Here is a 72089-nt window from a genome sequence, read left to right as displayed (position 1 = left end):
GTGGCGCGAGAGGACAGTGGCGTAATTTTTCGACACCCTATTCGACAGTGTCAACGGCTCCCCTGGCGGTATCACAAAAGGGAAATTGATAAAATCAGTTAATAAAAACTCAGCACATCATCGTTTCTTGGTTAGAAGCAATAGACAACAAGTAGCAAATTGGCTGTAAGGCGAAGAATCCTCGATTGGTTCGAATACCGTCACTGGAAGGATGGGTTGTATGTTGTATTGTAACACTAGAAAATAACCGCCTGCTCTTGGATACCTTCATAAGCAGAATAATGAACCTGCCTTCAGTGGCGCACTGGAGTGCAGGCTCACGCTCAGCCTTCTATGACCCTCCAAGGGAGTCGGTTCAAGCATTAGAGAAGCTGAAGCAGCCAACAAAGGAGTGGTCATATTTATTGGTTTTTATCATTTTGCAGAAGCTGGCAAACCGAATCAAGACTTTGTATGAGAAGAGGTACGGTGGTAATCCGGAGGTGTTGCCCACCCTCTCACTGGAGCTGTTGGAGGAGCAACGGCAGGGTTGCTCCTCCAACAGCTCCAGTCAAGCAAGCAGCAAGTGGTCTCATGAGCAGCGGCGGGGCAGCCAAATGCGCAGTGTGGGTCAACGCCTACACGAGGACGAGCTGGGCCGTCTGGTCAAGCTTCTAATAGGAGGTCTGGCCCGCCAGCGAGGATCCTAGATCGAACCTGTGACCTACCTGGTGAATTCGTCCCCTGTTCTTTGACTTACTGGCGGCATCACAAAAGGGAAACTGAGAAAATCAGTTAATAAAAACTCAGCACATCATCGTTTCTGGTTGGAAGCAATAGAAAAATTAAATGAATTGCAATATGAAGGTAGCAAATTGGCTGTAAGGCAAAGAATCCTCGATTGGTTCGAGTATCGTCACTGGAAGGATGGGTTGTATTGTAACACTAACAAGTTTCAGTAGGTTATCGAAAATATTTTTTGACGAATATGGCGTGGAATATTATTACCCTCGAAATATTAACCAAGACCCACTGGAAAACTTTATTGGAAGGGTGAGGGCTCTCAATTTTATTACAGAAATGTAAAGCCTAAATTAGCAAATCATTTAAATCAATTTGCTGCGCCCTCATTCAAACTTTGCAAACTGTGATAACGGAGAGACAATATTAGACGCAAGTTTTCTCTTCGAGCTAGGTGATGAAAACAAAGAAAATAAAAAGTCCCAACATTAATTCTCTCCGAAATCAAATTATTCTCTCTAATCTCTCTTCGAAAATCAAATTATTTATTAAACATTTATGTATTATAATTGCTGATGATGTATCAATTCTAGTGACTTGTGACAATGATAGACAATACAATAGCAATATAAATCATACGATTATATTAGTAATAGAATGGCCAAAACCGATAAATAGAAGATTAAATCGGCCACCCAGTCATATTTTCTCTGGATTCCGAGAAATGTTGCGCTTTAAAGGAAAATTTCAGGGTTTTGCCCAACGAACCCATTTTGAAGTCAGGCCAACACCATATTTACCAAGTGTTCATTGTCCTCATGACCTATGGCGTTCTCCAGTAAGCCAGGAACTTATAAAAGAAGATCTTCATGAGTTTTTCAATGACACTTCAGAACCGGATGATCCGTTCTATAGATTAGCAGTACGTGATGCTCGTGAAGCCTTCCATTTAAAATCAAAGGTGAAGATGTTACATTTAAAGGAGGTGTTTGAACAAGATCTGGAGATCTGGACCCGCTCACCTGGTCTACCTTGGAAGGATCTCGGATACAAGACTAAAGATGATATCCGACGCGACCCCCACGCAATACGAAGCATCAGAAAGTACTGGCATCTAGTTAAACACGGCCAGCCTATCAGCCCTCCAGATAGCTGTGCATACGTGCGAGCACATGTACAGGGTATCTGGCTGGAAATTTATTTTTTTAAATTAAATTAAAAAAAAAAGTAAAAAACAGTGCCAAATGTCAGTTACGTCATTCGAACCACCGACTGTGCGGATTTGTTAGCCACAATGCCCCGATGGTCAGAAGTGCATCGTGCGTTCGTTATCGAGTCGTTCTTTAAAGGTGGCGATTCTTACGTTGTCGCTCGTCGACAGTTTTGTGCACACTTCAATATTCGACGAATGAGTGATGGACCAAGCATCAATTTAATTCGTTCTTGGGTTAAGAAGTTCCGTGCAACTGGTTCCGCTATGAACAGACCTCGCCCAGGGCATACCCGGACTTCAAGGACCCCCGCAAACATTGAACTCGTTGAAAGAAGTTTACGTGAAAATCCCCGACTTTCGATACGCAAAAGGGCAGCCTCATTAGGACTTGTTAGAGCAACTGTCCATGAAATTTTGAAAAAAGACTTAAAGTTTCATGCCTTTAATATTCAAATCGTCCAGGAATTGAAGGAAAATGACTTTGTGTTACGCAAACAGTTTAGCGAAATAATGTTGCAAAGATTTCGTACCGTAAATTCGATTTTTTGGAGTGACGAGGCTCATTTTCACTTAAACGGTCATGTTAATAAACAAAACTGTCGTTACTGGTCTCCAAGAACACACAATCCACGAATGAAACATCAAAAACCGCTGCATTGCCCCAGAGTAACTGTGTGGTGTGCTTTGTCAACGCATGGGATTATCGGACCATTTTTCTTTGAAAATGCCCGGGGACAAGCGACAAATGTCAATAGCGAAAATTATGCAAGAATGATTACGGATTACTTCTTACCGAATCTGCGAGCACATCCATCGTTCTCATCGCACACGTGGTTCCAACAGGATGGGGCAACCCCACATACGGCTAGAGCTTCAATGGATTTATTACGGCAAGCTTTCCCTGGAAAACTAATCAGTCGGTTTGGGGACATCCCATGGCCACCGCGGTCGCCTGATTTGACCCCGATGGATTTTTTCTTATGGGGCTATCTCAAAGAAAGAGTTTATAACAACAATCCGCGTACTGTTGAGGCCCTAAAAGAAAACATTGGTAATGAAATCCGCAACATTCGACCAAATTTGCTTCAGAGTGTGGCGAGAAACACGAGGCTTCGCTTCGATCAATGTCGACAACTCGATGGAAAACATTTGGATAACATTATTTTTAAAAAATAAAATCCGCATCATTCCTTAAACTGCGGATGTAATTAATAAATATATATACACAATAATACGATTTTTATTTAATATTGAAATTATAAATCTGCAGCCAGACACCCTGTAGTTGAACGACCCGAGATGAAAGTGCGAGCGGTATGGGGATATCCCGCTACGATAACTTTCGGCGAGGCAATGTTCGCCCTTCCGTTAATTCGAGCCTACCAGAAAGGTGGTCCCATAGCTTACGGCTATGAAACTGGGACTGGTGGATTTTCAAAATTGCGTCAGACCATGAATGGTAAATGGTATTGTGGATTAGATTTTAAAGAATATGATAAAACCGTACCTTCATGGCTTATTAAAGTTGCGTTCTTTATTCTTGCGGATAACATAGATTTCTCACACTATGAAGGTCATGGTGTTGCTGAGCCCGCATGCAATTGGTTGATGTATGAATACATCATGGATTATTTTATAAATACCACCATAAGATTGGCGAACGGAGAGAGATGGCAGAAATCCTCTGGAATTGCGAGTGGTAGCTATTTTACGCAGTTAATTGGATCTGTCTGTAACTACATATTGCTTAAATGGTTCTGTTATAAAGCCGGTGTACCCGTTCAGAATTGGTCTTCGGAGATGACTCGCTATTAGCTACTAGCGTTCCAGTCATTCTGGATGAGTTTGCGGATTTAGCAGAGAAGATAGGAATGAGGGTAAATGTTGAGAAAAGTGGAGTGTCAAGACATCTCGACAGGTTAAAGTTCTTAGGATTTGAAATCAATCATGGAATGCCATTGAAGCCTCGAAATGAATGGCTTGCATCCTTGTATTTCCCAGAAAACCCTGATACATGTTGGGACGATGTAGCCTCAAGAGCACTAGGCTTGTATTACGCTAATCAGGGAGTGGATGAGTACATATCAATTAATATGATTAAAAGATGCATTTAAACATATTTATAAAAATCAGTCTGGACCTGGATCTCTCTCTCTCTCTCTCTCTCTGTCAGTTGCTAAACTCTGGTTTAAATGGATGAATGCAGGGTGTAATTATCAATAATTATTATTATGATGATCAAAAATGTGTAAGCTATATTCATAAACAAAATATTTCAGAATCCTTGACTAAGGCCCGGGAAAAAGCAAAGCAAGTGGAAGTGGATTCAGAGGTAAATAGTGTTGAAAAGGTGAAAGATATTGATGATTCATTAGTAAATGTGACGTTGAAAGAATAAAAGAATATGTCAAACAACAAAAAGCCGGCAGCATTGTTATGGAACGTGAAGAGACACATGAAATCCTAGATCGTTTCCTTCCTTTCAAATTTTAGATTAATAGATACACGACGTTGATATTTTGACATTTCTGATGATGTCGGATACTTGAACAAAATAAAGTACCTATACCTATGACAACCGTGTCAATTTCTTCAAGAGACATTTCAAGAATTGAATTGAAAATATGCTTATCAAACCGTTTAATATCTCATTTAAGAACTAAACGTCATGAGCTACTGTGTACACAAAAAGACCACAGATGGTGCTGTTTGCGTTGTTAATGACGCATTTGAATATGGAATTATCAGTTACCGGATCAATGGTATCAAAATTTAATTGTTGAATATTGGAGATAAGCTTGAAAAGGTGTTTGACACTGGATTGCAAATTACCTGCCTACTTGAATAATAAACTATCTTTATCTTTATCAATGTGAAAACCAACGCAGTAGGTGAAGTAATACGTGATTTAAAAATCAACACGAAAAACACGCCTCTGCATAAAGAGTTAAAGGACGACGTAGAAAAGCTGAAAGCATCCCAGCAGCTACAATAATCAGGATTAAAATTGGAACAAACTACTAAAAGAAGATCTCAAATCTTGTTAGGCTTTCATTCGAATATCCAAGGAAACGAGGTACCTATTTTAATGTATTTATGAACAAAATATTGTAGATCAGCATAAAAATACTGAAGTTTCCCTTATAAACTCAATCAAACTAAGTCATAAATCTGGAAAAAAGACGGAGCCACACGTGTATTATATATGAGAATGCTCAGTCGAAGTAAGAGGATACTCATTTAGCAACAGCGCGTATTAATCAACTGGACTTCCAGCCCTGCACGAGATTACACTCTGTTGACAATATGTAACAAATGTAACTAGTATTGCGGATCATCGGGACACACTATCAAGGAATGCACAAAACGGTCTAAATCTCCGAAATTCGCGACGTGTCTCCGTTTCAATAAACCACCCGGCTACGAAACTGGAGTCGATCAGTGCCAAGCGAAAGAAGTTCTCAAATAAGTCATGTTTCTTAAAACGACACCCAACTCGTATCTTTAAGGAGTCCTCAAGCGACAAGCTTATCGCGAGCCTCAAGCTTTAATGAGCATAATGTGGGTAAATTCTTCGATAACCTACGGACACCATTAGTGATTCACTACAAGGGGAGGCGCTGTCAATTATACAGCACCTTCCGATGGACGGGCCGAACTATACGGTAGCGTTAAGCTACGCGCGTGTTCTGGAACACCATGTCCGTACTTGCAGCTACAGAGAGCCGCCATCAGTTGGTTTTTGGTCGGGCGTCAAAGCGGTGGCGCACGCCCGGGGACGCTGTATTTAGACGGCAAAATGGATAGACACGCGTGTTCATCGAGTTTCAGTAATAAAAATTAGACGTGCGCGCCGGTAGAAAAAAATCGGGCGGCGGCGCGCCACGAAAAAATCCACGGCGGCGGCGTAACGCCGGCGGCGTGGGATTTTCAACTTTTCAATATACGTATAATGAAAAACCAAGATTAACTCTAAATCAACAACGGAAAAAATCTCAAAAAAAACTGTGTTACATCGTTTTTTTGGTTTATTGTAGAAAAATCATGAAAAAAATCTAATTATAATGTTGAAAAAAACATATGTCAAGTATGTTGGACGTTGCTATGATCGGTGTAAATAAAAAGATACGCCGCGTAATGAAAAGACGTCCAGTATTTTGGACACGCCGAGTATAGAGTACCTACCTACTGTATGTGTATAAGGGTTTTTTAGTCCAGTTCATGTTTTTTAAATAAATATAGAATAATTGCATTTTTTAATTAGAAATACACTTACTGATAATGTTAACTTATGTAATGAATTTAAGTAAGTGAAACCTATTATTTTTATATTTTTGCAATAACTTTATCTCGTAGGTGGTAAAATTTTACCAGTCATTGACGTAATTTATTTCACATTAAATCTAACTTAGCGGGGTATCCTAGGAAGCAGTCACATCTGAGCAATGGTTTTTACAATAATGCATGCACTTTTATCTAAATTTTCGTAATAAATTTCTCAAATGAAATCGGGTCTGTCTCTTGATGAAAACAAATCCACACACACACACACACACACACATACACCACATCCACAGGAAAAAAAAAACATATTTTTTTTTTTTTATCTATTTGGTTCATTACGTTGTATTACCGCAAGTAATGACTTTTTAGAACGTTTTGAAACATCTAACATCCCTCTATTTAATTTATTTAGCACAAAAACTACCAAAAAATTTAATAATTTTACTCTTCGCATACTTGGCAACGTCCAACATATTGGACTTAGCAAAAGTGCCGTTTAATCGACAACGGGCAAAATAATGGACATTACACCTTTTACACTTGTTTTTACCCATAAACACAACACATTTTTATGTAAATCATATTGCCACGTAAAAAACAGACCAGTTAGTAACCTATTACACGTTTTAACGCTGCTTAATACTGTCATATAAAAAAAATGAAATAAGGGGAAAATGTCAGTCTGTCGGATGCTTCCTTGCAAGTTCTGCGTTCTGTAGGACTTTGACAAAAAGATTATGTTCACACTGGTTCCCAATATTATCTTACTTACTTAAAAATAACATATCATTCAAGTAGTAGTAGTCGTAGTTTCCTGGTAGTGTAAGTACGCTACCAGGGGAAAGTAACGGTATGCTTTAATATTTGGTGCAGAATTTTTTTCTTGGGATGTCCAGTATAGGTGACGTTATCGATTTAAGGGTTAAAATAAATCAAGCAATGAATTAAAAAAAACGGAACAGTCGGAACGCTAAAGCTAGGCACGTTGCACGTGCTTTATATCCATTGATTTTAAATTTGTACCCTCTTGCGGGTTATGTCTCGGCGCGAATTTTAGACTACCGGCGGCGGCGGCGGCGCGCTGTCTCCTTATGGCGGCGGCGCGCCGCGGCGGCGCGCACGTCTAATAAAAATATTGCAGCTTTATTTATACTTTTAAATGATTGCTGCTGTCCAATTTGTTGAGCTCTCATTCAAAATTTGCAAATTATGAAGCGGATAACGGAGAGACAATATTAGACGCAAGTTTACTCTTTGAAGTAGATGATGAAAACAAAGAAAATAAAATTCCCAACTTTAATTCTCTCCCATCCACTTCACAGGATCGTCCAAGCGGGTCTAAAATAGAAGAAATAAAAACAAAAAATGAAGTAATATTAGAAAAAATTAAAGTAGTGTTCCGCTTATACCGCAGGGTATCTGATGCAGAAAAATTACAAAAACAATTGACTGTCAGAGCTGCATACAAACGTATATAAGCAGCTCGAAAGAAGATGATAGAAGATATTACGACTATATTCAATACAGAGAATATAACAAACTAAAAAACAATAACCTTCAGTATCCAACAGAAACGTTTTTAAAATTATACGGAAAAGCAAGAACTATGATCCATAATTTCTTAAATATAAATTGTTTTAAACGAAATGTCGGTACTGACCTGCTTTGCAATTTAAGTCAATTGAGGATTTCTTGGCTGAGATGTGCAAAGCAGAAAAATAATATTTTTAAAAACAATCATAAGATTACATATAGGTACACAACTGGTGTAATATTATAAATAGAATTTTAAAGGGCGACATAGAAGAAAAATAAGCATCCAAAATGGAGGAACCGCAAAAATTCGCGTATAAAAAATATAAATCGCACAAACTTCGCCAAAGAACTTTAAACAAATAAATATATTACAAAAAAAACTTTGTGTTTTATTTTTAAATGTTCAGAATGGTGAATTTAGAAATCCCTACTACAGTTATCGATGAAAACGTCCCATCGCTATTTAATATCGATATCGATATCTAATGTCTACAACACAATTATGTCAAACTTGACAGCTTCTTCCACAGAGTATCAAGAGTATGTCACTAAAAGTATCACTACAGTGGCGCCACATCGGATCAAGTGAAAACAGGGCATAAGTGACTGTCGTATCTGTTACGAAGTAACTAGTTAATAATCTGTGGGCTCCCCTGGCGGCATCACAAAAGGGAAACTGAGAAAATGAGTTAATAAAAACTCAGCACATCATCGTTTCTGGTTAGAAGCAATAGAAAAATTAAATGAATTGCAATATGAAGATACAAGTAGCAAATTGGCTGTAAGGCAAAGAATCCTCGATTCGTTCGAGTATCGTCACTGGAAGGATGGGTTGTAACATTAGCAAGTTTCCGTAGGTTATCGAAGATATTGTTTGACGAATATGGCGTGGAATATTATTACCCTCGAAATATTAACCAAGACCCATTGGAAAACTTTTGGAAGGGCGAGGGCTCTTAATTACAGAAATGTAAAGCCTAATTGCAAATAGCTTCATTTCAACTAAGTTAATAATCTGTTGCCGCTGTTGCCAGGGCGCATGGGAAAAGTCGTCATTCAAAGTTTGAAATGTCAGTGTCAAATTTTAATCAGCATTTGACGGCGGGGCATTTAAATCTTACAAACTGAAATTATAAAATTGTAACGATAGCCAGTTCCTGTAACTTTTGTCGAAAGGTGCATGCTTATCGAGATTTTACTCAATTTCCGAATCAGTGATAGAGTTTCTGGAAACTAAAGCACCAGATTTAATAGAAAATCTGATCAAATATAAAGCGGACATTGCGTACTTAACAGATTTGTTCAAAAAATTCAATGACGTTAACTTGCAGTTACAAGGGGACAGCTTTAATTTAACAAAAACAAAGGGCGTAATTTCGGCTTTTCTTGGTAAATTGAAATTAATGATTCAAAATATTAGTCGGCGCGAATTCTCCTACTTTCCGCACTTCTCACAGATAGAATGTCTTACTGAGAACTGTCAAAGTAAATTAATAAAAACTCGTGAGTCGTTTCTGGTTAGAAACAATAGAAAAATTAAATGAATTGCAATATGAAGATACAAGTAGCAAATTGGCTGTAAGACAAAAATCCTCGATTGGTTCGAGTATCGTCACTGGAAGGATGGGTAGTAACACTAGCAAGTTTCAGTAGGTTATCGAAGATATTGTTTGACGAATACGGTGTGGAATATTATTACCCTCGAAATATTAAACAAGACCCATTGGAAAACTTTTTTGGAAGGGTGAGGGCTCTCAATTACAGAAATGTAAAGCCCGATTGCAAATAGCTTCGTTTATACATTTAAATCAATTTGCTGAGCCCTCATTCAAAATTTGCAAACTGTGAAGTGGATAACGGAGAGACAATAGCCATTTTGATCGATATACGATGAGTTTCTGCTGCCGCTGTGATAATTGCGATATTTTAATCTAATTTGTCTCGTTGAAGTGAAACCAACCACTAGAATATAATATTAAGTGTGCAGTGTGTGTATTTCGCATATAAAATGGATGGCAGAGAGGACCCAGAAGAGGACGATGCCAGTAGATGTTGCTGCATGGATTAGTTGTCGACAAGTTATCTAGATAATTTAAGCATTATAAATTTATTTATGGCTTGTTGACAGGTGGAGTGCCACCTGTCACCACCTTGGTCTTCTCTGTAGGTAATAACATGGTCGACGGTGATGAATATGTATCTGCCTGTCCAACAAAGTGGATAGATAAAGACAAAAACATGCAAGTGGCCAAAAAACAAGAAAATTGAACGCTACAACACAAAAGAAAATAGGCAGACAATACAAAAGATGGTCAGATGATTAAAAAAAAACTGCTGGTCCACTATGGACACGACTAGCCAGAGACAGAGTGGCATGGAAGGCAATGGAGGAGGCCTTTGTGTCAAAAGCACATGTCGAGCCGACGGTTGTTCCAAACACATAAATAAATAAATAAATATTGTATTAAGTAACGTGTTACATAGTAACATAACTACTAATTTAACAAATACTATAGGGCCCCTAAAAAGTGTTGACCAATGGAAACAAACTGCCAGATATGTTCAAACTGTTCAACGATGTTAATCTCCAAATACAATTATCATTTTAATTTAATGAAAACCAAAAACTGAAATTAATAATTAATATTAAAGTCAATTAAAATACAATATAATCCAACCCAGTCAGTCTTCATTTGGAACACCAGTGGACATAGTGGCGAAGAAGTAAGATGCCACGGGACAAATGGTGAAAGACTGGGTAGTGTTTAACCTACACAAAATTGAATATGAAAATTGAATGTACCATTACATAAAATGATAATAAGTACATATCGAATTTCTAATATCCAAGACTTATTTCACATAGATCAGACAATAGCACTTATTTTATATATATTTTCTATTATATCACAGAATTATCATGTAGTTTTTTAATATTTAACTGGTGCAAGAATTTAAACAAGATACATACAAAACACACCGACTATGACTTCCATAAAATGAGCTAATAAATTTGTGATGCTATTCGACCCCTTTGATGCTAAGCTACAACATACCAAAGATTACAATTTGTGATGCTATACAAACTGTACCATGCTAAGCCGGAACATACCAAAAAGACATACAAAACACCAACTGAAGCCATAGACTATTTGCAGATGGCTTCAGTAATTCTATAATAGATATTGCCCCATATATATAAATTACTGACAAGTGTGATATGGATTCAAAGAAACTGGCATTATTCTGCAGATATGAGCCGGACAAGAATGAAGTTAAAATTAGTAGGTACATCTGGAAGTATTTTCATTGGAGTGTGAAGAAGATTTAAAAAAAGAAAGAAAACTTATAACCTAAAACTACATCATAGCATTGTGACAGAAATTAACTGAAATGACTCAATACAAAAACCATTAGAAAGAAAGACTTTTTGAATCAAAAACTATACACCCAAATTATTATCTTTTAAGTTGGTACTTTGGTAGAAAGAGCTTGGATGAGAACAACCAGAAAAATATTGGAAAGACAAGTTGATTTAGTAGATGGGAACTAAACAATTAAATTAATTTAACTATAAAGACCACTTTCATTATTTATATTAACAATCTGTCACCTACATGCATAAAACAGATGAACAGCAGGGCATTATTTTGTATGAATTATTAAGTTAAATACAAAAAGCTAATTTAATGAAACTGTCCATTTCAACAAAACAAACAACAGAAAACGAAACAGAACCTATTTTAAAACCTGAGCAGCAATGAAAACGAGTCACAGGTAAAAACTACCGTTGATGCCATAACTTGTAGGATTAGACATCCTTAATCCGTACAAAATTCAGTATTATTTCCTGACTCGTCCTGAGATCCACTGCGTATATAACAAATGCTTAGCAAGAACATATTAACATAACGACGAGATCAAAACTATATAGTTTTATTTTACGACAAGACAAGACAAGAGATGAGAGCAAAGAGCAAAATGGAATAATGGAATTTGACAATTGATTGACATTGTAACGTGATTGATGTGTTGCCTGTCTAAATAATATTAATAATAGTGATGTTGGTTAGCGAGTATAATCTAAAAACCGATAAATTCCGAGTCGGGCTAACCTCAATTATACTACTCTTTGACCAATCTACAAGCAATAATAGACAGTCTTACCGGTCTGCAACGTTGATACCACCATTGATACGGTCCAAGGCCTTTTCAATCGATTAGAAGGTGTATCGCTATACGTCCGTTAATGAAGCAGATATTCTTATGAGAGAGTGAGAAAAAGATACACTGAACAGACTAAGGTCGCAGTGTGGTACGTCCGTCTGTTAGTATAAATACACTATCAGTGGACTATATATACATCATTTGGTAGTACATTAACCGACTCCGTTTTAACTAACCGGCAACACTATAGTTTGACAACTGGTTTGGCCAGGGATGCCAACTTAGTGGTTTTACCACTAAATCTAGGGGGAAATGAACCAGCTAGGGGTTTTTTTAGGGGCTAAATATTTTTAGTGGTTTTTTTAGGGATTTTTCTATACCATATTTGAGTAATATGGAAAAAGTTTTCACGATGTGAGAAGCTACATACCTACTATACTGTGAATGAAACGTTATCGATACCATAGGGCATAGTGTATACTGAGTGTATACCACTCTGTGTTGCTTGAACTCGCAAGTTCGACTGACACGGAAATACACGGCTGAACGTTCGGATTTACGCTACACAGTGATTTGTAACGTGGTTGTATGATCTTTCGTCGCTTTAAAGGCGGTTTAGACCATACTTTTGGTCTGGCCCCCTTGTCGGGTCGGGAGGTGTTAGGCCGGCCACATACATACGGAATTTTTACCCGGTTTCCTTACGAAATGACCTGTGTGAACGGGATGTGGGACGTCGCTATACACATTCGTAGAGCTGTCTCGTTTGCACATGTCATTTCATATGGAAGACGAATGGAAACTCCGTATGTATCATAATCATAATCATAATCTTTATTGTATAAGCATATGTATAAGCAATAATTAAAAGCAAGCAAGTACGGCGGAGCAGGGAGAGGCAGGGTACTTCTATACGTGCGGTAGTCTATTACGGCTATAAGTTTGATCTAGGTGTTGGGCTCCTCCAAAAGTGTCGTGTAATTCGTGTAATCTTGCGTGACATTTACTACAACAAATAAAATGTTATAGTAAATTGTTAACCAACGGATGAAAGCACTCATTTCTGCCGAGGTAGTTTGGCCGAGGCTGAAATGATGCCTTTCACCCGAGTTAAACACTCTACTTTTCATTTCGAATACAAGGAAAATAAAATGCATGTATTTTTTTAAAAACATGACTAGTATACATTTTTATAGTATTTTTTGAGGGTACTTTCAATAAATTATTTAGGCAAAAGTATCGTTATTTATGGAACGGGGAGTCAAATATCAGAATGGAAATTGTATAAGTAACAAATCCCAAATTTTATACCCAAATTTCAATTGCTTATCGTAAAAAAAATTAAAAAATTTTACTTGGATTGGAACCTAAAATGCTCTAGTGTAGAAACGTATCATTTTCTGCACACCTTTTAGAACAATAAGGCCCCATTCGCACGGCAACTTTTTCAACGCGCGTTAAAAAAGCGTTTGAATGACACAAATGGTTAACCATATATCTATTCACACGACAGCGGTGGCGCTTTTTATCAAGCGTTGTTGGATTTTCGACTTTAAGCCTTGGTCGTTAAATCGAATTTAGATTGCAGACAGATTCAAGCGCTTTTTTAACGCGCGTTGAAAAAGCTCCCGTCCGAATGGGAGCTATTGATCCTCTTTCAGAACATGAGAAGTGAAAAAACTATTTAACGTTCATATGTATGATCATAAAAATGTCGAACCGGTTGAAAATCATAATAATGTACAAAATTCTGGAAAATGTATAAATAAAGAATTAATTAAACGTATAATTTCTTTTATTTTTATTTAGTGGATTTTCCAAAATAATAGTACAGTTTTAGGGGTTTTTAAGTTGAGCTCTAGGGGTAAAAAAAAATTGGAGTTGGCAACCCTGGGTTTGGCTTGGTCAGTGTCACTTGTCAGACGAGAGATGATCTCTTCTTGCAAAGAAATTGAGCATCTTTTCCTTTCCTTGTTTTGGGAGTTTTGTCCGTGTTAAGTGTCCATTCATTTGATTTATTGTACATTTATGATTAGTGTTAATTTGCTACTCGTCGCTTAAATTTTTTCTTATTGTTGGGGTCCCGTTCGTTCTGCTATACTTGGTCTCCTGAAAAGTAAAAATGCTAACTGAAACCCGTGGCAAAATAATAATAGGGGGCCTGTGGTCACGGCCTCTCGGTCAAATTGGGGCCACTCTTGGGTCAGGGGGCCCTTAGCATGCTCTTTGTCTCACTATAGTTGCCAATGTTTGTCAGAATCGTTTAAGTTAGCATTCTATTCTATCCAGCTTTCGACTTCGTAGTGCTTCCAAATATCACGGACACATATCATGGCGCTGGAAAATATTATATAAAAAATATATAGATAGTCTATCTAGTATCTTGTATTTATCACAATAAATTTTGAAAAAAAAATGACAAATATTTACACAGACCATTATTGATAGGTGTGTGAGGTACATTAAAATTGTGCTCTACCTTTCAGTAGGTAAGGCCTTTTTTAGGGCTCTCTTGCCTAAATAAAACCTTTGATAAAATGCTAAGTCAGTTCTGCTCTGACAGCTCTTTGTTGCTTGCTCGCTAGCTTGATGCTTGATTGTTTCAGAATATTAGATTTAATAAAAATTCAATTACTTATTGAGGGGCTATCCAGGTTTGTGGATGCTGAATATGATCTCCAATGTAGTTACTGTTGTTATGAGTTTAATAATAATAAATATACAAAAAATTAATGTAGCCGAGTCCTTGCTGTGATGGCTGGTAACTAAGCTACATGATTACTTGGCTTGGCTGCCCCCCGCTGGGACCTCACCCCACAGTTGCCCTGCTTAAGTGGTATATGACCAACAACTAATGTGAAGACACCTTTGGAGCTCCTATCTGAGTCAGTTCTGCCTTGACAGCTTAGAAAAAGAGGATTGGTATTGGTTAATATTTAAAAAAATTACTTCATTAACTAGGAGTACCTCTGGAGCTCTTAGCCAAGCATGTAACATGGTTTCGACGTCTGCATTAGATCTCTCCACGGACCCTTGCCTGCCTGGATGCCTAGGCCAACCATTTACTATTTAAAGGATTGCCACAGGTTCATTAATTCCTGTATAACAAGTATATGTAGACAACCTACTTCCAAGAATATTTATAGCAGCTTCAGGGCTAATTCAGTAAAAAGCTAAATTTCGTCACAGGGTCTTGGTAATGCAAAATACGTTTAAAATTTCTAACGGGAGTTCATGCAAGTCTATATGGTTGTATGAGACATATTGTTCAATAATGTTTCTCTGCCAACATCACTATTTATCTCACTTTCTATGAGAGTCGTCAGTTCATCTGAAATATGATGCGGAAGTGTAGAAAGTAACACCACTATAGTCGCGTAAATAATGAATACTTTAATAGAAAACTGTTGGCCTTATTTACTAATTTAGATCCTTTGTCCGAGTTCATGTGGAAAATCGCAATGAATCATAATAGTATTAATTGTATGTTATTGTGTCGTCTCGAGTTACATTGGAATGCCGATTATTATTGAAGCGTGAAAGAGAATTATAATTTATATATTTGTCAGCTGATCAGCTGTGTGGCCTCACTACATATCAAATAAAGTGTGCCAATATTTCGTGTTGGAGGCCAAGACACACTTTGGGTCGCCAAATTTTCTGTCTTCACCGGGTACAAAAATTTAAATAATAATAATATTCTCTTAAAATTTAAAATTCTCATAAAAAAAATTCTGCGCAGCTGCTTTTTTTTGTGCGTAGACGAACAGTTCAGTACAACTACTGAGGTAGGTATGCAGGGTTGACACTGCTGACAGTCGACCGGGGGAAAATACATACCTAAGTCAGATCCCGTGTCAACGTGGTAGGGGAGATCCGCCATGAAACGGACATTTAACTTTCAAGTATTCTTACATACTGTAGTTAAAATAATAGGAGGTCTTTAACTGTCCTAAAGGAATTGGGGGTTAATATGGTATAAGTATTTATACACAATTAAAGAAAAAAATTAAATTTATTATAAAAAATACAGTGTTTTTTTGTCCGTTTCATAAAACAGATAGCATTGAATAGGACAGTGGGTGTTTTGAAACGGCCTAACTATGAGTGCCATACTTTGAGCCACATGAATACTCAATATGTCACAAATTATATGTTTTAACATAACAAGTTCCCAGTAAATAAGTCAAACACTTTAGTTCTTACAACATAAACCGAGATATAAAAATAAACAATTACAGAAAAAACAACATAAAATTATTAATCTCTCAACTTCTTTGTCTTAGCTTTAATTTGGCAACATTAACTCTCTCTCTCTCTGTGGTCGCTCCCTCATGACTGAGGATCGTGGTCATCGGTGGATGTGGCAACATTAACAGTAATATCAAAAGTTTTACACACAATAACACTTATTCAGTAAGTCTAATACTGTGATACTACTCTGAGATCAAAAAAGAATAATAAAAAACATAATTAGACTCAACTTCTTAGTCATGGTATCAAATAATTAATCTAGTATCAATAATATAGATTTTAAAATATAAATCACAAATTGTTAGTTTTCTTATTTTCTATAATTCTTATTCTTACCTACATTTTAAAATAATCAGTCTTCCGTTACATATTGGAATACCTATTAATTGCAATTTTGACAAAAATAATTATTTGTAAGGTGGGGTCTTGTAATTGCAACTAAAAATATTGAAGTCATAACTTCATCATCTGATAATTCTATATATATATAGGGAAATATGTTTTTCTGTAAAATTATGCATAAGTCAAATTTTATGTAGATTTTATTCTACTGTCATAACAAAGAAAAACTCTGAAGAATAAAGAGCTATTGCCAATAGTTCTGACAAAGGCAGCAATAGTTGCAATTACCCCTCCTGACCAGTAATTGCAACTAATCGTTTTATCTCCACATTTTTCTATGTGTATTGTCTATGTGTGTATTTTAAACACAAAGACTAAGAGAATCTTCATAGGATTGTGACACATATCTCCTTGTAACTACGACCAATTTCGCATAAACATACTTTTTTGCCGTGGGTCTGGTAATTGCAACTAATTTCTCAAAAATAGTGATGGGAACCTTACCGCAATTTTATCGACAGTCATGTAGTGTCTGCCATCGACACGCCAAGAAGACCATGGTAGCAGAAATAAAACTCAGGGATAAACTGTTATTTTTAAAATCATATATTTTTTATGCAATGTTTTTTAGTTGTTAAACAGACTAAAAAATAATAGCTATATTTTTATTAATCATCATAAAATAGTTTACTTATGCTTAATCAAACAGCCTTTTTACTTTTATCAGACTACTAAATAATTAGTAATGTTACGTAGTTACGTTTCCTAGCTTCAACTAATGACAAGAAATAAGTATTTTATGCATACTTAAACTATTTTATCTAGCTTTATCTTTATTAATCTAAATAAGTAACTTAATCAAACAGCCTTTTTTAACTTTTATCAAACTATTTACTAATTAGTAAGGTTGCAAAGTTACGTTTCCTAGCTTTAATTAATGCCAAGAAAAAAGTTTTTTATGCATACTTAAACTATTTTGTCTAGCTTATTTTTATTAATCATAATAATAAAATATTTTATGTTTATTTATACAGTCTTTTTTAGTTATATTTTGAAACTATTTACTAGTAACTAACAAGAAATAAGTCTTTTGGTATATACTTAAATTAAATAAAGTTTTTGTACTGAATACCATACTAATTAATATGAAAAATCGTAACGTAACGTAATTTATTACGTTTATAAGCTTCTATTAGTAACATGAAATTAGTTTTAACACTTAAATTAAATAACGTTTTTGTACTTAATACTATATGAATAATTGTTTACATTTCCCAAATGTCCATTCTCTCGGAAAGGGTAACTTGTTTACTTACATTCAAATATCTCTACCTTATAAGGAAATATCACAGTGTCTCTTTGTTCATTTAACACAGGTTTTGGTAAACGTGAGATCACATCTTTTTTTTCTATAATTGAAATATCATCTTCAACTAACCTAAATTCTCTGTTATTTTTATAAGATTTGAGTCCTTTTACTACAATTTTTTCTTGGTTGATTTGATCAATAAGGCAAACGTATTTGTAGGTTCTTTTGCCTTTGATCGACTGAAATGCAGCAAGAATAAAGTCTCCCTCGTTGAGATCGTTATTTACTTCGGAGGAATTCGGCATATCGTTCTGAAAAAAAAAAACTTGCTAACCGATCTTATATAAGTATGCATTTTTTGTATATATAACTTATATACTTACTTCCTTCCCTCTTAGTGATTCCACCATCCTGTTGTTAATAGATCTTTTCGTTACTCTTTCTTCTTTCATTTTAAGCATATCTTTTTCTTCTTTCGATGTAGATTGTAGCGGTTCTTGCAACTCTACTTCACAAGCGTCGTTCAAAGTAGATCGTTTTTTGGTAAAATTCACTTCTTTCTGAAAATTTAGTTTAATATTTAAACAACCCTATAAGTTATATAATGAATAAGTAATATAAAATAAATATATAAATTACATTTATATCATCACATATTTATAATAATATATATTTAACGTTATACAGTAAGTACTTATCCTATTTTATTGTGTATATAACTTAAATATACTTACTTCCTTCCCTCTTAATGATTCCACCATCCTATTGTTATTAGTTCTTTTGTTCACTCTTTCTTTTTTCATTTTACGTGTATCTTTCTCTTCTTCTTTCGATGTAGATTGTAGCGGTTCTTGCAACTCTACTTCACAAGCGTCGTTCAAAGTAGATCGTTTTTTGGTAAAATTCACTTCCTTCTGAAAATTTAGTTTAATATTTAAACAACCCTATAAGTTATATAATGAATAAGTAATATAAAATAAATATATAAATTACATTTATATCATCACATATTTATAATAATATATATTTAACGTTATACAGTAAGTACTTATCCTATTTTATTGTGTATATAACTTAAATATACTTACTTCCTTCCCTCTTAATGATTCCACCATCCTATTGTTATTAGTTCTTTTGTTCACTCTTTCTTTTTTCATTTTACGTGTATCTTTCTCTTCTTCTTTCGATGTAGATTGTAGCGGTTCTTGCAATTCTTCTTCACAAGCATCTTCCAAAGTAGATAGTTTTTTGGTAAAATTCACTTCCTTCTGAAAATTTTTAAACAACCATGTAAGTTGTATATCAAATAACTAAAATAAATTAAATACATAAATTACTTTTTTTACTACATATTTATAATTATTATATATTTAAGGTTATAAAGTACTTATCCTATTTTATTTTACTAACATTTATGAAATATGAAGAGAAGTAGGTAATTATTTTTTTTTACCTAAAATACGACTTACGTTTATATTGACATCCTTTTCTCCGGATATTTGTTTTCGTCTTTTATTTACTCTTTCGCTTTTTAGTTTAGGTTTCTTCTCTAAATTTTCGTTAGTAGTTGATAGTAATGGCTCTTGCAAATCTTCGTCAAAGCTCTCATCACACAACAATCTTTGAGCAAAGGCAGCTAAATCTTCATCATCAGAATCATCCATCGGTGTGTATGAACAATCGCTTTCACTGTCCGATTCCAAATTCTTTCTTTTTTTAGATTTGCTTTTTTTGTCAATCAACTTTTTCTGTTTCTTTTTCTCGTTTTTCTTTTTGTTGTTTACTCTTTTAAGTTTATTGAGTCTTTTAATTTCTTCCGCCTTTTCTTTTTCATCTTTCTTTTTTTTCATACGATCAATAGCTTCTTTGTAAGTTAATATCTCTGCTTCTTGACTAACGCGTTTTCTTGAAGTTTTAGGTATGTCACTACGTGAAATGGTCTCCAAAAGAAGTTCTTCAAATGAAACATGTTCATCTTTCTGTTTTTGATAGCTAGTTGAAGTGAGTTCGATATTGCTCAATATTTTGACGTTACCAGAGCCACTGTTGGTAATATTGGAATTGGTATTTTTAGAAAGTGAAATTAAAAACGTTTTAGGGTCTTTCACGCGTTTGGGTAGATCTATTTCTTTCTTCCCACGATTAAGGATCTCAAGCCACATGCTCGTGCACATACTCGTGAGTGTTGGAACTTCATTTCTGTCCTGACTTTTATCTTCCTGAGTGCCATTTTCTACCTTCCTTCCTTCTTCAGCATTATTATTGGCAACGCTATGAGACTGTTCATTTTGTTGGCGAATATGTTCTTCCCATTTTGACCATGAAAGCTTGTCAAACTTTTCTTTTGGAATTGTATCACGATTCAACGGATATATACCAGATTTTCTAAAGCCATTTTGAATGATAACTGGGTTCAAATCATTCCATATCTTAGTTATGATCCTGGCAAATTCTGGTTTTGGAAGCTTTGCACCCACATGGAGTCTTTGCCATTTTACCAATTCACTGTCCCAGTTGTCTTTCATAGGTTTCATTGTGCTGCAGTCTAATGGTTGCAGAATATGGGATGAGTGAGCCGGCAGTTTAAGAACTGTTATCTGGTTGGCCATTAGAAGTTCTATAACACTCAAGTCTACATGTGTTGAATGGCCATCAAATATTAATAAGACTGGCCTTTCCGGTCCAATTGCTGGTATGAAAACCTTTGCGATATAATTTTCGAATATTTTGGTTTCCATCCACCCCTTACGGCTTCCAACATACGCTGTATTAACATTTTCGTTTTCGAAAAAGCAATTCGACCCTAGTTGTTTCCCCTGAAATACTATCAAGGGAGGGATCTTTTTACCGAGCGCATTTGAAGCTAACAGTACAGTGGTGTTATTCCTTCCAGGGGACGCAGTTGTTCTAGTAGAAGGGTACCCCTTCAGGCCAACAACTTTAGTCTTGGTGGGGTCGTTGCAGAAGCTGGTCTCATCTAAGTTATATATATGTTGGGGTTTGTCTTCTAGTTCCAGTTCCTTCGTTATGCGCTCCAACAAATCAAAATAATTGTTAACAGTGAAAGGATTGCAGGCTTTTTTCCTGGCAACCTCTACGGACTGTGGTTTTTTGACACTTAATCTGTGTCGCCTTTTAAAACCCCGAAACCATTCTTTGCCAGGGTAATCATCTTTGAAACGAGTTATGAGTCCGTTCCTTTGTATATAAGCACATATTAATTGTTTAATCTCCTTTGATGTAAGCGGAAACTCACACTTTTCCATTTCGTGAATAAGAGCAGCCACTCTGCTTTCCCAAGCTGTAGATAATTCAGTAGGCCTGCCAGGCGTCGTTTTTTTGGCACCACGCGTTCCGTATACACGGTGAATTATAGTTGATCTTGGTATATTATATCTTTCTGAAGCTTGATAGCTGTTCATTTTTTTGTTTTGTACATTTTCGATTGCTTCCATTAAGTCATTAAGAGAATATTTTGCTTTTTTTTTACGTGTTGACATCTAAAAAAATATTTTTTATAATATATTAAAAACCAGTTGTATGAATCAAGTAAGTATAGTGCCTAGTTTCATCAAATTCCATTCGATCATTAAGCGGTAGAAACATAGAAAATAGCAAACAGGCGATACTTATTTATTTATTTAACCATTCGTTGTACACAATAAACTTATGAACAAAAACTACATGTAGAAAAACGACACAGCAGGCCCTGCTTATTTCTACAAAAAAACCTGTTACAGCAGAACTAAGTAAGTGAAAAGGCAATAAAAGATACGCGGATACAAATAAAAAGGCGGATAAATATGTATACATACCGGCACAATTAGCGGAATCTTTGTACCCCAAAATAATGTACACCCGGTCCGTCGTGGGTAAGAAGAACAAAATTTAACAATATTACCAATTTTGGATCTTTTTTTTGTGAAACTGTTCATATCAGCTAATTGCATATTTTTAAATTTCCATGCTTTTAATAAAAATAAGCAAAATCATACAACAAATTTAATATTAAACCATGGACATATTAATTTGGTACGTTGTATCTGATAACATTTTCATGAAAAATAAACGTAATTATCTTGTAACCACCCTTTTCTTAAGTTACGCTAAATGTGCCGGTGTGTTATGTTATTAGTGATTGTACCGATATATTCGTGTTCACTGCCACATCACTAGCTTTTTCAAATTTCATACAAAAATTGGCAGCTAATTGTAACTAACCTAAAAATTGCAAAATAGTTGCATTTACCAGACTTTGCATTTTTTGTCTGGTAAATGTAACTACAGAGAAAACTCGGAAAATATTCATCGTAGAATAAAACAAATACAAACAAAATGACTTACCGTGATTAGTTACAACTTTTCTTGTGAAAAAACTTGCGAGGAACCACTAAAAACTATTTTTTAGAATAAAAATGCGCACCGTGTCCATCCGACGCCAGCAGACTCAAAATGGCGGATGACAAAAAGCTTTATAACTCCCACAATTCTTGAGCTTGCAGCGCCATCTACATTTTTGAGGTAGAACTTTTAGTATTAAATTGAACGAGTCTGTCGTTTTACAATAAAGTAACCCTAGAGGGAGTTATTGAAGTTAGTTGCATTTACCGAATAGTTGCAATTACAAGACCCCACCTTACCCTTCAAGCCACATGTCTCGTGTGCCCATTTTTTTCAAATGGCACACACTAGCCAGTCAACACTGCTGCATAAATAAGATCCCTTACAAACAATGCAATAGTCATCCGTTTTATTATTATTATTTTTTTGAGTTTTTCGCTGCTTACGTTTGCCTTTAGCCTTGGATGTAGATGCCTTAGAGGAAGATGGTAGATTATATGTTGATCCATCAGAATCGTCTGATTCTCGGAGTGAAAAATCGGAATCTGACGACTCAGAAGATGACTGCACGAGTTTTTTAATGTTTTTCGAAGTTTTCAGTTTATTATTTTTTTTATTAATTTTCTTTTTAGCTAAATGTTTTTCCATTAGTGCATCCTTCTCAGGCGTGTCAGTTATAACGGTGCTCTTCATCTTCTTGGATCGGTTCTGAGTATTCTTTCTAGGCAACGCCTTTGGATATGGTCGGACACATTCAGGAGATAAAACCATGGTTGATGGATTCGATATTGAGCCTGTTGTTTGTGAAGGTGAGGTAGACAGGATATCAGCAGATGTTGGAGGAGCATCGACAGTTGATGGAATTTTAGCACCAAGCCCATGGGCGTCATCAGTTGTTACTTCAGCATCACGGAGCTCAGGCATAGGTCTATCAGTGACAAATGATGTCAAAAAATCATCCTCAGTTAATGTGTTTCTGTTAAATGGGTGTATCCCAGTTTTCTGAAACCCCGCAATAACATTTTCCATAGAAAATGCGGCGACATACGCGGTGTTGGCAAATTGAGCCACTTCGTATATAGATACCGTTTTTCCGGGTTGAGATATCATCCATGCATTCATGGCCTCCCTGTATCGGGCTTTGAAAGGACCATATACCGAAACATCCAGCGGCTGAAGGCGATGGCTACAGTGAGGTGGAAACGTCAAAATTGTTATGTGATTGTCTCTAGCCAACGTGACAAAGTCAATTGTTATGTGGCTAGAATGATTGTCACATAGTAATAAACAAGGGTTCTCCTCAGACGGCTTCACATACTTGATGAAGTGTATCATGCTCTTGTAGAAACTCTCTTCAGTTATCCAACCACTTGGATTGGCTAAACCTAATGCTCCTTTTGGACCACCTTGTAGCATGAATTCCTTGAAATGGACTCTAGGAAACACGAACACAGGAGGAACAGTGCCACCAGAAGCATTAATGAATCCAAGCATAGTGACTAACTGTCCTCTCTCTGCCGATGTCACCTGTCCAACTTGTTTACACCCTCTAGTTGCAATTACTTTTGGCGGGTTAGTCACTGTTGAACATCCAGTTTCGTCAAGGTTCCATATCATATGGGGTTCAATTTTCTTTTTTTTTTAATATGTTTGCTAGATTTTCGTAAAACTTACCAACATTTTCTTGGTTAAAAGATGTAGCCCTGGATAAAGACGTATTTTCTGGTTTGCGTACCGATAAGTATGGATTTCTTTTCATGAACCCTCGAAACCAATCCTTTGTAGCCTTTTGTCGCTCAATCCACTTTTCGGGTGCGACATGATTCGCAGCTGCAAATTGGTAAGCGAGCTCTTTAACCTGGGTTGTTGTGAGTCCGTAGCACATCTTCGACGATCTTTTTAAATAATCTGTAAGTTGGGCCTCTTGTTCTTGGCTAAAAATTCGTCTATTGCCAATATTGGGATCATGAGTATACGTACTTAAAGACTCTTTAGCTTTCTTAACGATATCTGCTAAATATGATTTTGATATTTTATATGCTGTCGCAACAGAACGAATAGACTGTCCTTTTTTTAACACCTCTTCCACCGCAGATTCTATTGCAGCTTTTTCTGGACGAATTCTTTTCTTTGGCGGCATCTATATGAAAAAAACCAAATAAAACAACTTTTGAGAAACTACAGCATACAGGAGTAATGAATCGGACAGGCATCGACGCATTGAATCGGACGTCCGTTTCAACGCGTCGTTACTTGTCCGATTCATTGCAAACATAACCTACAAGTATTATGCCCAAATCTATCTATGCTCAAAATTATAGTGATAGAAGCAGTGCGGATGATTAGGTTTATAGAACGGAATGGAAATGTAATAATATTGCCTGCTTAAAATAAAAAAACTCTCAGGTTAGCCGAGTTAGTTTTTAATGGTGCACACCAGAGTCTTCTTCCAGATTACAAACTATGATGAATAGTAAAGTAATTATGTATATGTTTTCAGACAAACAAATTAATATAGTTTTCAAACCTGTGTGACGTGATACATCTAGGTGTACTGTTTAAAATGCACCACTCTCCCCATCCCTCCACCTGACGAAATATGTCCCCGTTGGTGGTTTTTTGACATTCTCACGAAAACTATAATAGATATCAAAAAAGTGTCAAGGACAGAATTAATCCTCATTAAATTTAGAACAAAAAAAAGGTTCTATGTGTTTTTTTACAACTTGGACGGTATTCAAGCTATAAGTACCTACTTGTATAACCTTAAAATAACAAAATAACCATACTCGTATGATGAAGTGCAGAATATTTTCAAAACGGCTAGACCGATTTTAATGAGTTATACCTAAAAAATCACCGCAGTGAAGCCAGCTATCAAACAAAAAAAACTACATCAAAATCGGTTCATCCGTTTACGGCGTTACGAGGTCACAAACAGACAAATACCAAGAATATAAAGTAATATGGGGTATGGGGAGCAAATAAATAAAAATAACTGGAGACATTAACATCTCTTTGTCTCAGTTTCAATTTATCATCAGGTGGGTCGTAAAAAAAATAGTTTTGAAAATAATTTATGAATAAGTAAGTTTTGCATACTTAAATGAAGTAAACAGGAATAATATATCGTTATATGAACAAGTTTTATCATTGAAATGTATTGAATAAAACTCCGCAGAATCAATATAACTATTTTAATAAATTTATAAAGAGAAGAACCATAAATCCCTAATCTCTAATAGATTATTTCTCTTCCACGATGTCTTCACATTTATTAAAACAGCTTAGGCCTTTGCAAGTTTTACACATTGTAGTGCAGCGCAGGCCAATTTTTACACAGCTGCATCTTTTTCCGCAGCCGGGTCATACTCAAAACGGGTCCAAAATTTTAAGGAATAAAAAAGTTTGTTTTTACTGAATAATCAACTTTTATTTGTTTACTACCAATAGTAGCATCAATATGGATATAAAAAACTAGATCGTTTTTATATATTTAGGAAGAAATTTTAATTATTTAAAATAACACGACCACAGAAGTGTTCGTTATTCCACAGGACGAAGGAAGAGTTCGTTATTCTTGGTATCGTTCCCTATCTTTTCTGCGCCTTTCTTCGATTTCTTCTGCGTTTAATTTTGAACGAGCTCTGCGCATGCTCATTTTTTTTTGTTCCCGTCTTCTCTTTTTTCTCTCTTCTTCACTCAACTTTTCTCTCAATCTTCTCGGCATTTTGGCTAAAACAAATTAATTTTCATGCCAATTTGCCCAACACATCATGCATAAGTATCATGTCTCTAATATCTCTAGAAAGTGCGTTTGGTAAGTGTTGGGTTGTAATGCATTTATACGGTTAAGTGCAGAAATAAAACAATAACAGAATTTTAAAGTCATATCAAATGTGCAGTTAAAATTAAAAGTAGCTATAACATGTTTAAAGTTAAGACTCGCAGTTAGTATTGCTGCTTAATAAGTAATAAACAAGGGTTAATTTTAGTTTTTACCTACAGGGCCCAGTTTTATAAAGTTACAAGTTACAAGTGTACAGGCGTTTACTGGCAACACTTGCTCCGTTTTTTACAATTTGCGTTTTATAAAAGTACTGTGTTACAATTTTACAGGTTACAGGTACAAGTGCCTGTAGCTCAACCATAGACGAAAATATGGGAGTTTAATAGTTTTCAACTCATAATCGAACAAGCGTTTTATAAAAATATTGTAAATTACAAGTGTAGATTGGTACACTTGTAACAAAAACTGACATACATCTTGAGTCCTGTAATTCTTAATTTTTAATTAAAATTATTCTTTTTCTGAGCGATTTTAAACTTTACTCTTTATTGTTAGGCACCAACGCGAACGATTTTGCCAGGGCATGCATACTTTTCCATGCACTGACCTTATCAGTTTTTGTTAATGTATCTGAAGCATATAGTAAATAGGAAATAAAGTGACAATATGTTTGATATTGATTTTATTGATGATATCGTTTATTTTATCTACTAGGAAACGGAAAGGGATTGGTGCCGATATTTGTCGTTGATTTATTAGCATTCGTCTCTTTATTTAAGTATAGTGCATTCACAATTCACATTATGGTAAAGTGTACTATTCATAATTTTCGATACACAGCGTACTTATCTTTGAGCCGCTACCGAAACGATACATTTTATAATGTAATGTGAAACAGTATTTATTTACTTATTAGGTAAATATTTCATGAAGTGTCTAACTTAATCTGAATCTGAAAACGGCCCGAAAAGTATATCCTTGGCATCGAACACCGCTCTCAACCACTCGATTTTTCCTTCATTTCTGGGCATTTTTCCAATAATTAATATTTTACAACAAACAATAACACAGCATTTAGTAGAGCGTGAGTAGAGCACAGAGTATCTATGACAGACGTTTTTTTTAAATAGTGATGTCCTTCACACCTGTAGATTTCACATGTAATCGAGATTGACCGTGGTTCTTTACAACTGTAATTATCTATGTGTATTTATAAAACACCTGTAGCCGTTCACAGTGCATTACAGGTGCCTGTAGCCTGTACTCTTGTAACCTGTAACTTGTAACTTTATAAAACTGGGCCCAGGAAGTGATAGCTTTTGTTGTTTTTAAGCAAAGCAACACATAATTTTGCCAGTAAATAATGAACAATAACTTTAACAAACAGCATTGCTTGCTCCCAGCATTAAAAATATATTTTCTGTGGACACTGGTCACTCAAGTGGACACATTCCATTGATTCCACAGGAAAGACGTATATGTCCACAGAAGTGATTATTTTAGCAAACCACAGAAAAGACGTCCACAGAATGGAAATTTTATGCAATAAGTGAATGACATAGCGTTTGACTTTTAGGTTAGAAATCAGATCTTACGTTTTTGCAAAATAGCCGTTCCTAGGAACATCTGTGGCACGTTTATTTATTTATGGAATGTGTACTTACCTGATGCACACAGTAAACAGGAAAGTCGCACTGATCTATGACAAATTTATTTAAAATTCAATAAAAAGGTTCCGAGAACTTCTTTCGCACAGATTCAAGGCGCATTCAAGATGGCGACTGGACGCTTTGCGGTGTTGCCAGTTAAAAATTCCGTCAGTCATGGTACTTTTTAGCAACTTCAAATCTTGTTTGCGTTTTTAACGGCCACAGGAAAGTTGTTTAAGCATATAACCCCATATTTATACTCTCATCCAAAAAAAAGTATAGCAAATTTTTTTAAGCATTATGCATATAAAATAGTTCTTGATAATCTTTGCTACGATTACATTACAAGAAGATGCCGATAAGATCCTGTAGGTCTTTTCTTTTGTTGAATAGCTGGATAGCTTTTAGCTTGCCTTTTCCAAAAAATGATTACGTAGTATCACAACCAGACATAGCGTGAAGGAAGAGAATAGATTCTTTACATCGTTGAATCAATCCTGTTGTGGAGTGTAGACTGTAGCTTTGAAGTGATGAGCTGTACGCTGTACCTCCAATTTACCGGCATATGTGTTGTGTGAAATAAAAACATTAATATTTGTGTGAAATGAAATATATCTGATTTTATTTACTGGAGAGTGTGATCAGGCAAGTGAGCGAGTTAAGCTCTCTGAAGTCTCTGATATCTCTGAATAAGCTCGTGTGCTTCTTTCATGCCTCCCGAAGGGAGGCATGAGATGCCTTTCCATCCCTTTTGGGGATTTTTGGCGGTCTCTAATCGCCACCCGTAACTACGGGTGGGTCTATTTTGTGCCCTTTTTCTAAGGGCGGGGGCTTCGTGGCCGTAACTAGCCATTTGGCCTGTCATGGCTTTTTTTCTTTTTTTTCATTTTTTCTGTCTGTCTGTGGCTACTTGGACTGCGGGATCCTTAGCCACTGTCTGGCGTGTCTGCTTCTCTCGCCAGTGCTCTAGGGAGCTGGCGTGATCGGCGGCGGTTATCCGGCGGGCGTGTGTGCAGCGGCGCGATGCCCTGTAGGTGTTGGTGTCTGGAGTGGTCGGCGCGCTCGAACATTCTCGACGATAGGTGGCTCACGAAGGCGTCCAGGCTCTGCCATTTCAGGCCTCGCTGAATATCTACGTTTCGCACGTAGCGGGGGGCATTGACTATGGTGCGCAGCGCCGCATTCTCCTGCGCACGCAGTCTTTTCTTGTGTGTTTCAGCCACCAGGGCGTACCATGCGGGAGCTGCGTACGTCAGGCGGGACCGTATATAGGTCTTGTATACCCCCAGCTTCGTGCGACGGGGGAGGCTGCTGCAGAGCACTGGACGGAGCTGGACTCGAGCGCATTTCACGCGCCGGATCACGTCGTCCACGTGGGGCTTCATGGTTAGCCGCCGGTCGAGTGTTACGCCCAGGTACTTGACCTGCGGTAACCATTCGATTTTTTCGCCGTGCAGGCGAAGCGGCGGTGGCAGCTGTTTGGTGTGGCTGGAGATCAGCGCCTGCGTTTTGCCAACGTTCACTGACAACCTCCACCTGGAGAGCCAGTCGGGGAGTGCGTCAAGGGACCTCTGGAGTTTCTTGGCAGCGTGCTTGAGATTGATGGACGCGGCGAAGAGTGCCGCGTCGTCCGCATAGAGGCCCAGCTTGACGTCTCCAACGACCGGGAGGTCGTCAGTGTAGAGGGCGTAACAGGCCGGCGAGAGGACGCTGCCCTGGGGGACGCCCGCGTGGATCGGGTGTTCTTCCGAGACGGAGTTCTCTACTGCTACTCTGAAGCGGCGGTCAGTCAAGAAGGAGGCCACCACCTTGACTATCCGCCTGGGTGCTTCGGTCTTCGACAGTTTGTAGATGAGTCCCTCGTGCCACACTCTGTCGAAGGCCTTCTCCATGTCGAGGCAGACGGTTGCTGTGTACTCCTTCCTGTTCATGGCCGCCGTCATGAAGTGAAGTACTCTTGTGAGCTGCAGGGTCGTTGAGTGGCCATCTCGAAAGCCGAACTGCTCTGGCCTTGGCTCGATGAAGGGCTGGAGCTTGCCCAGCAGGAGCCGCTCGAACACCTTGGAGAGGGTGCTGAGCAGGGTTATTGGTCGGTAGCTCTCCGGTCTTCCTCTGTCCTTTCCGGGTTTCGGCAGCATTATCACCCGACCAAGTTTCCACGGGGTCGGGTAGTGCCCCGAGCGCATGATCCCATTGAACAGGCGCGTCACCGCCACGACGGAACGCAGTGGCAGGTGACTTAGTGCCGCGTTCGGGATCTGGTCGGGGCCCGGGGCTTTCTTGTGTTTGCAGCGACGGAGAGTTCGCTGCACTTGGCCGGGCGTGAAGAAGACCGGGTCGTCTTCTTGTCCCAGTGGCTGCTCGTAGAACCTCTCCAAGTGTTCAGAGACTTCTCGGTGGTGTGCGTGGTCCTGGACTGGGTTGGGCTGGAACTGTCTGCTCAGACACTCGGCGAAGATCTCCGCCCTGTCCTCCGCCTTGTATCTGGGCAGTCCGTTGGCGTCCTTGAGTGGGCGAATCGAGTCTCGCGTCGTGCCGAGTTGACGGCATAGACGGTGGATGGAGGGAACATCACCGTCTATGGACGCGATGTGACTCTCCCAACTCATGGCTGCGTGGTTGCTGAGCTCCTTTTGCACCTTCTTCACGAGCGCGTTGAGCTCCGCTCGAAGGGTAGGGCATCTTGTTGTTTGCCATCTTCTCCTCAGGACGTGCTTGCGCTTAATGAGTTCCAGGATCCTTTGTGGCAGGAGAGGGCGTCTCCCGTCACTCCGGATGGTGTGCGCTGCTGTGTTCAGCGCGTCCTGGATGTCGGAGGTGATGGCGGCGGCTGCACTCTCCACTTCCTCTGCTGAAGAGACCGCCAGGGTCTGGGGTTTCCCCTCCATGGCTTCGACGTAAGTCTCCCAGCAGATACGGCGTCTGGGTCTGGTTGTGATGGCTCTCACGGGTAGGTCGTCTAAGGTCAGGAGTACTGGGCGGTGATCCGATGGTAAGTCGGGTAGGGTCTCCTGGCCGATGGCTGCGTTGATGTTTTTATGTACCGCGAAGTCGATCGTGTCTGGCCCGTGCACGACGTCGTAGTGCGTCGGCTCTTCGGGTCCGGACACCCCGAAGTCGTGGTCCACGGCGGCTTGATATATCACGCGGCCCGCTGCGCTCTGCCTCGACGCGTGCCACGCTTGGTGCTTCGCGTTCCAGTCCCCGGCCATGATGATCGGCAAGGGGGGACTGAGAAGCTTCAGCAGGTCTCTCTGCAGTGTGCCGGGTGCTCCTCCCGGCCTGTAGATTGCGTAGAGCCGGAGGTCGTGGCCCGAGACTCTGATGTCGACTCCCAGGGCATAGAGGGAGTCGAGGGGCTGGTATTCCACCGGCTGGTGGACGATGGACCTCCGGACTAGGACTGCGAGGCCCCGGTAAGCTGAGCCATCCTGCCGAAGCTCCTCCTTCCTGTATATGACGTAGCCGGGGATCTTCAGTGCGGTTTCGGCGCGCAGGAACGTTTCGGACACCAGCATCACGTCCACGTTCTGCACTGCGACGAAGTTGCGCAGGAGTCCAATCTTCGACCGTAGCCCCTGCGCGTTCCAGTATACAACACGCAGACTATTGAATTTTAGTCCGCGTGTTGAGGGCAGCTGTGAGCGCCTGGGCCACTGTCGCGAGCTGCGCCACGAGGGCGGCGAGGTCGTGAGTGGCGGTGGGCGTGATGTCGGTGTCTGGTGCTGGATCTCTTTGCGGTGGTGGGGCAGTGGAGGTGGAGGATTGGGCTGGCACTGCTGGCGTGGGGGCAGCCTTCTTCTTCTTCTTTTTTGGCTTCTTCTTCTGGGGTCCGGGCTCCTTCGCCTGCTGCGGTCTGTTTATCCCCCTTTGGGTGGGGGGATTCGCCGACGCCATCAGTGTAGCTGGCGCCGACTCTTCCACCGTGGGCTTGGGGACCGTAGCGTTGGTTGTGGGGCCCGGGCGTGCCGGAGCCGAGAGGGCAGATCTCCCGGCCTTCCACAGGCGGTAGGCTGTTTTGTAGGAGGGGCAGTTCCTGTGATTGCCTGGATGGGGCCCCCTGCAGTTTTTGCAGGTGGCCTGCTGGTCGCGGGGTCTCGTACACTGGCTGGCCCAGTGCGGTTCAGCGCAGCGAACGCAGGCAAGCTCCCGATGACAGCCGTGTGAAGAGTGGCCGAAGCCCTGGCAACGGTGGCATTGCGGGGGCCCCTTCTTCCCTCGCCACGCCTCCACTCTTATTTTCTTCATGTGGAGAAGCTCCGACACCCCATAGATGCCCGCGTGGTCCCGAGCAGGCCCCGCGAGCTGCACGAAGTATATGCAGCCCGGGCGACCCGCTCTCGCGTTGATTTGCTTCGCATATTCTACGGGGTGTCCTTGCTTCTCCAGGGCGTTCATTAGATCCAGAATTGGAGTCTTCTCGGGGAGGCCCCTGACGGCCACTTTCATCCGCTTCTCGTCATCCAGCCCGTAAATGTTGAAAAGTGGCTTGATGACGTCTGTGGCCTCCCCTTTTTTCTTGGCTTCTTCAATGGCTGCTGCTGCCGTGTCCTCCAGCTTGGTCAGGTGACGTATCACGAGGCGGTATTCCTCCTCGGTACGGGGCTCGAAGAGCACGCCCTCTCCCTTCGGCGTGGTGAAAGGCGACTCTCCGAGCTCCTCGGCGATATCCTCCAAAACCTTCGGCCAATTTGGTAGAATGTCTGCGACGATGGCGGGGTATTTGGGTTTTTTATTTTTTTTTTCTACCCTCGTCATCGTCGCTGCAAGGCTGCGTACTACTATCGCTCTTTTTAGTAGTGTTGTTATTATTTTTTTGGTTGCTGTTTTTTTTGATAGTTTCATTTTTTTTTGCAGCCTTGCTGCCGTTGGTTTTGGAGCTCGCTGTTGCTGCGCCCGAGGGGAGGGCGGTGGCGGTTGCGTAGCTGGTACCGGGGGCCGCGGGTCGTTGCGCGGGGGCTCGGGGGGCTGCTGTTGAGGGTCCCGGTGTGGGGGCCATGAAGGGGGCTGAGTCGCTGGTGGCTGGGGCCTCGGTTGGGGGTCGCTCAGGTTGCGGTGGGGCTTCGGGTCTGGGCCGAAGTCTCGGGTCCGTGGGCGGCGAGATATTATGGCAGATCCTCTTCGTGTCCTGCCTGGTGGGGGGGCTGCACTCCGGCTTCCTCTTGACCGCCGATAGTTGGAGTAAAGCCGGGTGCTCCCCGAGGAAGCGTAGGAGGGCGACGTCATCTGGGGACAGCTCTATCTCCTCTCCCAGGGCGTACTCCCGCAGCCTGATGCAGGCCGCGGTCCATGTCTCCAACACGGGAGACATGTAACCGACTTGCCCCAGGCGGGCTACCAGGATACGGTCATGATCCAGTAGCTCGCGAGGAGAAAGTCGGTCTCTCTCTTCCTGCGGGATCGGTGAGAAGGTGCGTCCAGGGGCTGCATCTTCTGACTGCCACGGCTGTGGTGAGCCGTCACGGTCCGTTGTGAGGGCATCCGTGAATTCGGCGAGTTCTTCGTCGGATTCGGCGGCTGGTGTGGGCTCTGGCATCGGTGGTGTTGGTGCGGGTAGTTGTGGAAAGCCGCTTTCCTGACTACCCACATGCCCCGCGGTGGCGGGGGGGTTGGTGTCTGACGGCGGGTTTCGTGTGGGTACTTCGTGAAACTCACGTTTGGAACTACCCACCCTAACCGAGGGGTCGGGGGGGGCCGTGAGTTTCAGCGGCGGGGCTGCGGGTGGTTTTAGAAAACCGTGTTGACGACTACCCACCCGCCCCGGAGGGTCGGGGGGGTGCTTCGGCTTCTCGTTCATGACGCTCGGGCTCAGTCGGTCTTAGTGGGCGGTGCCTGCGCGACGCATTACTGCCGGCCGTAGTCCCAGACAGGGGTCCCTTTTCCAGGTTAGGCCGTTTTAGCGGCGCCTGGAGTAGTTTCCACTGTCTAGGGCGACCAGTAGCGGGTGCAGTGGGCAGCTGGCGTTCCCCTCCGGCGAGGCCGGGTGCGATCCGGCGAAGATTTCGTCGAAGTCCTTGCAGGATGAGCTGGTGCTGGCTTTGGGGGTGCGTCCGAGTGAGGTACCAGTGGCTCTCCCCAACCAATATATAACCAATATATGAATAAGCTACAAACGGCTCCGGTTTATATAGGAAAATACCCGGCCGTTAGGTACCTTTTTTAACTAGTGGGTGTATCATGCAGAGTCAGTTATGTTTATTTTTGCCAATCTCATTAATAATTAACACGTATGAAAGGAACATGGATCCTAGACTTATATAACTAGATACATACATTCCACGCAATTCATTAACATAATATACGAACACAAAAGTAAAAACATGATAAAACGCACACAAGTAAAATGATTAAAACTTAAAATACTAAAAGATTAAACTGAAACATAACAAGACTCCTAGCTATTCACGACACCTGTATTAACCAGTCTTGAACTGTAGACTCTTTGTTTGACTTTTCCTTGGTTTTCCTTCAACAAGAAAATCTTTTGTTCAGTGGGAGTCAAAGCTAGTGCGAGAACCAAAAGATCGAAATCTTGCCCAACAACAACGACATTTTCGTTTCTCACAGATTTTTCGATTGCCGTTTGAATTATGAGAACATCTGCGTCATCATTAGCTAGTATGGTACTTATTCCTTCGTTCTTAAGTCTGTTGTTCAGGTGAGTAATGAGTCTTTGTTTATTACTCAAATTACTCAACAGACTTTGTTTCAATTGGGAAAGTTGTGTAGTTTCATCGAACTCAATTTCAGGACATTTTCTGTTCATAATACGTCTCATTCTTTCGTTACTCTTTGTGCTTACGGAGTTATCGGCGTAACATGTTCACCGTAATGCTTCCGAATATAACGCACATAAGCAGAGTAAACATCTGAAAACGTACCTTCAGAAGGCCATACCACTCGATGAATTAGTGAACCACAGTCTAAGACATAATATTTGTTTTCCTCGCCGATTGTAGGTTCTTCGGCTTTGTTGAAAGTATTGTATAGCATAGATTTTTGTGTTTTCCTCGTTTTCCCAGTTTCACCAAATAGTGACAGAGGAACTGTTGCAAGTTCATGAGAAAAACAGGACTGCAATTATTTTGGTGTATGAACGGTGCAAATAATCCTTTCAAATAATTGCGTAGTGTCCACGTTCTCTAATTGTGGACTAATTGTATCTGCTTTTGAATTCGCTAGTGTTTTGACCATGTCTGCTTTTTTTAATTTGAGATCTCCAAATTTTCCTCCGTCTTTCACAGCCTTGCTAAGAATGTTTTCGCCAACAGATTTTGCCTCGAAACAATTAACACTTTCATTCGCAACTGTGTCAGTTGCCAGCGAAACAAGGTTAGGGGTTTGGGACCAAGGCGAATGGGTTTTCAGCCACTGGACAAATTTTTGACGGTCGGTTTTGTCTTTCAATATGCGTGAATCTCTCAATTCTTGGTGTTGATTAGACGTTGAAGATCTAACACCACAATACCCCTCAAAAGACTCTGTAATATATTGAGCTATAGGCAACCTAACTATCCATTTATTGAAAACGCTCTCATTAAATCCTCTTCCATGGCATATGCCTCCAACACTCTTCATGTTCTTCATCAAAGTCTGTTCTATGGTCATATCTGACCATATACCACACCAATGTTTTTCAGAGCGCCTAATCGTGAAAAAACCTTTCTTTGTAAATTTTATATATTCCTCTTCATTCATTCTTTCTTGCAATGATTCCATGTCTTGTAAATATAACTGGCAGGCTTTAGAATACTGAAAGTGAGCAGTAGCATGGAAAATAGGAAGCATTGCCCTTACATTATATTGACGGAAAAAGATAAGCAATCTAGTTATTCATGTTGTACAAGTTGTATATTTTCCATTGGAACTTATTTCGTTCGTCAGACAAGTCGGTGAAATTTGAAGAAAAAAAATATTTTATAGCCTTAACCATTTTTTTAGGCAATCCTATTTATTTATGTTCAGTAACCTAATTTCTTTCATAAAATATAAATTTCATCCATCAGACGTATCAGTGAAGGTCGACCATATATCCCGGATCTCCTACTACAAGTCGCCGGCCGCGCTCGACGAGCTGGCAACGTCGCGTCTCGTGCGTCTATTACTACGCGCTCACCCCTCCCCCTGCATCTCCATCCCTTCCCGGCATGATTACATTGCAAAATGCATTACTTATTACACAAAATCAAGGTGTGTTTGCTCATGGACATGTGCATACTTCCAATTCTCACTTACGGTGCTCAGACTTGGTCTTTGACGGAAGCTCAGAAGTCCAAACTCGGGGTTTGCCAGAGAGCTATGGAGCGCAGCATATTAGGTGTGAAACTAAGGGATCGCATCCGGAACACCACGCTGCGCTCTAAAACTCAGATAGTAGATGTAGCTCGAAAAGCGGCCAAGCTAAAGTGGGACTGGGCTGGTCATGTCTGCCGCATGCCGAACGACTTGTGGGCCAAGTTAACCACAGAGTGGGTGCCCCATGAGTCAAACCGGGGATCCGGCAGACCTCGTCGGCGATGGCGGGATAACTTGGACTCCTTTTTGAGAGACTGGCCAGATGTAGCTCAAACACGGGACGAGTGGAAGAAGAGGGGGGAGGCCTTTGCCCAGCAGTGGACACAACAGGCTCATAATAATAATACAACAGTGTATTTAAATATAAAAATAAATAAATACTAGGGGACAATCTTACACAAATCGAACTAGCCCCACAGTAAGCTCAATAAAGGCTTGTGTTATGGGTACTAAACGACGATATATGTAATAGATATAAATACTTAAATACATAGAAAAAACATCCATACCTCAGGAACAAATATTCGTGCTCATAACACAAATAAATGCCCTTACCGGGATTCGAACCCGGGACCTCTAGCTTCGTAGGCAGGGTGGCTACCCACTAGGCTATAGGCCCGGTAAAATATCAATAGAGTCAGTCCATGAAAAGTCTGCAGCGGATTTGATAACCCACGCAGTGCATGTATTATTTTAAACGTCAAACTTCTATGAAATTATGACGTATAAATGACACTTGCACTGCGTGGGCTATCAAGTCCGCTGCAGACTTTTATTGGTCCGACTGTATATAATTTCTAATATGGCGATTGGAGTCTACGGAGACAGCCGAAGTATAACGAGGCCATCCGAATTACGGCATTTTTTGTTACCTACTTTACTGGAGTGATGAGAAAATCTATCACAGCTGTCAATAAATATTTTTTTGCTTTTTACATTTGGAGTTTAAAAATATATATATATTCACTATCCTGTAAAGCAAGCAAGCAATTTTGTGAAGGTAAAAAAATTTCAAGTGGTCATTCCATCTGAAACTTTGAGAAAAATCACGTTTTAAAAAATGCGTAAGAGAATCTCTCTACGCGACCGTGCTGAAGGGTTAAAAAAACAATGTTACGTAACGCGTAGTTCAAACCCCCCTGTAACGCATCGTAACGTTCTACAAAATCCCCCTCCCCCAAATTCGTTACGTAATACTTTAACGCTCCCCAAGATAGTGAAAGCCATATTCTAGAATGAACATTATCAAACGCAGTCATTACATTTAACACATTCACAATTAAGTCCAAGTACAATTTAAACTTATGCTAAAAACAACCTATTTAATAATAAAGGTATTAAGTTAGCTCACCTGTCCAAGAGCAATTGATTTCCAATTTTCAAAATTCTTTTTAAATATGGCTCTGTCACCAATAGTAGGCAACAATTCCCGAATCATGCTGTCATCCAGTAAATTATGGCTATCTACAGATTTTCATCATCTAATAAAAAATAGTTTGATTATACAGGTTCCCCACTCAACTTCTTAAATTTATCGCACAAACATTTGTGGATCCCTGATCCAATACCGTTGCTAACGCCTTCTATCCAGCCTCGGTCACAGCTCGAATAGCAGTCTTTATAATCATGACTCATGACTAATTTTCAATAGCAATTGTTCCCTTCACGAAATAATGATAATGAGCGATGGGTAGTTTTATTTTCTTACGAATGCCTTGGAGCATCAGAACTAGAGCATGATTCGCAATTTTCTCCGATTGTTCTCTTTGACCGCCCAGATCTTCAAACCCATCCACTTCGTCTGTAAAACTTGCTCAGAAAATTGCATGATTCCTCTAACAGATTTCATTCTGCTTGGGAAATTGTTATATCACCTTGCCCAATGCTATTTATCGGGTTCCTATTACAACAGTGCGCCATACTTTCGAGCATTTCCTCTCTTACGGGTTTTGTCTCGCCGACTCCTTATTGCGGCGGCACGCACGTCTAGCACATGTATCAATGCGACATACTAAATCATAATATTGACACTTAAATTTTATATTCCATGTTTTCCTTGTTAAAATTACATTTTTAAAAACTGATTAAGTATGTAATAAAATTTGGTTGACTATAATAGCTTGGCAAAAAAGAGTAGAAATTAATAGGGGCGCCACTGTCGCTTACATGGCAACACAAATAGTACGACCTAGAGATATTGTTGATAATGTCTTCGTGAACATTGATTACCAGCCTATCAATGTCCTGATAAAGAGTTTTGCCCTGGGCATAATACTCTTCTTCTATTTTAATGACAAGCTGACACAAGTTCCTCCAGTCATCCACAGATACATCAGCGAAAGTTTGTTCTGCTGCTGCCTAAAAAATAAGTAACATTACGAGGGTGAATTGAAAAGTTTTTGAGCCTAACCTTTAAAATAAGGACTTCAGTTTTTATAACAATTTATCTACATAGTCTCCAAAACGATCTATACACTTTTGCCACCTTGCTTCTAACTTCATTATTCCTTGTTCAATATTTAAAAAGGGGACCTTAGAATTTATTTTCCCTCTTTAAAATCGTTTTCAATATTGATCCTAGCGAAAAAGTATGAATAACCTTTTTTATAGGAAATTTCATGTATTAAAACATTTTTTGCTATTGGCCATCGTTTACGAGTTATTTACGAATGACTATAAAACGGGACCTTAGAATTTATTTTCTCCCTTCAATATATTTTTTAATATTGATCGAAAAAAAGTAGCACTTATTTTATAAGAAATCTGAAACAGTAATGATCTGTTTCAGATTTCTACTTTCACGTAACAGATAATTTTTTGCTAACGTAACAGACAATAAATATGTCTGCAAAATGAAGTGTGTCACATCCCGTGGCCAGATCAAATCATTATTTAACATGTTTTTTAATGTAGATATAGTTATAAATGTGTCAACGTCTACAAAAATAACCATCACTGTAAAAAATGAAGTTTGTAAGAATAACAAGCAAGCTACCACCACCACACCTGTAGTGAAACTAGGCACCTATGAGCGACCAGTCTCTAGAACTCTTTTATTGGTATAATATAGGTAAATCAGCGGTCGGCAACAGGCGGCCCGCGAACCTCACACTTGCGGCCCGCGAGCCTCCCTGGCTATCTTGTATGTAACATTGACAAACGACAATGTCTGATAAATTCATAAATATTAAAGTTAAACTGCGGCCCGCGTCAACTTCGTTAACAACTATGTGGCCCTTGGCTGCTAAAAGGTTGCCGACCGCTGATATCCTCTAGCCGCCCACACGTCAAAACTTGCCAAGACAAATGCAATTTTGATTTGTCAAAATAACGATTCAAATTAGAATGGAACGGGAGACCTTATTATAGGCCTCTGGGCGGCTAGAGGATATAAATGTTTATAATTTTTAACACATTTGCAGTCATAATGTCAGTCAGCATATAAACTATTTTGCTATAAAGATAGATATAACCACTTTAGAAGGCGGCCGCCTTTACGGTCAGAGACTTTAATTGATGAGCCATTTGGAGCTCATTTTAAACTGGCCGTTTCATAGCTTAACTATTAAATACAAATACAAATAATTTATTGAAAAAAGTATAGTACAATGGTTGTTCTTAAAGACTAAGAATTTACATAGAGACACGTGTTTTACAGATGCCTGAACTAGGATTCCCTGTGTTTCAGGCAGCGAAGGACAATATAAAATTTATTTATTTTTAATTATTCACTTAATTATGAACTATATTTATTACACAAAATAACTGTAATCACCTTAACAAAGAAGTAGGTTCTTAAGTATTAAAAATCACAGAACAGTATTAGGTAATCATTTTATGACTATTAGTAGGTGCTCTGTATCATCGTACGTCATGTTTTGAAGGGCGCGTCGTAGAGTGTTCTTACAACAAGCATAGCTTAGTGGGTATAAGTCTAGTATTGCATTTAGCCTGTTGTACAAAAATGGACCGAAAAAGACAAAAAATCTAGATGAAAAAATGTGTTTTCTTTGTACTGTTTGGATACATATAATATCCTTGCGCCTTTTATTTCTATATTCAGAGTTGAAAGGAGTTCTGGCGTGCTGCTTTAGTGTTGTGCTTAATATATATAATTGACGAACTGTTAGTACTTCACATGATTTATAAAGGAGGTCAGTAGGGTATAAGAAGGGCCGGGAGGTAGCTACCTTTAGTAAGGCTCTCTGGGCTCTTTCTAGGGTTAGGAGTGTTGTTTTCGCTGTGCCACCCCAGGAAGAAATGCAATAAGTTAGTATCGATTGACATATACTTGCTTGATTAAATTTGGGTCAGCGATTGAACGAAGTTTTTTGAAAACAAACATTAACTTTCGAACTCTATTGCACAATGTTTCAATGTGATTTTTGAAGGAGAGGGTTTCGTCTATCATGACTCCCAAATACTTAATTTTGTCAGTATTAGCTAGAGATTGACATGAACAGAGATTGTTCGATTTATTCTTACAGTTATGTGCGTAAAGTTTGAGGTTATGTGCGTCCGGCTCTGTTTTTCGCATGGAGAATCTTATAAACTTCGTTTTGTCAGAATTCAGTGTTAGTAGGTGAAGTTTAAGCCAGTTAGTTACAGCATTAAATCCGTGTTGTGCGTACTCGTAGACCTCGTTTATTGACTTTGCGGAAAAAAGTAGGGCAGTGTCATCTGCGTAGGAAATGATTTTGCCACTGTCTATTTTTAGATTGCATAGGTCATTAATATAAAGGTATTAAGGTAGTAAGTAATAATAAAGGTATTAAGTTAGCTCACCTGTCCAATAGGGTGGGCCGATATTGTATGAAAAAATATTTTTTTGCGTAAATCGTACCTGGGGGGGTCTAAAAAGTTGCTATTTTGTTTAAGCTCTTATATTCAGTTAAAAAAATGTTGATTCGTTATATGATTTAGCCCTCTACAGCTGCTCAAAGTTTTAAATTATTGAAATATTCGACGTCAGTTTCGTGTATGATTATTTATATTTTTTTGTAGTACTAAATAATAAAAACCACATGTATTGTATAAAACATAGTCTAATTATTTATAAATAAGCCATTTTTGTTACAAAATAAATGCATAATGTCGAAAGTTTTAGTGTTGAAAAACTTGAATTTTAACTAAATTAGCAGTTGTATTGTGCCTTATTGTCAAAAGATGGCATTACAGATCTGGATTTCAGTTTGGTCCGAATAAGTCCATCCCGTGCATTTTTTGAAGCCACCGTAATCGATGCTTCCGTTACAAGTTTTATGCACCGTTCTACTGCTTGCGTGTGACAGGGAAACTTAGAGAAAACGACATCTCGAGCTAGCGAGACGTCATCTATCATCTTCTGCAAATCCTCCTCAGACACATGGCTCATAATCGGCGGAGGTGTAACTTGACACTCAGCCCAGATTATCATGTCTATATAATCAGTTGCATTAAAATTGAGCTGAGGCAATTTAAACACTCTGACAGAACCAGTGATTGGCTGTCGTCTTGCTTGTAAAATTTTTCTTAGAGCAAGTTCTCTCACAGATTTTCTCTCATCCGATATCATAGCCACCAGTATGTTTTCAGGGTGAGCAAAAAAAGCATTCCTCTGGATTACTGGATCAATAATAGACCTCACATCGTCACCAAATGATCTAGTTAAACGTATTAAATTAAATACGTGGTGGGCTCCATAAATACACGACGATTTTTTCTTTATTTCAAACCAGACCGGTGCGTACACTTTGACAATGTATTCTGTTAGAATTTTCAATTTATTCGACGGTTTCTCACATCCAATATAATATCGTAATATACGATTTGCTGTGGTAAGCCAACGAGAATGAGCCATCTTTCCAGGTTGTCTATTTGCGAGTTCTGCACTACAAGTTCCCGTCGACACAGCACAACACATTTCGTACAAATACTTTTGGTCCGTACTTAAAGATTTTAGGACATTTTGGTCTATATCAGTAATACCACTAGTAATAGCTGCGTACTTTTTTACACGCAGTTTATCACAGGTTTCTAGAGCTTTTCCTATGGGCCCCGAGTACTCTCTAGGTCCACTTGTGCCTCCATCCAGCTGACAAAATAAGTGTCGTAAAGGCAACTCATTGGCATGGAGTTGGCATACAAGCCACTGTAATGGTTTTTGCAACTTCAACTCAGTTAATCTAATAACTCCTGCTTTCCACCCAGTATTCGTGGCAGTCCCATCACAACTTATACATTTTAATTCATTTAAGTCGATTTCGTGGCTTTGACAGTATTCAACGATTGAATTGCAAATTTCTTTGCCAGTTCCTGTTCGTGGTGTCGTGTGTCCTAAGTATAAAGAGCCTGGTTCACTTATAAGCGATATATGTTCTTCCACAGTAAGTCTACGATAGGAGCGACCATTCGAATTTTCGATAAGCAAGGTTTTGTCCTTCCTGCCGTCAAAATAAATCGCTTCCAATTGATCATGACTCATATTCTCCTGCAAGTTACATCTTTCGTTATTTCGAGCCCGCCATAGTTTGTTTTTATCCACTACTAAGTTTTTGTCGTCGTGAGATATAAGTCCTACGTCTTGCAGCACAGCAGTTGCGATTGCAGCTCCGGATCGATTTGAAATTCCGTACCGATCACACGTCTTCGCCAGTTCTGGCAATCTTAGGGTGTTATAAGGTGTATCAGTCTTCGGCAGTGATATTACAGATGGAGTATCTATGATGGCATTCGAATCAGTATGTGAAGCAAGCGAAGTACGTGCTATTTTTCGGTTGGAGCTTAGACCTGGTTGAGAGTTATAAAAATCCATCATACGGTTCTGCAACTTTTGCTGTCTTTCAATTTTTGAGCAATTTTTTTGAGTCTGAATTTTGTCTACACCAGCTATAATCATTTGTCTGTGAGATCGTTGATCTAGTAGAAATTTTTGTTCGATGACTGGTACTTTATTTTGTTTAGCACAGGAACAATAATCGGTCCTCAGTACAATCGTGCACTTGCAAGCTGCAATGTCGAAAAGTTGCGTTAAACAGCCGTTTTTAAACCTCGTCAACTTATCCCTATAGTTGTCGTTTATTTTACTTTTAGGGTACCGTATTACCTTTAAGTATTCGTCGTAATACTTTTTTAACAACTCCTTTATTCTCTTGGGACTTACAGTAGGAATAGAAGCGGAAGCCCAGATCTTCTCGATGTCGCAGCTCACACAAGCAAAAACATGGGTTATTGACGGTTGTTTTCCGGAATTAAGATCTTGCATACGGTGTCTTACGATAAGTATATACTTAATAGTGTCTGATATCGTCGGTAAAAGTTTCACGTTAAGATCTGAAGGTGGTCCAAACAAAGGGCAAGTAACTTCACTTCGTGTTTTGACGGTAGATTGCTTAGCACTCATATTTATGAACAAAACTTGAATAAAGTTGAATTATTATAGGGTTTTCTAAATGTTTAATAAGATTTTCACTTGGTTTTATTTATTTTTACTTAAAAACTATTAATGAGTTATGAAAACAACTATTTGACAAATTTATGAACAAATTGGCGGGTAACGCGAAAATTGAGTTGACAGTTTTGACGCAAGAAAGCTTACTTTTGTCTATGGTTTAAAAAAAAGACCATTGTAATGTACGTTCCGATACTCGCAATGAATGAATAAACTATAAAATTAAATAAAAAAGCTTTCGGACACATTTTAGATACAAAAATAAAAACGTCGAAAAATATATAATTTAGAAATATTGAAGCCATGGTAGAGGGCTAAAAGTTATATAGCTTTTTTTTTGATTATTTTTCTGATGCTAAACAGACCAAAACGCAACTTTTTAAACGTACCCAGCATTAAAAATATTATTTTTACAAAATCGACCCACCCTACTGTCCAAGAGCAATTGATTTCCAATTTTCAAAATTATTTTTAAATATGGCTCTGTCACCAATAGTAGGCAACAATTCCCGTATCATGCTGTCATCCAGTAAATTAAGGCTATCTACAGATTTTCATCATCTAATAAAAAATAGTTTGATTCTACAGGTTCCCCACTCAACTTCTTAAATTTATCGCACAAACATTTGTGGATCCCTGATCCAATACCGTTGCTAACACCTTCTATCCAGCCTCGGTCACAGCTCGAATAGCAGTCTTTATAATCATGACTCATGACTAATTTTCAATAGCAATTGTTCCCTTCACGAAATAATGATAATGAGCGATGGGTAGTTTTATTTTCTTACGAATGCCTTGGAGCATCAGAACTAGAGCATGATTCGCAATTTTCTCCGATTGTTCTCTTTGACCGCCCAGATCTTCAAACCCATCCACTTCGTCTGTAAAACTTGCTCAGAAAATTGCATGATTCCTCTAACAGATTTCATTCTGCTTGGGAAATTGTTATATCACCTTGCCCAATGCTATTTATCGGGTTCCTATTACAACAGTGCGCCATACTTTCGACCATTTCCTCTCTTACGGGTTTTGTCTCGCCGACTCCTTATTGCGGCGGCACGCACGTCTAGCACATGTATCAATGCGACATACTAAATCATAATATTGACACTTAAATTTTATATTCCATGTTTTCCTTGTTAAAATTACATTTTTAAAAACTGATTAAGTATGTAATAAAATTTGGTTGACTATAATAGCTTGGCAAAAAAGAGTAGAAATTAATAGGGGCGCCACTGTCGCTTACATGGCAACACAAATAGTACGACCTAGAGATATTGTTGATAATGTCTTCGTGAACATTGATTACCAGCCTATCAATGTCCTGATAAAGAGTTTTGCCCTGGGCATAATACTCTTCTTCTATTTTAATGACAAGCTGACACAAGTTCCTCCAGTCATCCACAGATACATCAGCGAAAGCTTGTTCTGCTGCTGCCTAAAAAATAAGTAACATTACGAGGGTGAATTGAAAAGTTTTGAACCTAACCTTTAAAATAAGGACTTCAGTTTTTATAACAATTTATCTACATAGTCTCCAAAACGATCTATACACTTTTGCCACCTTGCTTCTAACTTCATTATTCCTTGTTCAATATTTAAAAAGGGGACCTTAGAATTTATTTTCCCTCTTTAAAATCGTTTTCAATATTGATCCTAGCGAAAAAGTATGAATAACCTTTTTTATAGGAAATTTCATGTATTAAAACATTTTTTGCTATTGGCCATCGTTTACGAGTTATTTACGAATGACTATAAAACGGGACCTTAGAATTTATTTTCTCCCTTCAATATATTTTTTAATATTGATCGAAAAAAAGTAGCACTTATTTTATAAGAAATCTGAAACAGTAATGATCTGTTTCAGATTTCTACTTTCACGTAACAGATAATTTTTTGCTAACGTAACAGACAATAAATATGTCTGCAAAATGAAGTGTGTCACATCCCGTGGCCAGATCAAATCATTATTTAACATGTTTTTTAATGTAGATATAGTTATAAATGTGTCAACGTCTACAAAAATAACCATCACTGTAAAAAATGAAGTTTGTAAGAATAACAAGCAAGCTACCACCACCACACCTGTAGTGAAACTAGGCACCTATGAGCGACCAGTCTCTAGAACTCTTTTATTGGTATAATATAAATCAGCGGTCGGCAACCGGCGGCCCGCGAACCTCACACTTGCGGCCCGCGAGCCTCCCTGGCTATCTTGTATGTAACATTGACAAACGACAATGTCTGATAAATTCATAAATATTAAAGTTAAACTGCGGCCCGCGTCAACTTCGTTAACAACTATGTGGCCCTTGGCTGCTAAAAGGTTGCCGACCGCTGATATCCTCTAGCCGCCCACACGTCAAAACTTGCCAAGACAAATGCAATTTTGATTTGTCAAAATAACGATTCAAATTAGAATGGAACGGGATACCTTATTATAGGCCTCTGGGCGGCTAGAGGATATAAATGTTTATAATTTTTAACACATTTGCAGTCATAATGTCAGTCAGCATATAAACTATTTTGCTATAAAGATAGATATAACCACTTTAGAAGGCGGCCGCCTTTACGGTCAGAGACTTTAATTGATGAGCCATTTGGAGCTCATTTTAAACTGGCCGTTTCATAGCTTAACTATTAAATACAAAAATACAAATAATACAAATAATTTATTGAAAAAAGTATAGTACAATGGTTGTTCTTAAAGACTAAGAATTTACATAGAGACACGTGTTTTACAGATGCCTGAACTAGGATTCCCTGTGTTTCAGGCAGCGAAGGACAATATTAAATTTATTTATTTTTAATTATTCACTTAATTATGAACTATATTTATTACACAAAATAACTGTAATCACCTTAACAAAGAAGTAGGTTCTTAAGTATTAAAAATCACAGAACAGTATTAGGTAATCATTTTACGACTATTAGTAGGTGCTCTGTATCATCGTACGTCATGTTTTGAAGGGCGCGTCGTAGAGTGTTCTTACAACAAGCATAGCTTAGTGGGTATAAGTCTAGTATTGCATTTAGCCTGTTGTACAAAAATGGACCGAAAAAGACAAAAAATCTAGATGAAAAAATGTGTTTTCTTTGTACTGTTTGGATACATATAATATCCTTGCGCCTTTTATTTCTATATTCAGAGTTGAAAGGAGTTCTGGCGTGCTGCTTTAGTGTTGTGCTTAATATATATAATTGACGAACTGTTAGTACTTCACATGATTTATAAAGGAGGTCAGTAGGGTATAAGAAGGGCCGGGAGGTAGCTACCTTTAGTAAGGCTCTCTGGGCTCTTTCTAGGGTTAGGAGTGTTGTTTTCGCTGTGCCACCCCAGGAAGAAATGCAATAAGTTAGTATCGATTGACATATACTTGCTTGATTAAATTTGGGTCAGCGATTGAACGAAGTTTTTTTGAAAACAAACATTAACTTTCGAACTCTATTGCACAATGTTTCAATGTGATTTTTGAAGGAGAGGGTTTCGTCTATCATGACTCCCAAATACTTAATTTTGTCAGTATTAGCAAGAGATTGACATGAACAGAGATTGTTCGATTTATTCTTACAGTTATGTGCGTAAAGTTTGAGGTTATGTGCGTCCGGCTCTGTTTTTCGCATGGAGAATCTTATAAACTTCGTTTTGTCAGAATTCAGTGTTAGTAGGTGAAGTTTAAGCCAGTTAGTTACAGCATTAAATCCGTGTTGTGCGTACTCGTAGACCTCGTTTATTGACTTTGCGGAAAAAAATAGGGCAGTGTCATCTGCGTAGGAAATGATTTTGCCACTGTCTATTTTTAGATTGCATAGGTCATTAATATAAATTAAAAATAAGGTCGAGGCCAAAACGCTGCCTTGTGGCAAGCCAAAAGCTGTGTTTTCTAAATCGGAACTGATAGTGTTATCTATTTTTACGCATTGAGTACGTCCGTCTAGGTAGCTCGCGATTAATTTGAGCTGTGTTCCTCTAATACCTAGTGCTTCAAGTTTGTGCAGTAAAGTGGAAGTAGAAACAGTGTCAAAAGCTTTTGCGAGGTCCAGGAAGATTCCAATTGTCTTGTTACCCTTGTCTAGTTCCTGAACTAAATAGTCAGTCAATTCGTGTACAGCATCTGCGGTTGATTACTTTGGCCTAAAACCAAACTGCGTCTTTGCCAATAATGCATGCTTCTCCAGATATTGTATAAGACTATTATAAATAATTTTTTCTAGGATGTTTGAGGTCGCTGGTAACAGAGAAATCGGTCTATAATTTGTTATTTCAGCTTTGCTACCAGATTTATAGATAGGGATTACAATAGATTTTTTCAGACATTTCGGGAATATTCCTTCAGAGATGCACTTTTGAAAAATGTGTGTTAGCGGTGGAACAAGGATGTGTCTGAAGGTCTTTATTATTTTGTTCGAGATGCCATCCCAACCAGCCGCGGAATCTTCTTTTAAGGTCATGATAATTCTTTCAACCTCAGTTTCATCCGTATGTAATAACACAAATGATTTGGAAGATTTGTTTGTTTCGGATAGTATTCTTAAAGGGGGTGACGACGAATCGCCCTGAAGTCGTTTCAAAGCCGTAGGCTGCTGTTGTTCATTGTAAAGCCTATGCAATCTGATATTTAAGCAATTACAGGAACCTCTGAAAGAAATCACATCGTAACAAAAACAACTCAGGCATCTGTATCTGATCGTATTCACCGATTCCGTTTTAACGATTTGATGCAAAGTCATTGTTTGACGTACTGGTATCAAATCTTCTAATACTGAGTAATTTTGAATAGCGTCTTGTGGTATATAAAATATCAATATTGATGAATCAGATTTTTGCAGAACATCGTAAGCAATTTCAGCATTTGGTAAATATACCAAATGCCTTGTGAAACGCAGATATCAAGACGTTGCTTTATTGCAGCACCGACGCCATCAGCGGCTCCTTTTCCATGCGAAGCTCCGCTGAAATTCCAAGTAGAATTTGGGAATCCCATTTCTTCTGTTAGCTTAGAGAAGAAGTAAAAGTTTTTCTTTTGCTTATATTGGCTTGTTGGGCCGTCTGAAAAGAATTGGATTCCAGTGACACTCGGTAATGTCTCTGTGACGTAATTTAAAACTGGTGTCAGATGTGTCCATATTGCCTCTGGTCCATGTTCATTGTTCGGGGAAATGGATGCAAATGTTTGAGGTGTTCTGTCATTAGCATACATCACTCCGGTATGTACTTATAGTAATTTGAGGTTTAGATGCTCCCCAATGCATGGTCTGTACTTCTTTCGCGTATTTACACGTGTAATTTTCCGAAAAGTCTATGTGCAATGCAACTTCGTTCGGTGTCAATTTTTTTATGCAGGATAAATATTGAGAATATTTATGTTTAATTTTGTATATATGTTTACTTAATGCATTCAAGTCGTCATTGTATGTCTCAGTTAATGAAACCATTGTGTCGCTAGTCTCCCTTTTAACCATTTTTTCAGTAGTTTTATGGTTTCCACTGGTTTATCGACATATTCATGTTTTTCGCGTGCAAATTCTTGCCATAAAACCATCTCATCCTTACTGTGAGTAGCCCAATCAAAAGTGATAAGTTTATCACGGCACGTGGAACATTGTCTATACGCACAATCTTTCGAATTAGGATCGCACAGTATTTTTGCAATTATATCATCCAGATTTTTGGTATCGATCATTCCTAAAGTGTATAATTTCTCAGTTTTTAGCATGAAATTTTCATGTTTAGTACATGCGCATTTGTCCCTGTTACTGAGTTTTCGATGCAGAACATAAAATGGCCTGTGTTTTTTGAATGTAGAATATTTTGCTTTACCGCCTTCAGCTTTATATTTTTTGAAAAAATCTTTTATAGTTTTAAGTAAATAACGTCGCTGCCGTTTTTCTTTTTTGAACGTTTTCACTTCTTTTTTCCCTGCTGTAGCTTGACTTGCATCATCCCTTTCATAAAATTGTCTTATTTCATCCACAATTTTTTTGAGTCTTTTATTTTCATATTGCTTAATACGTCGTGCTTTCCCTTTTAGTCCTAAAATCGATGTCAGTTTATTCTTCATTCTGTATTTTGTAACATATTCGTTTTCTGTCATTCCTTTAAAAATGTTACGTTCATCATTAGTTTTTGTATTTTTATAAGCTTTTTGTACCGCATTTGTTAAAATGTTGTGTTTTAAAAGTATTCTTTTGACTAAATTTTGATCAACAAAGGAGCATGATTTAGATAATGGCGTCATATTATTCTCATTAGTTGTCATATCATTCTCATGCGTTATTATATTTTCTTCAGAATATTTTGGCTGATGAAGTAGTTTCTCTAACTGAAGGTTTTTTTCTGTCAGTCGGGCAATTTGCTTTCGAAGGCTATCTACTTTCTTCTTCAATAAATGTATTCTTCTTTCATACTGGGTTTTTTTAGCCATCCACATTCTGTAATTTTTTATCGTCTCCGCTTTCTGCTCTGCAAACTTTTTTTGTTCATCACTGTGCGTACTGTAGTGATGGGTAGGACATCAATTTAAAATGAGTTTGTATGAGTACCTCATTTTCTAAAATGAGGTGTTACAATGTCTTACTTCAAATGAGGTGAGGTACTAGCATATTTTCAGCGTCGACTATTCTATTAATCCAACGGGCCAATGGTGACAAAAATATTTAATGTATATACATATTTATGTATTCATCACTTCCTTTATAAATAAATAAATAATAATAATTAAGGAGTGCATTTCTGGAGGTTAAGAATATAACTTATAGGAGAAAGATCCCACATAGTAACTTAATTTGCTGCTTTTATGAAACTTGTTCTAATTTAGCTCTTTTTTATTGTTAGATTGTTTAGTCCTCCTCCTTGCTACTTGATATAATTTTAAGTATAATAATCACTAGCGAGAGCGACCCGCTCCGACTTCGCACGGGTTAGCAAATTATACATACGCCTAAACCTTCCTGAAGAATCACTCTATTGATAGGTGAAAACCGCATGAAAATCCGTCCAGTCGTTTTTGAGTTTATCGCGAACATACAAACAAACACACATACAGACAGACGCGGCGGGGGACTTTGTTTCATAATATGTAGTGATATATTTCATAAGTCTTGTACCTATTAACCATAAAACTACCACATTTTTAACAAACTAAGGAGAACAAATTCAATATTTTCACAAGTCATTATTATATAGAAGTGACAAACTTACCACCTCAGATAATTCAACAGTTATATCATCAATATGATATTAAACAAAGCACCATTCGCGCCGGCCGCCGCCGGCTACATTTACATTTCATTTTTTCATGCAAAAGGCACCAAGGAAGATCCGCGGGTAAATTTAATGGCGAAAACGATGTCCATATTTTGTTATTTTGGTATAATTATAAGAATTATCACTAGGTATTAGGTATTAGAGAACTAAAATTAGCTACAACGACGTACGAACAAAATAAATATAAATATGTCAAAATCATAAACGTTTACAAATAATGTTAATAAAAAGTATTGCAAATTCAAATCGTTATAATTTACATCTACATGTTTATTGTACCTATCACTGAGAGAAAAAACTAACAAAAACACACTTAGAATTACAAAAATAAAACTTAATCCGGGGACAAGGAGAGTCAACTAATAGGAACAAATTGACTTTTGCAATTTCCATTTAGTAGGAAATACAACTTCTATATTTGTAATTTGAAGTATGCTAGAGTAGTTTCAGAAATTTGGTTTTGTTATTCCGAGAGGTGCTTTAGCAATATCGGAGGTGATGACGTCATGGGTGAAAACTAACCGTTTTGTAATTCTAAGCGTGCTTTAGCAATATCGGAGACGATGACGTCATAGGTTTTACTAAACTGTACTGCGATTCCAAGCTAGCTGTTGTTATTCTAGAGATAATGACGTCACAGGCAAAAACTAAACTGTTTGCAATTCCTCCGCCCCTAGCAAACGGGCGCCGCGAGAGCATGTCGCGCGCGTGGTAGCTACCCGTCTCTATTTCTGTCTGTATGAATAAAAAAGCATTTGGTAGTATATCTCTGTACTAAAGAGGCACTATAAAAGCCTGTCGAGATATTCTACCCATTCCTTTCTTATTCATACAGTCAGAAAGAGACTAGTAGTTATTACGCGCGCAACATGCTCTCGCGGCGCACCTGTGCTAGGGAGGTTGGAATTGCAAACAGTTTAGATTTACCTTTGATGTCATTATCACTAGAATAACAACAGCTAGCTCGAAGTTGCAGAACAATATATTCCTGTAGACCCCAACTACACAGTAGGTCGCGGGTTAATATGTCCATGGCCCACAATATATCCTAAATTTATTATTTAACTTAAGTATGTTTTAAACAAAGAAGACACGAGACACGCCCGCCCGACATCCGACACAATACTAACTCTAACCAAATGAACGTAGCAAGTAGCTGTGTTGGTATTACAAAACTCGTTTAGTGATTGGTACAACAATGAACATAAACACAACAAGTCTATCTACTAAATACCAGTAAACTTTGTAATGTCGCTATAGTAACAACTGAATTGTTATTTTAAATGGGGTAATGTTATTCCCGCGAACTCGTTTTTTAGATATTACAAAACTATGTAAGTGAGACATTTACTAAAATCATAACTTGAAATCACAGATGCTTTTTTCCAAAAATCACAAACTTTACTAGTAAAAATCGGAGAATTTTAGTAGTAATAAAAATGGATTGTAACAAATACTGAACTTTGTTTAATGCTCCATTTACTACATTTAACTCGCTCTTCGGAATGGTTTGTTTGACTCTCTTTGACGCTACGCGAGTCTTAGCTATCACTAACCGTACTAGTACATTCCCTGACGCGTCCTCAGTCCGGAGGTACACGCAGGCTCCGTAGCCGAGCTCCGACGCATCTCCAAAGCCGTGGAGGGAGTGTGACACCGCACCGGGCAGAGTGACGCACCGCGGAATCTGTAGTTGACTCAAGTGATGTAGATCTTGAATGAGTTCATTCCATTGAAGGTCTTGAGTATGGGACAGTGGCTCATCCCACTGTAATCCATCTGTGAACAGTGATTGTAAAAACAGTTTGAATCTAAATATGATTGGTGCGCAATAGCCACACGGGTCATACAGTCTAGCTATGGTACTCAATATGCTACGTTTCGTCGTTGGTTGGCCCAACGGTATGTTGAGTTGATACGACATGGAATCTGACATGGGGTTCCACTGTATCCCTAATACCTTTATGAAACTCTTGTCGTCAGAGTCAAACTGACGAGGCATCTCACAATGCTCCTGCGGAAGATCCTGTAATAATTCTCTGCGGTTAGACGACCATTTGCGTAACTCATATCCAGCGCTCCGCATGAGTTCTATGAGTTCTGATTTGAGTTCTTGGGCCTCGGTGAGTGAATCAGCCCCAGTGAGGATGTCGTCAACATATACATCTCTGCGCATGATATGAGCAGCCGGTGAGTCTGGATGCTGGGCTTCCCAGTCATCAGCTAATCGAAGTAAGGTCCTTATCGCGATGAAAGGACTGGAGCGTAGTCCGTATGTATTGGTATTTAACTCATATACCTGTACATCCTGCGACGGATCCTCGCGCCACAGAATCAGCTGATAGCGCCTATCGCTGGGGTGTATCCACGTTTGCCGGAACATCATTCTGATGTCGGTCGTGAAGACAACTTGATGACGTCTGAAATTTAACAATATTTGAGTGATATCATTTTGAAGCGGTTCGCCTGAGTGAAGGCATTGATTGAGCGATACTCCGGTGCTTGAGTTAGCTGCAGCGTTATATACGACGCGGATCTTTTCGGATCCTTTTTTGAAAATTCCGTGGTGGGGTATTACATAGTGTTCGCTCTCGAAATTAAAGTCTGATTTGGACATATGACCAAGTGCCTCATAGTCCCTCATGAATTCCTTATATTTTTCAGCAAATACTGGATTCTTGGCCAGCCTGGCCTCCAACGAAATCAGTCTACGCATGGCTAGAGCCCTAGACTCGCCCAGCTTGGGCCGGTCTGCCCGCAGCGGCAACCGCACCATGAATTGGCCATTATCTAAACGTTGAGTAGTGGAGGTATACAACCTTTCACATTCGAGGTGTTCTGGGTGTTGCGGCCGCTCCTCGGGGGGCTGCTCCACTCTCCAAAACCTTTCTAGGACGTCCTCGAGCCGAGTAGCATGGATGCCGTAGTCCTCTACTGATGTCCCGGCGGTCGGTGTTGTTAATGATGATGGGTAATTCCAAGTTGCCCCCATCAGCACGTGACGGAAGCAGGTGCCGTACGCCTCAACACCTGGAATGTTAGTGAGTATCTTTGAACCAGTGTATATATAATTGAGCACATCCGTTCCTAGAATGATGTCCACATCCTGCGATTTATCCAAGGCAGGGTCAGCTAATTCAAGTTTTGATGAATCCAAATGAGTCCTGATCTCAGTATCATAATAAGGTATGTTTCCCGTAACCTTGTACATGACTGTAGCTACTACACTGATGATAGGCACTGTTTTCCCGCGTGGTTTGAATACAAGCTTAGCAATCGTGCCTGGCACATTTACCTTTATGTCACCTACTCCAAAAATATTATTCCCAGTAAACTGTTGGTGTACTTTGAATCTTTCTACAAATGATTTCTTCACTACGGAGCACCCCGCTCCCGAGTCAAGCAAAGCCCTAGCTTTAACATAAGACCCATTGCCTGATCTGACCATGATCACAGATCACAGCTGTAGGAGAGACACGAATTGGCGCCATTCGTAGTCTTTCCTCCGGTGCACCAACAGTGGCCTGATTTCATTGTTCAGGCTCAGGACTGCTCCGAGTCCCGAAGCGCAATGAATGGAATGACTGCTGCGCCGCTTGAACACGCGCGCCTACCTTAGCCCTCGGTATATGACCGGTGGGAATCAGCTGAGCCGGCTGAAGCGCACTATGAGGTGACCCTGTCTCTCTCCTTTGGGGTTGGTCTGGTACTGACGGCTTGGGAGACTGCGGCTTCGCAGCCCTCGGCGGAGATGTAGTCGGTCGCTGGGGAGACGGCCACCGCTCCGGCTGCGTGACTGCTCTCGACGTGCTTGGCGTGGCAAGCGGCATGACCCTTACCCGATGGACAGCTGCTTCAACTGCCACGGGTGGGGCTCTCCCCGCTGCACCACCATCGCACAGCAGTGAGTTGTGTGCGGACGACTCACACTGTGCGCACCAGTTGCGCTGCATGCACTCGCGTGCGTAGTGACTGCGCAGGCATCTGAAGCATGCGCCTGACTTCCTAGCCCAGGTCTTCCGCTCCGAAATCGCCAGGTTGAGGAACTTCGGGCATTTGTACAAGCTGTGCTGGTCACTCGAGCAGTATGAGCAAAGAACAGGGGGTGAATTCACCTGATTGGTCTCTTGTTCGATGGCGAGGACCCTCGCTGGCGGTCCCGGTTTCCTGGTAGCTTGACCCGACGGCCCCGCTCTTCCTCGTGCAGGTGCGGAACCACGCTGCGCAGTTGGTTGCTCCGCCGCTGCTGGCGAGACCGCTTGCTGAACCCGGCACTGCTCCTCCAACAGCGCCAGTAGCTGCGTGAGAGTGGGCAACACCTCCGGATTGCCACCGTACCTCTCCTCGTATAAGGTCTTGATTCTGTTCGGTAGCTTCTGCAAAATTATAAAAACCAATAAGTATGACCACTCCGTGATTGGCTGCTTGAGCTTCTCAAGCGCCTGGACTGACTCCCGGAGCGGGTCATAGAAAGCTGATCGTGACCCTGCACTCCAGTGCGCCACTGAAGGCAGGTTCATGATTCTGCTAATGAATGTATCCAACAGCAGCCTGTTATTCTGATACCGAGCCCGCAATAACTGTAAAGCTACCGCGTAGTTGGGTCCGTCCATCGGAAGGTGCTGTATAATGGACAGCGCCTCCCCCTGCAACGACGACCGAAGATAGTAATGTTTCTCCGCGTCGGAGATATCCCTACTATTGACTAACGACATGAAGAGATCATAGAATGAGAGCCACTCTGGCAGGTTGCCACTGAAGGTGGGCAGCTGCACAGAGGGCAGTTTGACTTTACCTGCCTGTCCACGGGGTGTGTGTGACTGGCCAGCCTCTCCAGCCGACGCCTCGTCTAGCTGGATCAGCAGCCGGTTAACCTCGCTAAAGCACTCCTGGTATTGAAGCCGTTCCTCCTCCTCGAGCTCACCTTCGTAGGCCAGCAGTGACTCGTGGGCCTTGACGTACTCAGTATAAATATGATCAAAGTGCCGCTTCGCCACCGACGCGGCCATGCTGTCAGGTCGTGATGTGACCGTGCCAGCATAGTCGGTCAACATTTGGTACTTGGTGCGCAGCTGCACCTTGATTGACTTTAACGACATGACGTGAATTTACTTTACGATTAATGAAAGACACTAATTTGTGACACTATTCGACTAACAGTTTACAGGTTAGGTGGCTTTGGCTTAAAGTTGGATTTTATATTGACGATAACCTAATTAATCTATTGGCGACACTTGACGTTGACAGATAATTCTAACCTAAATGTCCCAACTGACGTTTGCCGCGAACCGGAAATGTCCTTATGCTAAAGATGGCCGCACTCCGCACTGTACGGTCCCCGTCCGTTGCCTACGCAAGAAAATGGCGGCCGACGCCTTCCCTTTTACTACGATTGATTTTTTCGCACTATGCCCAACCGCACCGGGCTCCGTTTCCACTGAATTTAACGGCAAAAAATGAATAATGCTGACACGATGACTACTTTGAAGCGATGATTACGCTACCAATGCGATGTACCGCTGCGGTGCTCGCGTTGATGACGATGGCTTTCAATAATATCGTGCTGTAATTCCTCCCCTCTGATGGGAACACCAAAAATGTCTACGTCGTGGTCGGGTAGCCCCGGATTCCCGACGGGAGCTCAGATACTTCTCTTTCCTTTGGTGCTCGTTTGCTTGTGAGGAGCGCCTCCACCGCTCCGGTGTGACGTCTCGCGTGGTCCTGTAGGAGCTAGGCCTTCCTAAGCCTGCTGTGATGCTGCTGAGCACCCTGGCCGCTCCGGCCTGGGTGTTTCGGGTAGGTGTGGCGATGGAAAGAAACTCAATATTTCCACATACGCGTATAATAGATGATCAAACGAACTTCTCGAGCGAAGTTCGATCACTATTATATGAGTCGTTTTATTCGAAGATATAACATTTACCAGGTAGTCCTTTAAACCTACAGGCGACTTTTGCACTATATTAAGAGACAGTTATTTGACTATTGAACTGATTTCTAGTTCATTCATTCGTTCTCCTACCCTTCCCGTTCGTTCCACCATCATGGTTGCTCATTATCTTTAGAGAAAATGCAAAACTTTAAAATTTGGGGTCATATTAGGGTAGGGAGGGTTATTATATCTTCGAATGAAACGACTCGTATAATAGTGATCGAACTTCGCTCGAGAAGTCCGTTTGATCATCTATTATATTTCGTTCGTTTCATTCTTCAGATATAACATTTACCAGGTAGATGTTTAGAGTCTTAAAGTTTTGCTTAGGTGGAATGAAACTATAGATAGGTACAAAATCGTATTTTTATTTAATTTTTTGACGTGACCCTATTAGTCAGTCTAATATTAACATTTATTCATATTAATAAATCATCTAATTATGATCAATAATCTTATTATCTAAGGATTGTCACTTGTACTCGGCAAGCAAACAGATCTCGCAAAGAGTCCTTCATCCGATAGTGGCCTATTATAGAACCGCGCAAACGACGTAGACGCCGCGGTCCAGCCCGCTGTGCGGCGGATAGTGTCGACGCTGACGCCGGCGCGGCTCGCGGCCGACGTGGCGGGGTGGCGCGCACTGTGCGCGCTAAACACTGTAATGTCAATGCCACTCTCCGACAAAACATTTTTAATCCATCTGCTGATGGTCTGAGAAGTTGCAGGCCTATGTGGAGGTTTGTATGTCAATAACAAATTTCCTATACTATCAACTGTCTTATTTTTTGTTACAAAAATATAATCTCTGAGAGTTGTAGCAGGGCATATAGACACGTTATCTTTAAAATATGGGAGGAAGAGAACGGGTTGTTCTCGTCCGGCAGCTGATGTTTTGATTATGTCAGTAATTCCAATTTTGACACCGTTTGGGGAAATAACAATATTTTCGATTTTTATAAGCGCTAATGTTTGAACCCTATGCGCTGTGCATATGGCCAGTAATGTCACTAACTTTTTCGACAGTTTTTCCAGGCATATACTTGTATTGGGATACCAGTGAGAAACACGGTTTAAAACAACCTGAGGGTCCCATGTATGGTTATACTTGGGACCGTTCGGTCTTTGTTTGTAGGCACCTTTGAGGAGGCGTTTCACGCAATCGTCCGAACCGACGTTGTCTCCCAATAACAAGGATAAGGCTGAACGGTGACTATTCAGTGTGCCATATGCACAATTTTTATTAAATTGTTCTGTTAAAAAAGACAATATTGACGATTTCGGGGATTTAAAATTTCAATAGAATTAACGGTACAAAATTGCCACCAGAGCTTATATGTAACTTCGTATTGCTGTATTGTTTTGTCGGAGAGTGATGCCAACATCAGTGTTATAGCCTCTGGTGGGGAGCCTCTTCGACTGAAGGACTGTTGCAGAGCTTCGCGACCCCCAGGGTAAGCCCCTTGTGTAGGGGGTGGCAGTCCCTGTAATGGGAATGAAGCAAGTTTTTATTCGGGTTGAGAAACATTATCCCCGAACTAAGGAGGCTCCGCATTAGGGGAAACCACGGTTGCGATGGCCAATAAGGAAACACTAGGATTCCATTTGCTTGATCGTCTACGATCTTTCTAAGGCATTTTAATATTAACGAAAAAGGGGGAAAGGCGTAGAAATATTTTTCACCCCAGTTAATCGTAAATGCGTCGACCGCTATCGCATCTGGGTCGGGTTTCCATGAAACGAAATTTTGCCATTTGGCATTGGAACGAGAAGCGAATAAATCTATTGTTGGTTTACCAAACCGTTGTACTATAGACTCAAACGCTCTGTCTGACAGTTCCCATTCGGTATCCGGGTTAACTATTTTTCTAGACTCTGGATCCGCAATGTTTTCTTTTGTATTTATATATGATGCGAAGATCAATATATTTCGCTTCTCGCACCATTGCCAAATTGTACGAGACAAATCGTTTAGGTGTGGAAACTGTATGCCCCCCATGCGGTTTATATAACTTATGGCGGTCGTGTTATCAACTCGCAACAAAATTGCACCGTTAGTCATATTTTTAGCAAAGCTCTTTAATCCAAGGTAAACAGCCAGCAATTCCAAATAATTTATATGAGAGTCCCGTTCCGAAGATTTCCACACGCCATTAATCTTATTTTTCCCGCAAACCGCACCCCAACCGGAGTTGGATGCGTCACTGTAAATTTCGAGTTGAAAACTAGGATATCTCATGTAATTATTTGATGTCATAATATTGTTTAACCACCAGTTAAGATCGTCCAATATGGAACAAGAAGGTTTTATTTTGGCGTCAAAATAATTGTTATTTTTTAATAACTCGAGATATTTTAGCCTTTCTAAGGTTTTCGTATAAACCCAACCATATTTAACAGCGGGACAGGCTGACACTAAAACTCCGATGAGTTGTGAAAAGTCTCGAATGGTACATTTAGGCAGCCCTAGGAATTTACGAACCAATTGTGCAATTTTATTTCGTTTATCATCGGGTAAGACAATGGTCAAATTTTGGGTGTGAAAGTTAAACCCTAAAAATTTACAAGTTTGTTCTGGATGTAAGGAACTCTTATCATAATTGATAACGAATCCTAAACATTGCAATAGCTTTAAGGTTTCCTTAACATTATTTAGACATTCTTGAAAGGTATCTCCTATGCACAGAATATCGTCCAAATAAATGACAGACTTACAGCCTCGAGATCTCAAATTATATACCACTTCTTTCATTATCTTTGTGAATACTCTAGGAGCTATAGATAAACCATACGGCATTGATGTAAATTCGTATGTCAGATTATTAAATTGAAATCTCAAGTATCATCATTTCTGTCATTTATATTTATAGGTATAAGCAAATATGCTTCTGTCAAATCTATTGTGGCTAAAAAACCATTTTGAGGAATGAGTTTTGAGGCCGTGCGATAATCCTCCATCTTGAAATGACAGGGAGCAATAAATTTATTGAGACCTTTTAAATTTAGGATAAAACGCTTTCCTCCGTTAGGTTTTGGGGCAAGAAAAACCTTAGATATATATTGGTTTTTGACTTTAGGGCACTCAGATATGGCTCCTAAATCTAACAGCTTTTGTATAGCCAATTTCATATCAGCTACTTCACTTTGTTCGAGCGTGTTTGATGGAACAAATGTTTGTTTTACGTCCGAGTTAAATGGGATTGAGTAGCCATATCTGACCCAATCTAAAACCATGTCGTTCGATGTTATTTTTAGCCAACAGTTATAAAAATGACTTATTCGGCCGGCATGTACCTGCGTTACGGTGCCTGGGCACGTGTCTTGGTCGCAGGGGATGTCTTGGCCGGTTGTGGAGCTGGAAACGTCCGACGGGTGTAATTCGTCTGCCTGCGAGCACCTCTCCGCCCCCCCCTGTTCGACGCGTAACGAGGGGGCGCTGACCAGTTTCCCGAGTACGACGCTCGACTTGTCGACGGCTGTGCAGGCGCGGGTTTCTTTGGGGACGTTTTCTTGATTTGGAGACCTTGTTTTTCAATGCTCTTCGCTGCCTTGATTTTCTCGGACAATTTATTACCAAACAGGGTATCATCACGTTCTGTGTCTTGAATAACTTGCAAGAACGTCTTATCGAGACTAGGTGTGATAAGTTTTATGCGGCTTTGAGTAGATGACGCATGAAGGTCACACAGAATACGGCAGCCGTTGCTGAGGTGTTTCATAGCTTCGATTCCGTTGGAATCTACACATTTAATTAGAATATCCATGGCCTTATTGACGGCAGCGATCCCGTGGCCAAGTTGTTGCTGCGCTGCAGCTAGGTTTTTATCTCGGTTTCGGACCATATCGGGTACGGCTGCTGAAATCTCCACGTTTAATTTTGGTGCTTGTAGCAATCGACAGTTGTCGGGAACCAAATAGTCTTTTCGGATTTTATCTTTGGCTTCATTTGTCATACCTTTTTTGAGTAACGGTAACCAAAGTTTCGATAAATTATCGTGGATTTTTTCGCCATACTCGGGGGTATCCTCGGTCGATTCCCCGAGAGCCAGCAGCATGTCCGGGTCAAGCTCGGGTTGAGCTGACGACATGGGTAAATCTGCCTGATTTTCAGGTGCAGGAATCTCGTTATTATGGTCCGGTATCGGGACATCACTATTATGTTCCGGTACGGGATTTTCGATGTTTTGCTGTGGTTCCTGTATAATAGGATCATGAGCCGGTACGGAACCATCTGGATTTTCCATTACAACATCTAAAATAAAAAAGAAGTGATTATTACATTTTATGGAAAATATTTTCTCTTGGGGGTAGATTGAGAAAAAAAAATTGTGTCGCAGAGTAACGCGCATCTACTGAAGATTGCGCGCATTGTTCTGCTTATTTGCATCGTTGGAGACTCGCGGTCAACCCCGATAGTTATATGATCATAGTTAGAGACTCGCAGTCAATCCCTATGTCGGCTCATTTTAATCACTTCTTAACACTAAATAATAAAACAAACAACTTACCTTCATCTTCCGATGAAGACGAATCATAAATGATCCTGTATCGTCTTTTATGATCTTCAAGTCGTTTAATTTTTTCACGGTAATATTTTAACTTGTCTTTAGCTGTGCGCTTCGACATTTTTGTAGGTAATAATGTCGTAGCCGAAGAGCTAAAGGGCGCGTGCGCTCGTCGCCGTGCACGAAAAAAGAATGAGCAACCATGATGGTGGAACGAACGGGAAGGGTAGGAGAACGAATGAATGAACTAGAAATCAGTTCAATAGTCAAATAACTGTCTCTTAATATAGTGCAAAAGTCGCCTGTAGGTTTAAAGGACTACCTGGTAAATGTTATATCTGAAGAATGAAACGAACGAAATATAATTTACGTTAACCTACACTTAATTCGTCCGTACACTTAGGGGAGAGTGGGGGAATTGCGAACACTTAACTTATAACGGTAAAAAATAATAGAAATAGGTCAAAAGATAAATCAACTTTTATTTAAACTTAAACTTTATTTATCTATCTATTCAGGTATCATTAAAAAAAACTCAATAATCAACGTTCTGTTAAAAATATAAGCAAGAAACAAAAAACTTGCCGTTCCATTTTACCCGAGCCCCTATGGGGTAATTGAGATCAGGCCACGGGGAAAATAGGAACAGGGGGGGTAAATAGGAATGGCACGTTTATCAGACTTAATAATAACTAACATTTCTTGTTATGGCACATATCACACACATAACCTTTACTAGTCTCACCAGAAGTACATTGTTCATGTGCCCAGAGCTTACAAATGGCGCACATGATCCAATCTTCCGTTGGTGGGGTTACATATTTTTCGTTACACATAATGCAATAAAACTCTTCTTCGTTTTCAGTTCTCTTGCTCTTTCCTTTCTTAGTTTTTGTCTTATTTTGTGCTGTTTTTGAAGTGTTTGATTTTTTTATTGGAGATTTTCCACTTTTAGATGGAGCTTTTGCAGTTTTAGTGGAACTTTTTTCTTTTTTCATCTGTAATAAAACCCGTCTTTTCTGTTTTTCTTCTAACTGAGTTTTTATTGGAGTGCTGGATAAAATCTCAGAATGTTTCTTGTTGGACCTGGTGGTTCTTGTTGTAGGAATTACTGGCACAGTAACAATCGCATCAAGAGGCACAGGGGTGCTTTTTATTTGTGTAGCTGGAGTGGATGGTGGTAATATGGTCACGTTTTGGTTATTTTCAGGAGTAATCTGCCCGGATTCAAGATCATGTCGTGGCGGTGTTTGATTTTGCTCGAAAGTTCCAGGAACATTTCGTGGTGGTGTTTGATCTGGACAAACAGTATTTACAGTTTCAGGAATATTCCTTATCGGCGCTTGACTCTGGCTGACAGTATTAGAACTTACAGAAATATTTCGTATGGGTGTTGAAGTCTGAGCAACAGTGTTTTGAGACTCGTCCAAACTTTCCTCAACTGCAGTTTCATGAACAATTGATTCTGGATTCAGGTTATTCTGAGCTTGCTGGAACACCAAATTTTCAAACTTATCTTCAAATTTGTCGGGATCAAGAGGATAAATTCCAGCGGCTCTAAATCCATTAATAGCCTTGCTTATGTTTGCCGTTTTATTGAACGCTTTTGTAAAAAGTTCACCAACCTCGTACTGACTTATGCGTTTACCAGGATTGTTAACCATGTAAAGCTCACATTCTTTGTTATACGCCATCTTCAGTGAACTGAAAATCGTCAGGTCCAATGGCTGCATTTTGTGAGATACATGGGGTGGCAAGGAGAGCACTTGCATGTTATGTTTACGGAAAAGCTCGTAGGCTCCCAGGCTGATGTGGCTTTCGTGATTGTCGAGTATTAATAATACTGGTTCTTCTTTGGTGGGTTTGACAAAGGATATGAAGTGTCGCATGTAATCAATAAAAATAGACTCATTAATCCAACCGGAATCAGATACTGTGGCAACCATGTCATTATTACAGCCCCTTATTAATTGTTCATTCAGCCTTTTTCTTTTGAATATGAACATTGGAGGCACATATATGCCACTGGCGCTGACAGCACAAACTACTGTTGTTGTGACACCACGTTCTCCACTTGTCGCTTTTGCTATTTGTTTTAGTCCTTTTGGAGCCAAGATCTTGTAATTTTTTTGAACGGTGCTAATACCGGTCTCATCAATGTTAAAAATACGATGGCCAGGTATGTTGTGTTTTGTTTGGATCGATGTTAACTGATCAAAAAATCGATTTACTTCCGTAGCGTTAAAAGCTGTAATTCTGTTGAGTGAAGTAGCCTCTGGAACGCGCAAGCTGATATTCGGATGTCGATCCAAAAAGCCATAGTACCAATCTTTGCCTGCCAGCTGAGTTTTTTTGTTAAAATTGTGTTTGATTCCGTTTGCTTCGGCAAACCTAAAAGCAATTTGGCGTAACGAAATCGGTGTTACACCATAAAAGGATTTGCAGCAGTCGAGCACATATTTTTCCAGCTGACTTTCTTGTTCTGTATTAAAAACCGCGCGCCGACCTTTTTTGGGTGGCTTGGGCTCTTTTTGTTTTATTCGATTATATATCGTTGTTTTTGGTACAGAATATTGCAAGGCAGCCTTGCCTAATGAAAGTTTTTTATTTTTTACATCTTCAACTGCACGCTTAAGATCTTCAAAGTCGTACTTTGTTTCAGTCTTTCTTTTGTAATTACGAGGCATCTAAAACAATTTTATAAAGTTAAACAATGCTATATGATTAACCAGCAGCAAGAAGGGGTAAATAAGAACGCAAGGGGTAATTGAGAACGGTCGCAAATACCCGCCACAAGCCGTTCCCAATTACCCGCCATGGTCATTTCAAAACAAACCGGCCGCCATCTTTAACAGTATTTTTTGTGAACTACGAACGATGCGAAATTTAAAATCAGATACCACGTGCAAGATATTATTAAAACAAGATGTCATTGAATGCAAAAATGTGATCATAACATACATTTTAACACACTACCAAAATTACATCAAAAATGCAAAAAATAATGTTCGACTTACGGTGACGTCGCGCGCGCAGCCTTCCGCTCCCACTTTCACTCACGCACTGAGGGCGCTAGAAGCGTCCTTAGGATAGGTGTGGGACAGGGTCGTGCGGGGGGAAGTACTACTTATTTAGTTGTTCCCAATTACCCGCCGTTCTCAATTCCCCCACTCTCCCCTACGCCTGATGCGTGACAATCGTGATACGACGGTTACTATCCTTAGAATTAACTATACACTGAAAACACACGCGGCGTGGTCAATGGCTGCTGCCAAATCTAGCGTCAAACCCGGCAGTAATGCAACCTACGTGCGTTCGCTACAACGCTCTGAATCGTCCTGGCGGAAATAGAATCTATCGATATGAAGTTTTACCATAATGAATGTAGTGACATACCATTTAAGTTACGCTTGAGCCTCTAGGAAATTGGCCTGCGATTATTGCACACGGCACATGTGAAAGGTGCTTGCACTTGGCGTAAACATCCAAAGTTGCAAAGTCTGTTTGCTGAAATTAGATTTAGTATTACTGAGCTGTTTGTAGAAATAAATAAATTTTACAAAAATAGTGAAACTTCCATGATTACTACTAAAACTTCATTTTTTCCCCCAGTACAGAACTGTTTATTAATTCCTGGTGGTGATTTTTCTCTCAGTGATGCAAATTATACTTACTTTTTATTTAATAAACTTGAAACTTATTGAAATGATCATATATTGTGTACGCTACAGTAATTTATTTCAATAATATTTTAGTCACTAAAGGATTACTGTTTCTAACCAAGCTTCGTAAATGCCTGTCTGGTATACAGAGTGCGTACCGCGATCCATGTTCGTCATGTTGCCTCCCTGTCACACTTACGTACGAATTTACAAGTGCAACAGAGAAGCAACACGTCGAACTTCCTTTTGGTGACTGATTCCTCGCGCCATTTTGACAAGTAAGTTAGGATCAAAAAGGCTTAAGATGTATGAAAGCTTGCAGCGCTTACGCTTGTTGTCTTTCGTGTTTAATTTTTAACGTATTTTCGGTGGTGACGCGAGGCGATATTGAAGTACGGCGCGTGTCTGGCTCACTCCCTCTTTGGGTATTTCTAATTCATTGTTTCATTTTGAAAGGATTTTTGAGGTGTTCATGTCACAGAGAGGCAGTGAGTGGTACAAACTCAACGCATTTCTCGGTGGACTTTTTGTCGTTGCAATAAGGTTTGTAGTTCGGCAGTTGACAGTGTGGGCCATTACTCGTTTCTTCATTTGAGACATTTTGAGTTTTGAATGTCGGCGAGCAGGCGAGCACCTCGTGCCATCCAGGGACTCTTTTGCAAGTTGTGAGGAGTGTATGAGTTTTTGAGGTTCGCGAGTGAATTTGAAAGGATAAAAGTTTTTTGAAATTTGAAGTGTGTGAATGATTTGTGTGGCAAGAGGTGTTTGTGATGCGCGCGAGTAAATGAGTAAAATGAATAGAGGAGTGAAGTAAGACATTTTTGCGGTATGAAGTACTGCGACAAATTAACAAAATGAGTGGTACAAATGAGGTGCCTCGCGAGTGAGCGACTCAACACTAGCGTACCTACTGTTAAAATCATTCTTCCTTTCTTATTTTTTCTTTCTCGCCATTGTAGTCTTTGCTCGTTTTTTTCTTCTTCCGTTGTATTTTCATTTAATTTCCGTCTGTATTTCCTATTTCTTTCAGCATTGTTTTTTAATGTGTTGGAATATTTTTCAGGATTACTTTGTCGCATACGATCTCTGTACCTTTTCTGTTTTTCAGCGGCTGTTAAGGGAGCCATCTGAAAAAAAAACCGTGAAAGAATCCTCATTCACTGCCCGTATAGAACAGAGTATCAAGTCAAGGGATAAATCTAAAATAAATAACCCGGTCCATAATATTAGTAAATTAATGATAGCTCATTTGATATACATTTTTGTGTCTAGAAATTATTCGAAATTTTTACATATTGTTATGCACGTTTATTTGTTTTATTATAAGATATAATTTTGCTAAATTTTAAGTCATAAATGCTTACGGTTAGCAAATAAAAAACTAGGTTTTCGCCAAACTACGTTATCGATTAAATTGTGTTTCGGATATTTAAACATGTGTCTTAGATGCATTTATAAAATATACTGTCAATGGCTCAAGAGCGTACGGTCTACAACTTCAAAGAGAAGCGCCTCGAAAGAAGGCTAGGATGACATTTTCATACCCAGGGGAGAAAACTGTATCATGCAAAGATGTTGGAGCTTTGGTATGGTGGCTCCAATCATATCGCATTCAGTATGACCACTGTACTGTACTATCCGACGAACACGCTCGGCAGCATGTTTACTATGACGTGCGTTTTCCCTATCAATAGTCATTGCAACCATAGCAGATCGCCAGAGAATGATGCTTGAATCCCAGAAGCCACCAGAAGGAGAACGGAGAGTTACGCTGATTGCGAAGCTTGATAGCAGGAGCGACCGCAAAGAACCATAAGTATTTGTCATTGTGTGCTGATAACTTCAAGACATGGCCTGACCAATCAACGCGGCCAGTGCCACACGTCTTAGTAGTTCCGCAGAGTCATGTGCTATGGAGGATAGCCTAGTGAACATTTTCAACTGAACGGTGACTTTCTGAAGCCACGATTATTATAATAACCCTCCGCCAGCCAGCACGTTCCACGAACAGTCTGACATCTTGAACTGCGGGGAACGTTCAGTGGTCTCACACGATCTACGGCAGCACTAAAATCCTTTCAACGGCTGTGGCTACAACGTGCATGATCAGTCTGTACTGCTCTACGTAGCGAACGACAAAGGTGACTTGATGGAAAGACGGCAAGTTCGTAGAAAAAGTTTTTGTACTGCTGACTCTAGTAGACGCTGGAACATGTGTGGCTTGTTTCACAGTACTGACGCATGTCGAGTGGCGCTGCTCACTTGCCACAAACAATGGCGATGTTCTTATCGGGCGCCAACAGCAAAGTGCCTACACATGAAGCAGGAAGGAAAAAAAACTCATTATTAATAATATGTTTTATATCAAACTATTTCTAGAACTAACTTTACTAACATAAGCTTGCTACATGCGGCATAATAATAATAAATTAAGGCTACTGAAAACATGCAGCTGCGGCAAAAAGACATAAAATCACGCTGAGAGTATTCTCTAGAGTACGGAATCGTTATGCTGCCTTTCGACCCCATGAGCGTCAACACATTCTTCTGCAGAAATTACGAATTGCCAAGCGCGTTCATCGTTGGAATGATGCCGGACTTCTTGCAGTAGCACCATGTTAATCTCGAAAACGTTCAACCAGCTTGCAACGATATGCGAACAGTAATGATGATAGTGTCCATACGGACACGCATCCGTTGGAGGCTTTTCAAAGCTTTCAAAACCTCGGCCGTTCTTGTTAGTCGAGTGACACGCGCAGGCAGCGAATCGACCTCCCGAGCACTCATTCAAGTGTGTATGCATTTTGACGAAATCCGTTACCTCTGAAATCCCTGCGAATTTTTTCATGTTCGGAAACATGATCCCACCAAGAATAGGAAACAAAGATTCCACGTTCAGCAGTATGCGATGGTATCTTGGTCTCGTCGTGGGGTCGAAGTTGTACTCCATCATCAGTGGCTTCCCGCTGATGAACATGGTTTCGATCCGGTAAGTAGAGAGCTCCCACAATTTTTTCCGAATGGGATCGCTGAAGTCGTTATTCGGATAAAGAGACATGATGAACCTTCTGTAGTCTTGGAAGCGCATGAAGTTGGCCGCGTAGAGGGCCATCTTTAAAGGAAAAGTTTTTTGCTTTGATGTTGAGTCTGATACTGCTGATGCAGCCGTTTTTCTGGAGGTGCGGCGGCGTTCTGCTGCCACGTTATTTCCTCTCGAATTCATGGCAATTGGAAGAAAATGCGGACTTTATAACAATGCAACGTTCGAAGACGTTCTACGTTTCCAGACGTTCATAGAATACTAGGCAATCAAGACTGTCAGTTGCGATATTTATAGTCACGAAGCCTCAATCGCTCAAATTATTTCCTTCTGTGACATTGTTGCAAGATGCGACCCAGGTGCAGCCTAGCTACCGGTTCTTAAAGTTTGATCCGTATAAATATTTCCATATTGAGAGGTTCGCATGCATTAAAAAGGCTTCGGTTTGACCATAGGAAGAAGACAAGTCTCACTACTGCGGAGTTTTTTTTTTTTAAACCATTATCTGACGTCGCGACACAATAATATCCCATAGACGCGGGTAACGATAGCACCCACTTTGAGAATCATTGGAAGTTCCTGATGATAATTCCGTCGGAAGTCACGCGTGATAACTTGTCTTTAACCAATAGAACACTTCTACAGTCAGATTAAGCCGAATGCACGAAGTAATACTTCGATAACCCGTCTAGATCGATAACGTGCGACTTTAATTCGTCCTATGTTGCATCAACTACTGTAAACATAAATATGTTTCGACTTTGGCCGCAAAGTGATATACTGAAAACGGGCGTAATTACTGTGTTTACACTGCTTCCCACGCTGTTTTTGCTTAACGTGGCCGCGATATCATCTATTAGCGGTGACTTTGTCTGCACGCTCCAAACACGGGATCTATTATCGTGGACATGTTGTATCATCGTGTACCTTTACAATCCTACACACTACGCTGATAAAAGTTCATGTCAATCCTTTTGCAATATTTGTTATGTAAGAGGAACTAAGTGCAAACTCAGAGTAACATTGGAAGACTCGTACGTCTTGGTATTTATTTTCTAATACTTCTCGAACTTGTTCTGCACGTTTTCTATTAGTCTATAGTGATAGAGGGACACAGGAAGGAAATGAAAATAAACATATTTGCTGAAGGAAATGAAAATAAACATTTAATTTTATACTAGAGTGTTGAAACGAGAGAGTCGAGTCGCCAGTTACTACAAAATTACAAGTACGACCTATTGACATGCATTTAATCACAGTATACTTTGGAATCGCCGCTTATCGTACTGTCCGTTAAAATGTGATTGTATTACTTAAAAAAAACAAGTAACTTTCCATGTCGTTCTTCTCTGGAGAGTTATTTTCTTCTTTGGCCGCGAGCAAAGGATGCAAAAAAAACTTTAACCAATGACTAACGTGTTGAGGGCAATAGTGATGAAAGTGCCCAAACTTGCATTTATCAACTCGGGGCTTTGCGAAGGCTCCAGCCTCGTGGGGGTTGTACTTCTTCAGGTGACATAAGCAGGAAGAGTGTCGATAGTTTGAACACCTGTTTAGATGAACGTGCATTCTGACAAAGTTTTCGATCTGTGATACGCTGGTAAACATATTCACCGCTGGCCACATAATTTTACCGAATATCGGTAATAGAGTTTCAACATTGATAAGGATACAGTCTTGATTTTTCCTCCATGGATTGTAGTTAAATTCGATGCTCAAATTTTTTCCGTTGATGAAGGGTATTTCAGCAATATGAGTAGATAGTTCCCACAATCTCGATCGGATAATGTCACATTCGTCGTTGTTGGGCCAAACAGTCCTGACCAAACACCGAAAGTCTTCAAAACGCAGGAACTCACTCAAGCAAAGGCAGAAAATAACTTTCTCCTGTAATGCATTTTCTCTTGACGTCAGCTCCGGCGACCGCGTTGAAGCTCGTGATATTTTGCGTTACGAGTCGGTAATCCTTGGCTTCTACTAAAACACGGCGCGTGATAGTAGCCGCGTCCTACACGTTAGACGTTCAAAACAACAACTGACAATAGATATGATTGTGCGTTTGAGCTAAAATGAATATGGTAGAATATCGTCGCTATATAAGGTATCGTCGTTGTGTTATCACACAATAAATAGGGCATTGTCCGAGCGGCGCAACATGTTTTGTGTTATTCAGATATTTTTCACCTGGGATTTATATTGTTAGTCATGGGTGCACGACGTGCTTTTTGACATTTTGCAAAGAGTCAATATGATGAAATACAAAAACGTGGTGACACTAAATTCATACGATTTTCTTTAACATTCAGCATCGAAACTAACGCACGGACGTCTCTTGACGTGTAGACGACCAGTATGGGCGTCATATACGAGTATGCATATGGCTTCTACGTCGTGTCGCCCATATCGCTATGCATGTCATAGATTTTTAAGAACGCCCCAGTGGTAACGTGACGTTCACTCGATGAACTTCATTCGGTATCACTCTTGAACCGAGAAGCACTAGACAAGCCAGCAACAAGTATGTTCCTAAGAACCTTTGCATTTCTACAAAACTGTGTAGCTTCGCTGGGGTCGTGGGATTGTCACTGCTGGAGTAACAAACCCGCTACATGTATTGCGTGAGGAAAAGTAAGTTTTAAGTGCCTGCATGTGAACATGAGCAGGCAGGCTTTTCGAAATTGGATCAATGCTATGAAAACTGATTAGGTGATACGGGCGACGCAGTGCGCCCTTTTGAATCATTCGGTCATTCTTATATTCGAAAAAATTAAACTTTGCGGCTAAGACTCGAAAGACATCCGTTATATACCTTTTTCCTCTGAGTACAAAAATGTCTCCATCACCTAGCTTCGATGCTCCATTTCGAAGTTATGGCCCGTACGCTCATATGACACTGACTGTAATCCTTGCAGTAGACAATTTTGGCTGTTTAAGTTTTTCTTTATTATTTGCATGTTATGTTAGCGACACCTGTCATATTTTGATATAGTATAACGAATCAACAGAATCCTTTTATACCTACTTGTTAGAGATCGTATCTTATTCTTACGATTTAAGTACAAACGTATGAACCTAAGTAACAAAAATATTTATCTTCTTTATGTCAATTGTTATTGAACATATTCATCACAAATATCACAATCAAAAATTAAATAAAAACACAGTTCTAGGAACTTTGTACCAAACTAAACATCTGTTAGTAAAAAGCTTAACAGGTAGTAAAAATAATATTAAAAAGGGTAGAGAAGTCGTCAGGAGTTTTTCTAACATTTAATACTGACAGAATATTGTTTGGCAGAGAGATCTTATTATTAATTTCTATTAGGTCTATTGGCATGGAACATGTTTTTTTTTTTTTTTTTTTTTTTTTATTGGAAAAAGGTAAACATTTGACCACAATCTCACCTGATGGTAAGTGCCGATGCAGTCTAGGATGGAACATGCTTACCTAAAAGATGTCTATTCACTCTCGATTTAAAGAGATCCAAGTTTATCACAGTCAAAACTAAAACATAGTTGCTTTAAAACTAAAATAACTAAAATATACGTGACGCTCTTCTCCCACGTTCAGTCTTTATCATTGAACATGTTTAATTCTGTATCTAACTTTAAAAGTCATAATCAATTTTGGTAATTAAGTTTTCTTTTGTAATTATGAGTAGAGTTAAACCAAGAAAAGTCTGCAGCGATTTTGATAGCCCACGCAGTGCAAGTGATATTTTAAACGTCAAACATCTATGAAATTCTGACGTATAAATAACACTGGCACTGCGTGGGCTATCAAAATCGCTGCAGACTTTTCTTGGTCTAACTCTATTATGACAGATGTTTTGGAAATTAAAACATACTCGTATCTCTCATAATTACAAAAAAGACAACATTCATTCATTGCACGTTATATTGACTGAAATCAATGGAAAATTTATAAAGCCCTGACGTTCGAGAAGTACCTTTGGTGAAAATAGGCTTAGGTAAGTGCAGTACAACGTCACTGAAATCAACGGTCGCCTTGTCTTCTACGGCTGGGAATACGAAGATCGATAAGCCTGGTTTTTTCCTCAAGTATAAAACTTGGTATTCAGTCAGATTATGTTTTCTGGTTACTTTAGTTTGACTGGAATCAGAGTCACGGTCAGGTAAAGGCGAACGGCGCCGCTTTTTTGCAGGTTTTGAAGGTCCAGCCAACCCCAAAAGTTTTCTTGCTGTATTCATTTCTTTAGCCTTTTGTTTCATAGCTTTAACCTCCTGTTTTTTTAATTTTTCATCATATAGTGCCTGTAGCCTATTCTTTTCAGGCGTATCACTATAAACCCTCGATTTACCCTTTTCTCTTCCTTTCTTTACACTTGTTTTC

The 72089-nt window shown here is 39.6% G+C and overlaps 2 protein-coding genes across 2 annotated transcripts; both read right to left on the bottom strand.

Annotated features, from left to right (window-relative positions):
• Window positions 1-17818: 17818 nt before the first annotated feature.
• LOC134794753 (uncharacterized) lies at window positions 17819-21133 on the bottom strand. Its single transcript, XM_063766535.1, has 5 exons — window positions 19295-21133; window positions 18914-19093; window positions 18560-18739; window positions 18209-18385; window positions 17819-18136 (listed from the first exon to the last, which is right to left on the bottom strand). The coding sequence occupies exons 1-5, from the start codon at window positions 21089-21091 to the stop codon at window positions 17825-17827; spliced, it is 2646 nt and encodes an 881-aa protein (XP_063622605.1). The 5' UTR covers window positions 21092-21133; the 3' UTR covers window positions 17819-17824.
• Window positions 21134-57848: 36715 nt separating this feature from the next.
• LOC134794752 (uncharacterized) lies at window positions 57849-61403 on the bottom strand. The gene is made up of 2 exons (XM_063766534.1): window positions 59823-61403; window positions 57849-58012 (listed from the first exon to the last, which is right to left on the bottom strand). The coding sequence occupies exon 1, from the start codon at window positions 60875-60877 to the stop codon at window positions 59828-59830; it is 1050 nt and encodes a 349-aa protein (XP_063622604.1). The 5' UTR covers window positions 60878-61403; the 3' UTR covers window positions 57849-58012; window positions 59823-59827.
• Window positions 61404-72089: the final 10686 nt, after the last annotated feature.

This window comes from Cydia splendana, chromosome 11 (genome assembly GCF_910591565.1).
Source record: "Cydia splendana chromosome 11, ilCydSple1.2, whole genome shotgun sequence".
In the NCBI taxonomy this organism is placed as follows: Eukaryota; Metazoa; Arthropoda; class Insecta; order Lepidoptera; family Tortricidae; genus Cydia; species Cydia splendana.
This window is presented reverse-complemented; position numbering and strand designations above follow the sequence as displayed.

Bases quoted from the DNA above. Each gene is read 5' to 3' on its own strand.
- LOC134794753 (XM_063766535.1), bottom strand. From the start codon at position 21,091: ATGGAAAAGTGTGAGTTTCCGCTTACATCAAAGGAGATTAAACAATTA. The intron at 19,094-19,294 runs GTAAGTCGTATT...AAAAATTTTCAG, and splicing joins AAAAGGATGTCAATATAAAC to AAGGAAGTGAATTTTACCAA. The intron at 18,386-18,559 runs GTAAGTATATTT...CTAAATTTTCAG, and splicing joins AATCATTAAGAGGGAAGGAA to AAAGAAGTGAATTTTACCAA.
- LOC134794752 (XM_063766534.1), bottom strand. From the start codon at position 60,877: ATGCGCGTTACTCTGCGACACAATTTTTTTTTCTCAATCTACCCCCAA.